The 72089-nt window shown below is 37.3% G+C and overlaps 1 protein-coding gene, 1 long non-coding RNA gene and 1 pseudogene across 5 annotated transcripts; 2 read left to right on the forward strand and 1 right to left on the reverse strand.

Moving 5' to 3' along the window:
• Window positions 1-8937: 8937 nt before the first annotated feature.
• On the reverse strand, window positions 8938-13844 carry LOC113276373. Of its 4 annotated transcripts, none has more exons than XR_003324347.1 (7): window positions 13628-13844; window positions 12592-12680; window positions 12263-12322; window positions 11956-12025; window positions 11122-11314; window positions 10585-10698; window positions 8938-9871 (listed from the first exon to the last, which is right to left on the reverse strand). It is a non-coding gene; the product is annotated as an uncharacterized LOC113276373 (long non-coding RNA). The 4 variants fall into 4 exon arrangements; XR_003324345.1 differs by having other exon boundaries at window positions 13555-13844; XR_003324348.1 differs by having other exon boundaries at window positions 12455-12680; window positions 13555-13844.
• A 6815-nt stretch (window positions 13845-20659) lies between these two features.
• LOC113276374 (betaine aldehyde dehydrogenase 1, chloroplastic-like) lies at window positions 20660-24570 on the forward strand. The gene is made up of 15 exons (XM_026525975.1): window positions 20660-20845; window positions 21222-21364; window positions 21538-21618; window positions 21708-21856; window positions 22076-22168; window positions 22251-22374; window positions 22464-22529; window positions 22612-22678; window positions 22807-22883; window positions 23238-23351; window positions 23441-23518; window positions 23604-23755; window positions 23854-23914; window positions 24043-24149; window positions 24238-24570. Exons 1-15 carry the CDS (start codon window positions 20737-20739, stop codon window positions 24326-24328), a joined length of 1512 nt encoding a protein of 503 aa, XP_026381760.1. The 5' UTR covers window positions 20660-20736; the 3' UTR covers window positions 24329-24570.
• Window positions 24571-25024: 454 nt separating this feature from the next.
• LOC113276375 lies at window positions 25025-28568 on the forward strand (annotated as a pseudogene).
• The last annotated feature ends 43521 nt before the right edge of the window (window positions 28569-72089 follow it).

A 72089-nucleotide genomic window follows, 5' to 3' on the forward strand; every position in this document is an offset into this window, starting at 1 on the left:
TTTTTAAGATCATATATTATACAACCTTGACAGCTTTCTCAAGACAACCTTCTTGAGACCTATAAGCATCCTTCTTTATCGAAAAGAGGGATGCTTCTTTGAGCAGTCATGGTGTATCAAGATGAGCATTTTGCTCATCAATATTGACTTCTTCTTTCCCTCCTTCAAGGGGATTTATAGAAAAGTTACTTGACATAGTTGAAGAAGTTTTATCAAGAGAAGAACAAGGAGTACATAATCCAACCGCTTTCCATGTTTTCTTGATGCTCCATTTGAGTCCGTTTATGCGGATTTTAAGTTCTAAGACTCGATTATTGTTATGTATGAAATATGGAGCAGGTGTCTTGGATTCGCGGCCTTCTTCAGGGAGAGACAAGGAACTCGACCTTTATTTCTTTCTCCTATTTCTTTGCCTTTTTCAGAGTTATTTAAGGATTTAGTTACTCTCTTGTTGTTCTTCCTTTCACCAATTTTTGTTTCAAAGGAACGATTAAGAAAAGACTTATCATAGTAGTTTTCTTGATTGTCGAAAGAGCCTTTTACTCCAACAGTGTGAGGAACAGGATTAATAACTTCCTTAGACACCCATACAAGAATGTTGTGAAGTTTTTCATTCCTCAAACGAAAACGACATTTTCGCTCAGAATGTCCTCTGTTTTCGCAATAATAGCAGTTAAAGGAATTATTTTTAACCGTTCTCGTGTGAGTAGATTTGGAAGAAGTAGAATCCTTGTTTACATTACAAGCTGAGAAAGGTTTCTTACATGAAGAATTATCAATAGCCTTAACGAAATTGATCTTACTAGTTTTTGGAGCGTCTATTCCTTTATAGCCCATACCACATGTATCATGATGTTCTTTACATGCGCCAATCATAGAAGTCAATTTTGTAGAGCTAGAATTGAATCTTCTCAGATTCTCTTCTAGTGATTTTACTTTATTGAGAGAAGCTGCAAGGTCAGTCTCCAAGGATTTTTCTTTGGCAAGAAGACAGAGTTCTTTGTCATTAAAACATTTTTGTTGAGAGTCATACCTTGCTCCAGCATCTACAAGTCTTTCTTTCAACACAACGAGATTCCACAGAAGATTATCACATTCAGACCTATTTGTGTGTACAACTTCTTCTCGATCTTTAACGATAGATTGTAAGAGTTTATACCCACCATCATATCCTTTAAAGAGTTTTCTCTATTTTCTGTTTTATTGACAAAGAGGAGCCATATATTTGCTCAGGCAAGTTGTTGACTTCTTTTCTTTCAAGGCACAATCAAACAACTTGATATATTGAGCAACTTCCTCATCAACACTTTGTCCTCCTTCTGAATCACTGTCATCTGAAAGATCATCCAACTGCTCATCAAGGTATTTTTCCCAGTCGAATGCAGATTCAGTCAAGGGACAAGAGACAGAGTTTTTCTTAGAAGCTTCGGGTCTTTGAAACTCAGATAAGTGACTCTGAACTGATATTGCGTTATCAGAGATAATATCGTCCATCCTAAGATCGCCACAAACACAGACTTTTGAGGTCTTGACGTGTTTGCTTGCTCTGATACCAATTGAAAAAGCGGGGGTCTAAGAACCACACCCAATATTTCGCTTAGCAATCTGTATGGACAAAGTCCAATATACTTTCTAGAGAATCAACTAGACAGTCAGACTCAGTCTAGATAAAAAGTATATCAAAGAGTTTTTATCTCTATCTCTCGATTTAAGTCTTACTCAAGCAAACTGCGAGCTCAATTTAAATACAAGAGAGATAAACTTGGATGGTACCAAAGACCAATATCCAAGTGTCAATCAATTTAAATCAACAACCAAAAGGTCGGATATTCTAATTGATTGAAAAACGCACAACCTGTATTATTTCAATTATATAAACAAATATAATGCGGAAAAGAAATAACACAGACACCATAATTTTGTTAACGAGGAAGCGGCAAATGCATAAAAACCCCAGGACCTAGTCCAGATTGAACACACACTGTATTAAGCCTCTACAGACACTGGCCTACTCCAAGCTAACTTTGGTCTGGACTGTAGTTGAACCCCAACCAATCTCACACTGATCCAAGGTACAATTATGCTCCTACGTCTTTGATCCCAGTAGAATGCTAAGTATTTGATTCCCTTATCTGATCTCACCCACAACTAAGAGTTGCTACGACCCAAAGTCGAAGACTTTAATAAAAAAATCTGTATCACACAGAAAAGTTTATGATAATATATAAATCTGTCTCCCACGAATATACCTATGAGTTTTGTTCCGTCTTTTGATAAATCAAGGTGAACAGGAACTAATTGATAAACCGGTCTTATATTCCCGAAGAACAACACAGTATTATCAATCACCTCACAATAATCTTAATCGACGCAGCGAAAAAAGATATTGTGGAATCAAAAACGATGAGACGAAGATGTTTGTGATTACTTTTTATCTTGCCTATCGGAGATAGAAATCTCAAGCCAATTATTACAATTGTACTCGTACGATAGAAACCGCAAGATCAGATCACACAACTACAAGAAAAGTAGTATCGGTTCACAATCCCAATGAAGTCTTAAGTCGTTAACCTGGTTTAGAAGAAGAAACCAAATGTTAAAGGAGAATCGACTCTAGCTTAGCACAACTAGTATCACACAGAATGTGCGGGGATTCGGTTTCCCAGTTGCTAGAGTTCTCCCTTATATAGTCTTTCAAATCAGGGTTTGCAATCAATGTTATCTTAGTAACAAAGCGTTCAATATTCACTGTTAGATAAAAACCTGATTATATTCAAGCTAATATTTATCAACCGTTAGATCGAAAACATAGCTTGTTATACACAAATAAAATGCACGTTCCTGGGCTTGTGTAACCGTACCCAAACTTGTACATTAGTTGGTCCAACAATAGTTAACCAAATAGTTAGCCATATGATCACTTTCATATCAACCATATTATTCTTCACTATAACTAGTTCAAATGACTCAAATGAACTAGTTAGAGAGCTGTTCAATTGCAAGGAAATCTTATGTACTAAACAAGACACAATTGAAGCAAAAACGATTTGATTCACATGAACCGGTTCATGAACTCTATATCCACGGTTTGCAATTGCATTCCTTAGTTTATAAAGATAAGTTCACTAAACATCGTTTTTAGACATAACCTACTCAAGTTCGCGGAGTGGGTTCGGACTTAAGTTCCCGGATGGAGTTCACAAACTCCAGCAGAAATTCTCGGGTTTGAGAACTTCGCCAGTTCGCGGACTTAGCTCACGCACTTCTCCGGTTCACTTGATCAACAAAGTTCACAAACTTCAGTTCAAGCAATAGGACTTATACATATATGTGTTTCCACATCAATGCTTATATCCTCCAAATGGTTATATAGTCTAAACTCTCATTTCAATCATTAAAACATTCTCAGAGGACGTTATATAGTTGTTATTCACAAACCATTTCTCGTCAGAGCAATTTTCAAAGTGATTGAAACATAACATGACTTTCATCACTAGGTAAAGATGAACTTGGATAAAGTGAAAGCTTTACCAACACATATTTCGATAAATAGATAGGCGAGGTAAACTCGGCTCGAAATACCAAATGTGTATAATCTAAGTCTATATAGCAAAACGACTTTTGTCTCAAGATAGGAGATAAATAGACTTTTGAGTGATAGATAAGTTCAAGTCTCCACATACCTTTTAGTTGATGAAGATCCACCAGTTCATTGAGTAGTCCTTCCTCTTATATGATGATTGACATGGAGTTCTTGAGCTAAACTACACTTTCTATCCTAGTCCGAGACCTTAGCTATAGTAGACTAGAAATCAAGACTTATAGTTTTGATCACTAACATTGACAAACATGCTTGAGATAGCAACATGCGAGTTCGACCGAGCAATGCTCTAACATAAGGGATAGCACAAGGAAGGCATCTCCACTATGGTTCCCTTTCATCCCTTCCCTACATGATACGGAAACTGGGTAGCCGTATGAATAGTGCCAAAAGGCTACTCAGTAGCCGTTTTTTTTTTCCAATTTTTTTCTATGGGAATATATTTTTTCTAGCTAAAAAAAGATATTTTAGAGTAAAAAAAAGATATATAATAGGTAAAAAAGAGATATAATGGGTAAAAAAAGAGTTTTAGTAAAAAAAAAGAATGAAAAAGGAAAGTTTTAAGGTAAAACTTTAAAAACCAGAAACGGCTACTTAGTAGCTGTGTAAAATGAGTATCCATAAAGTGTAAAAAAATACGGCTACTGAGTAGCCGTATGATTTCCCTTCCCTACAAGGCAGATCAGATGTGATCCTCCATGTAGGGAAAGTGATGGATATCCCTACTCATTTAGGAATATGGGAGACCATAGTAGATGTTTTTTAGGATTTTTCCCTACATATGAGGGATAGGGAAGCGATGAGGTCAACCATAGTGATAGCTCTTAGAGCAGTTCCTATGGAATGAACAAACTCAGAGTTTGTTCATTTTGCTCCCACTATGGAATGAACAAACATGAAAAATGGATGTTCAAATCATCAAATCTGTTGCTTTTAACATTGAGTCGGAACATCCAGCGCGCGTCTTGGGTAACGACGGGCGTCATAGCTACGAACTCTGGCGTCAGAATGAAAAGCGCCAACGTTCTTACAACCAGCGCGCGTCATCAGTTAAAATGTTAGAGTCATTGGTAAGGGAGCCGCGTTCTTTCTGAGAGCGCCAACGGCTATTCCCATCCCGACACCATTGTTCCTTTCCTTTCCCTATAAATTCACTTCGTCTACAGACTTAGACTCACACCTTCCTCATCATTACACAACTTCCATATTGTCTCTAACTTTTCTTTTTATTTTCAAACAAAACTATTCATATCAATTCAATCTTTCAGAAATTTTTTATCTTTAACAAATATGGCATCCTCACAACAACTATCACAACAGCGATCACAACAACGATCACAACAACAAACATCGCAACAAACACAAACACAAACACCACAACAAACACAATAAGAAACACAACAATCACAACAAAGGAACACAAGAATTCGTGGTCCCAAGTATATGATGGGTGAAGACGAGTCACTTTGCATAAATTATGTATTATATACATTAGATGATATCAATGGTATTTATCAAGAAAAAAATAATTCATGGTAAGATTTTACAAAACATTTGTGAAGAAACAGGTAACATTCATAATCGTGATGTTGATGGGTTGTCTCATCGTTTTTGTACAATTTCAGCAGCCGTTAGTGATTATGTAGCTTTGATCACTCAAATGTGGAACAACAGAAGAAGTGGTGAAGGCGAACCAGATGTGGAACGAAGATGTCGGGAAGAGTGGAAAAGATCCCACAAAGGTTCAAGCTTCCAACATGAAACTTGTTTCCCCATTTTGAGGGTGCTTAACAAGTTTAATCCATACTTTCTGGAAGGTCATCAAGTGCTTGGAAGATCACCACATGGTACAATCTCGCAGGATTTTCAGAATGGAGGGCCTTCTTCCTCACCTGATGGACTCCAGGTAGTCAGGATCAACACAATAGTAATCTAGACGTTAACACCAACTGCAAGATAAGAATAGGAGGTGGTGTGAAAGCTGCAAAAGCAGCGAGAGACGCAGCCCAACGAGCAGCAGAAGGAGGTTCAAGCGAGTTCAACTATGCTGATCACAAGGCAATGGAGATGCAAATGGAGGCAGATAGAGTCAGGGACCGTGCTATTTCTTTAAATAATCAAGCGAAAAGTCGTCTTTCGCGGGAACAATACTACAGGGATTGTAAGATAAACAAGTTACTCTCCTTGGACACAGACAAAGTGAATGAACGACAATATGCTATATGGACTAAGCAAATGGATGAGGCCGAAAAAAAACAAGTCCAGGCCGATCAATTCCAGGCCGAACAAGTCTCCCACCAACAAACTGAAGTCACCCCTCAACAAACTGGTCAGTATGTGAATGTGGAAGACGAAGATGATGCCTCGGAAGAAAACGAATAGGAATTCAGTCTTGCTAATGAATGAACACATTTAGTTTAATTAAGTGTAGTTAAGTTTAATTTAATTCAGTGTAGTCGTTTTAATTTAATACAGTTTAGTTTAGTTTAATTGTACATGTTTATTTAAAATTACTTTTAATATAATTGTCTTAATTTTAACAAACAACTTTAAATTAAAAAATATATTAATTAAAATAAACAACAACTTTTAATATAATTGCATCAATTATATTATCTCTCTCTTGATCTTCCTCTCCCTCTCCCTCGCCCCTCACACCGTCTGCTGCTCTTTTAAAAGCCCAAAGGTGCTTTATTAAATATTGTCTTAGTTGTGCATAGATCCCCCGATTGTGGAGTCTGTCAGTGGAAAGTTTATATTCTCTTGTCGGACGCCTATGCTCTACCATAAGATCCTTAGTTAAATCTTCATCTGGAAAAGTAGTCCAGGTTGGGTCACGTCTGGTTGCTTCAATGACCATGTTATGCAGAATAATACAAGTCAGCATAATTTTGTTCATCTCTTGAATATCAAAAAAGTGCGCCGGCCCAGCTATGATGGCAAACTTCTTTTTCAATATGCCAAAAGCGCGTTCAACATCCTTTCTGCATGCCATTTGTTGGATGTTAAAGTACCGCATATCCTTCGAATACGTCGGACCAAAGCCTACCTGTTTATAAGCTTGAACCATAGTTGACTATTCTTGATAGATTCCGTCTGCTAGATAATAACCTTGAGTGTAGTGATAATCGTTGATGGTGAAATTACAGTGCGGCACGACCCCATTCTTAAGATCTTCAAACAGTGGTGACTTATATAAAACATTGAGATCGTTCTTTGAACCCGGGAGTCCAAAAAGGAATGCCAAAACCAACAATCATAAGTAGATGAAGCTTCCAAAATTACATTTGGTTTTGGATAATAACACTTATATTGGCCTGCCCATTCTACCGGACACGCATGCCACGTCCAGTGCATGCAGTCAAGACTACCTAGCATTCCTGGAAAACCCCTCTCGGTGTTTTCTGCAGTTATTCTTTGAACATCTTTCTGAGTAGGCTTTCTTAAAAAGGTTGGACCAAAATGCTCGACTATTGTTTCGCTGAACAGTTTGAGATACCTAAAGGCGGTTGTTTTCCCAATATGGATGTAATCGTCTGTGGAATCCGCTGGTACCCCTTAATATTGTATACAGAGGGCCGCAGTGACCTTATGTTCGGGACTAAAGCCTCGTATATGTCGTGCATCATACTGATAATTAAATAAAGGTTGTACCTGACAAATCTCGGCAATAATCCTTTGCATCAAGTTGCGGCCAATGCGGAATCAACGCTGAAAATCCTCATCGGAATACACACGGTCATAATTAAAATAATCATGCATCAGCTTTTCGTGGTAAAAATGTCGATTCCTCCATGTCCATCTTCTAGTGGCAACTTCATATGGATCTAACGGCTTCGGCATGATTCCGGTTTGTAATTACAACATAAAATTTCGTCTTCTTCTATCTAGATCTGCATCTTCATCCATTTGATGCAAAAACTCCATACACATTTCTTCATCTTCTTCGTACAACATGTCATCCATCTCTATATCCTCCCCAGAAAGATCAAAATCAGAATTCATGATTGAAAATTGAGAGTAATTGAAATTAAGAAAAGATTGATCGGATAAAAGATTGTTGTGTACTTGTGAGATCAAATTCGAGTCATATTTATAGAGGTGGAAACAAGTCGTTCCAGTGACCGTTAAAAAGTTTCCGTTGCCATTGGCGGTCTTGCCACAAATGCCGGCGTCCGTGGTCTGAAGTCTGGCGTCATCGACAAAAGCACCAGCGCTGGTAGTTCGAGCGCCAGAGTCAGGGTGTATATCGCGCGTTTAACCATAAGTCGCTCACTTCTTTTCCATACTAGAGAATCCGTTTTGACCATCCACGTGGCTGAACAAACAAATACATTTGAACATTGCCATATGAACTGCTCTTAGGCCTATTCCTATGCACATGCCAAAAAAATGTTGTTTGGCATACCAGGTGGCATGGCAAACCATTTGTGCCACTATGGGAAAAACGATAAGAGATATACTTTCTAGCGAGCGATATTGACTATAGCGCCAGCGATAAAGTCTTTATCGCCAGCGATTTTGACTCTAGCGCCAACGGCTAGTTCTTTATCGCTATAAATATGTAACTTTCAAACTCAAAACTTACCCCAAATTTTGTACACAAAAAATTTCTCTATTTCTCAATCTAATTTATTTCATTTATTTTCTCCAAATGGCACAATTAATCCAACTTGATTCAGCAACACAACTTGATTTTTCCGGATTAATGCTTGAAGGTGTCGTTAAGAAGATTTGTGGGAGTTATAAAGAAATTGGTAAGAAGCAAAGATGTCTTCAAGTTTTTGATATTAACCAAGTCAAAACCGCAACTAAGAAAAGGCGAAGAAAAGTTCAAGCCAAGAAAAATCAAGGTAAAACAAATTTGAAGCCAAAGAAGAAGATAAACAAAGGAGACTCCGTTCATGAGTGCATTGATTGGAAGTTTGGTGAAATGAAGAAGATGAACAAGATGAAGAACATTTTCCCAAATTTTTATTTTTGAAGTCTTTCCAATTATTGTCTAGTTTTATGTCTTGTAAAATGACTAGGACTTAACCCGTACCGTAACAGTACGTGAATACATTACTTTTTATTTCTATCTTTGTGTATTATCTTTAGATGTATTACTATAATATAATATTTGCATCAAAAAAAAATCCATAATATAATAAATTCAATCATCAAGCAAACGTATCTTCTTTAAATTTTTTAAATTTGTATATCAGCGTTCTTGGAATTTCTGTGCCATGACTGTATTCGAACACTAAAAAAATAGTTTCATGGCCTGAGTTTATTCATCTCAGCACTCACAATTTAGTTTTGATATGGATGTTTATGGACTTCACAATTTAGTGAACCCAAATTCAAATGAATTGAATAATTTTTTACTTTTGTTTTGAGAAAGAAAAAGTTACTTAATAAAGGATAAAAAATATTTACAAAGGACGATCAACAATTTCTGTCAATAAAAACGAAGGAAAAAATGATCTTTTATATCAATACACAATCTCCTCCCAGTTAAACATAAATTGTGAAATGAAGCATCCTGACTGAGTTTTCATCGGAGCATCACAGAATAAGCGACTGTTTTACTGGCAATAAAAGATCATTTGTGTTCTTGTTTCCCCTGCCAATGGTATCTAGCATTGCATTCTTTCATAGCTCCCAAATTATTGCATATGGAACATTCGGGCCAACATAGTTCTATAGCTTCCTTGCAACCTAATGTAGCTCCAAACCTTCAAATTGAGTTTAAACGTCCTTAAACAATACCCAGCTTAATCCCAAAAACAAAATGGAGAATTTCCAAACAGTTGAAGCAAGTTCATAATGCATCAGCGTGCGACTTGTATCTTCCACTTCCCTTGAACCCAACAATCATACATTAGATAGTACCTGGTCTCCCCTACGGTGAAGCGTCACACTTGAAGAAAGCATTCATGATAAACCGACCATGCTTATGCTATAAGGAGCCTTTAGGATGCAACCATTTAATCCAAACCAAAATTCTAAAACGCCAGCACTGCCATGTCTTACTTGATCCAGCATCATTTTTCTTTATACAGCCTGGACTAAATTTTCCATTCTAGCTAGTCCACGTCATTAGGATTTAAAGTAAATCAATTTAGCAAATAAATGCTCTCTACTGGAATCAAATGTCATGAGAAACATTATAGCCATTCAATGTCCACTCGTGTATCACGAAGAACTACTACCTCTTTGATGTGCTAATTTTAAACAACGAAGGATACTTTCTTTACGGGTTTGTTGCTTGACCACCAGTACTTCCTATGAATTTAAGAAACGCAGAATTTGAGAATATTTCCACGCATTGTTATAATAGGAAAGGGCAACCAACATTATTATCAAGCATAAGTAGCACCACCAAAACATGTGTGGGTGTAAAACTCAGAAATTGGAAAGCAACAATAAACACTCAAAGGTTACTTAAATTTACTATATATTTTATCAATTAATGATATATAACTTATAGAGCTCATAATTAAGGTTCAAGAAACACCAAAAGTCTGATGAAGCATTTCCCTAGAAAGTCTATTGTAGACATAAATTTTTAAAGATTATAAACCTATAAGACACTCATTCTGACTGAAAAATCTATTAGCTTGTTCGTATTTCAATGAATCGGCAAATTAAGAACTCACCCACATTTATTAAGCCAAGCTATATATTTTCCATTGTTTCCTAAAGCCACAATCCGGTGTTAACAGGATGTAACCAATAAGAATCCTAGTTTCGTAAACAAATGACCATCACTAAGTAAATGGATAAACCACATGCATGTAACATATGTACATATATGAAAAAGACAAAGCCATTCATGGTTCTACATGAAGGAATGTTAACATAATTCACATAATTATGAGGCTTAAGAGTCTGCTCAAAATTACAGTTATATCCACACCAATTATGAGGCTTAAGAGTCTGCTCATAATTACAGTTGTATCCAAAAATCTTTTAAAACGAAAAAGCTGGAAATATACCTTAATGCCAAGATGAATTGACCATGGGTATGCTACAATGAGATTACCGTTGAGATCCAAAATCCACCCCTAATTTTGAAGAAACACTCATATCTTTGTTAGCAAGATATAACTCTGGAAAGAAATGTAGGTAGGATCAGTTAATAAAAAAATTTCTATGTAAACTGAAAGTTCTGTTAACAGTGAAAGCCAGTAGAATAGTGAATCTGTTAACAACATAACTATCAAGCAATAGAAAAATCCCACAGTAATTGACCTCATCAAGGACACTTTCATGGTAAATTTGAATGGTTTCTTATTCCCTGATCCTATCTCACATGATTGGATTAGACATTATGCACATCCGATGCTTTGTATATATATTCTAGGCTTCCCTAATATAAGGAATGGCGAATTGGATCTTGGGAAATCCACCACCCAACATGAACTGCTTGTGTATTGAAACTGCTCTTATGATTCCCATCACACACCCAGATGCGTTACATTACTTAAAAGATAAGAAAATTAGTGCAAGCAGCTAATATTATTATAAATTACCATGGTGATGGAGCTTTAAGGGATAACGGGAACTACAATGAGAACTTTTATTGCCTTTCGAAAGGCTGTATCCATTGTCGAGCTTTTAATCTCCATATATGCTGTCATTTTGTGTCATCTCTAAGGCGGCAAGATATTTATATCATTTTGGGATAGCTTGATGGTCTGCTCTGAGTTCATTTCTGGAAGACACCTAAAAGAATAAAAAATATAAAGACAAACAACATCAGTGGCAGGTTAGAAACGTAATCAATGAAATGTACTAAAAAATAAGATCTTAATGGTATTCAAATGGTTAAATCTTATTAAATTTCAAAAACATGATGTTCTGGTATATAATCATTGAACATATGAATTACGAACATGTTGTATGCCATCCATCAGGATCAGAAATACATAACTAGCAGTTGCTTTTCACTATACAAAAATAGTGTTCTTTAAATCGAAGAAACAACAATTCAACACTTTTTGCAAACAGTTCCAATGCATTGCTTATTCATATAAGAATTACAAAGAATTAAAATCCCAGAATAGCCTCTAATAAAACATGAAAGTATGAAACTGACTGAGAGTTCTCAACAATGGTTCTCAAATTTCAAATCTAATATTAATAAAGCATCTCATTTTGACGAAATAAAAATTATTCATATGCAGGTTAGAAACAAACAGCAAAGCAAACATCAAACATGCATCAACTGAGGTTTTGACGGAAGCTTTGATTTTAGAAACCCCAAATTTTTGAATCATATATATCACGGCTAGTATCCATTTTCGTGCCGTTATTGTATTCGAAGAAATTTAAGATGAAAATAAATTTCAATTCAGAATCCCTACCTTCATATAAAGGTCCAATCTTTTGATATTATATATATATATATATACTTCAGGGCGGCACTTCGTAAATCTGAAAAGAAATAAATCAGCGATAAAGCATGATAAAGGCAAAATAGTACACCAAAGCAATTCGAAATATATTGCTTATTATTTGGTACTTAATGAGCCAGTAAGGATTGAACATCAGATTCGTAATATGAAGTCATCTTGCAGAGTGAGAACCACTAAAATCTGAATATAAACATAAATAAATAATCCCAAATCATCCATTTCCTTTAAAGTTTTTCATATTGGATAAAAGACTGACCCGTCCAGATCCCTGACGTATTTTAGCTGGGTAGAGGTGGTTTCCATATCCAAATGTAATCTGGTCAAGACAGTGGTGAAATTAATTGACACAGGTTCTCATTTGTGGTTCAAATTCCAAAAACAAACTTGAAAGAACATAAAATATCATTTCCATAAGTAAGTAGATTCAAAATAATTAAGCACGTTCTACCAGCATATTATTGTTACAACCAGAAAGAAGAAAATTGCGTCATGAATCCACCAACCAAGAACTCCACATTTTCGTAAGTATAATGTACAATAGAACATTGCCTTAGTTTTCAATAGAAGAGTAAGAAACTTGACTACCCCAGTGTTGCTGCAGAGTCTTTCTCTGTATAACAGTGACTACGCCGCATCCATCTCCACCAAATGCATTGTGCCACAATGCAATACACCTGGTATACATAGGAATGACAGCAAATAAGTGATACACGAAGTATGGCTTTCCTATGGACTATGACTACTTCAGAGACATCAACCAAATTTGCAATCAGAACTTCATTTAGATTCTACTAACTTGACTGCAGGACATGAAAGTTATCAAGTACATTAGGAGGAAAAGAATGAAGCCACGGCTCATTGCGAATTTTACACTACTTTCTGTAATTCACTAAAGCATACAAATATTTGCAACTTGCAATGCTAAACAGGTCCCCTAATCAGTAGCTTAAGTACTTAATATATATGCCATCTAAAAAAATAAGAAAAAAGAGGAAGGAGGAGGTACCCTAATCATGATTGTATTGATTTTGATCCACATACACAACTATTATTCCTTGGGATCGACGGTTTTTACAAAAATATGCTACTAAATTGATTATTGATACTCAGAAGGATTTCTGTAGCAGTAATGGCAAAGAAAATTGCTAACCCTTCAATTTCAATGATCGAACCCTAATATATTGATAAAGAAAGAGAGATTTAACCAGAAATATGAAAACACGATTAGGAGAAACATTGCACAATCCCGAAAACAAATTCTTAGTAAAAAAAGATCCCTTCTTTTATTTTGGCATATCCCTATGTTTTGATGGTACATCTGGATAAAAAAACATAACTCCGATGAAAATTTCAGACGAATTATGAATCAAAATTTTTGATGTTAAAGAATTAAAATTTTGAGATGGCGCTAAAAAGGGAAATATAAAGTCCCATTAGTAAATCCCTTTTCTTAAAATTGGCATTAACGGTTTTAGAGGTCGAATGTTTACCTGCAAAAAAAAACAAAAATCGCCAAATGAGAGATACTAAGAAAGAATTTAGACAGACCTAGTTCCTCGTCCAGTTGAATTTTCCTTCGTTCGACAATATCAAAAAAAAAAATCTGCTTCATGGACAATACCTAGATAATATGTTATGGTACCAACACCTATTCCTGGTAGAATCCTTAATTAGTTTTCTTCTTTATTTGGTATAATTCAGTTTCCTTATTTAGTTAGAACTACTTTGCTTGTTTCGCATTTATTGCTGGCCATATATATTTGGCTCTCGAGTTCTGTATGAGTTAACAAGTTTAAAAGAAACCAAACTCTTATTCAACTTCTTTTCTTATCTTCCTTGTTCCTCTGTTCACCTCTTCTCAACTTGTTCTAACTTAATTCTCGTGTGTTTAACCCTCACCAAAAGGGTATATCAAGTTATTCAAAAGTCTGTCCATTGTATTTGGGATTAGAACCCTAATATCTGGTTCAGAGCAAGGTTGCGTTTTTACCAAAAAAAAATTTTTACAATGGGCGGTCATGACTATACAGATAATTTGAAGGGCGTTCATGACAACGTTACCAGTATGTCTGCTAAAATTGAATCCCTCCTTCAGAAAATTACTGACGATCTTGCAGCAAAAGAAACAGCCAGAGAGGAGAAAAAACTTGCTCGTCAGGAAGAGACCGATGCTTTAACAAAGAGTTTGACAGAGGGTCTAGCTAAGACTTTTGAATCAGCTCTCACAAATTCAATACGCTCTGTCCTTGAAGAGTTTCTACCTAAAAAAAACACTGAAGGTGAAGGTTCTGGTGCTCCACCCAAAGCACCTCATGTTCGTACTGGTCTACTTGACACTCCTCGTCCTCCACTAGTGCAGTTGAAGTTTCCTGTGTTTGATGGTGACGACCCAGATGGTTGGATTTTCCAGGCAGATCTGTATTTTCTTTGGCATTCTATTGCTAATAATTTGAAAGTAAATTTAGCTGCTGCTCATCTCAAAGGTGAGGCTAATGCTTGGTTCAGGTGGAAACGAACTCAACAGCAGATTCTTACATGGGTTACGTTTTGTACTCTTCTTCGTGAAAGATTTCAGAAAACGTTTGTGGATCCGAAAATCGCAATTTGTACAATCAAACAAAAGGGTTCAGTTAAAGATTTTCTTCCTGAATTTGAACATCTTCTCAACTTTGTGTATTTTGAGGAAAGTCATTTAATTAACCTTTTTATTCTTGCTCTAAAACCAGAGGTTGGAAATATGGTTAAGTTGTTTGAACCTACAACTTTGTCTTCTGCTTTTAAGAAAGCACTCAATCAGGATGAAGTCTTGTTGTCTACCAGACATGCATGGCGGTCAAGACAGCATACTGTTTCTACTCCTCCTCAATTTCGAAAACCTTCTCCACCTATGGGTAAGAAACTGCTTACAGTGGAAGAACAAAGAGAACGTCAAGTCAAAGGCTTATGTTTCAACTGTGATGAACAGTACACGCGAGGGCATGTCTGTGTTCAGCCGCGATTATTGGTTTTAGAGGTGGATTCCTCCGGAGTTGATGACAGGGAGGTCTTATCAACTGAAGATAACACTGAGGATGATTTTACAACTGCAGACACTTCTCAGGATCAGGTTCAACCTACCATCTCTTTACATTCTTTGCTTGGTTCTTCGTTTCCTAAGACAATGCGCTTGGACGGCTACACCAAATCTCAACCTCTTCGTGTCCTAATCGACTCTGGATCTACGCATAATTTTTTGCTTCCAAGATGGGCTAAGCATTGTGGTTATTCCATCCATTCAGATGTTACATCTTTGCAGGTCACAGTTGGTAATGGTACTCAAATACCAACTAAAGGATGTTGTCTGAATGTGCCAATTACACTTCAAAATCACTCTTTCACCACAGATTTTCATCTTTTAGAGATTGGGGGTTATGATGCTGTGTTAGGAGTTCAGTGGCTACGAACATTGGGCCCAATCATGTGGGATTTCTCCAACCTCACAATGCAGTTCACAGTAAAAAAATACAGCCGTCTATTTACAAGGGAGTAATTGCTCATCATTCATGTTGATGGATTCTGTGCCCATGCAACAATTACTCTGTCGTGAAAGTTATGCTGTTCTGTTCCAACTGACCGCAGTAAATGCTTCAATTAATGATTCCGGTTCAACTACTAGTACCAATTCACCAGCTTTACAAGAAATTCTTTCTCAATATGCTGATATTTTTGCTACACCAACCACATTACCTCCTGAACGACTACAGGATCACCGCATTCCTTTGGTGTCAGGTGCTACTCCAGTCAACATAAGACCGTACCGCTATCCATATTTCCAAAAGGCTGAAATAGAGAAAATAGTTTCTGAACTACAAGACTCTGGCTTTATTCGACACAGCAACATTCCCTACTCTTCTCCAATATTAATGGTACGCAAGAAAGATAATTCATGGCGCATGTGTGTCGATTATCGGGCATTGAATAAACTCACTGTGAAGGACCGTTTTCCGATTCCGATGGTTGATGAGTTACTAGACGAATTTCATGGTGCTGGGGTATTTACAAAGCTCGATTTGCGATCCGGGTACTACCAGATTCGAGTTCACCATGATGACATTTCTAAGACAGCCTTCCGCACTCATGATGGCCATTACGAGTTCCTTGTTATGCCGTTTGGTCTGTCTAATGCACCAGCAACCTTTCAAGGGCTCATGAATTTTATCTTCAGAGCTTATTTACGAAGATTCGTGTTGGTCTTCTTTGACGACATTTTGATCTACAGTAAGAATTTCTCTGATCATCTACTTCATTTACAATTAGTATTTGATCTTCTTCGTACCCATAAACTTTTTGTGAAGGAGTCTAAGTGCACATTTGCACAACCTACGGTAGGTTACTTGGGGCATGTAATTTCAGCTAATGGAGTATCAGTCGAGCAAGAGAAGATCGAATGTATTGTTTCGTGGCCTATTCCTACAACAGTCAAGAAACTACGCGGGTTTTTGGGATTAGCTGGCTACTATCGTAAATTTGTTAAGGATTTTGGCAAGATTAGTGCTCCACTTACTCAACTATTGAAGAAGGATGCTTTCGTATGGTCTGACAAAGCTACTACTGCCTTTCGTACTCTTCAACAGGCTTTATCCTCCACTCCAGTGTTGATACTTCCGGATTTCTCAAAAGAATTCGCTCTAGAATGTGATGCTTCAGGAGAGGGGATAGGTGCAGTACTACTCCAATCTGGTAGGCCTATTTCCTTTCATAGTAAGTCATTAGCTCCTAAGAATCTTAATTTATCGGTTTATGATAAGGAAATGTTAGCCATTGTGTCAGCTGTGCACAAGTGGAGGGCATATTTATTGGGTAGACACTTCAAAATTTTTACTGATCATAGAAGTCTCAAATACTTTCTAGATCAAAAGTTGTCTTCTATGGAACAACAGAAATGGGTTTCTAAACTTTTGGGTTATGATTACGAAATCATTTTTCGTCCGGGCAAAGACAATGCCGCTGCAGATGCATTGTCTAGAAGAATCAGCACACACTTCAGTTTGTCTACTCCAATTTTTTCAGGGATCGATGATATAGTTCAGGAGTGCCATACTGACATGGAATTGGGTGGTTTAATTCAACAGTTGATTACATCCCCTGATTCTAAGCCTAATTTTGCTTATATCAATGGCATTTTACGCTACAAAAATCGAATTGTTGTGGTTCCTACGTCTGCGTGGTGCCTCAAACTTTTAGAAGAATTTCATACTAATCCAATTGGTGGCCATTCTGGGTATTTACGCACTTACAAGAGGGTACAACAGAATTTCTATTGGAGAGGACTCAAAAAGTCAGTCAAGAACTTTATTTCGCACTGCGATATCTGCCAAAGAAACAAGTCAGAATCTGTAGCACCACCAGGTCTGTTGAATCCTTTACCAATCCCCGATGATGTGTGGCTTGACATATCGATGGATTTTATTGATGGTTTTCCTTCTTCGAACCGGAAAAATTCAATTTTGGTTATGATTGATCGGTTGTCTAAATACGCTCATTTTATAGCACTAAGACATCCATACTCAGCTAGATCGATTGCAGAAATATTTGTGAAAGAAATAGTTCGTCTCCATGGCATGCCAAGAAGCATTGTTAGTGACCGTGATCCAATTTTCTTAAGCAAATTTTGGGAGGCTTACTTTTCTCTTCAGAAGACACAATTGTGTCGTAGCTCGGCTTATCATCCACAATCTGATGGACAAACTGAAGTCACAAACCGTACATTGGAATGTTATTTACGGTGTTTTGCTGGGATGAAGCCAACTGATTGGACGAAATGGCTTCCATGGGCTGAATGGTGGTATAATACCAGTTTTCATTCCGCTATTCAGATGACACCCTATCAGGATTTATACAGTCGTCCTCCGCCCACTATTTCCTCTTATTTGCCAGGCTCTTCTTCTGTTCATGATGTGGACTTATCTCTTAGGGCTCGTGATCATACACTTACACTCCTGAAGTCCAACTTGCTTGATGCCCAAACTCGTATGAAGCACTATGCTGATAACCATCGAACCGAACGACAATTTTCTGTTGATGATTGGGTTTATCTTCGCCTGCAGCCTTATCGACAGATGACAGTAGCTCAAAAATCCTCTCTAAACTATCTCCTAAGTTTTATGGTCCTTATAGGGTTATTGAAAAGATTGGTTCTGTCGCTTATAAGTTGGAATTGCCAGCCACCAGTCGTATTCATCAGGTGTTTCATGTTTCGCAACTTAAACTTAAGCTTGGTAACCATGCTTCCGTGCAGCAATCCTTACCTGCTATAGTTGATTATGGGAAATGGGAACCAGATTCGATACTTGAGCGTCGAATTTATAAGAAAGGTGATAGTGCAGGGACAAAGTGGTTAATTAAGTGGAAGAATCAACCCCATGAAGACGCAACCTGGGAGGATGCAGATGATTTCTTGGTTCGTTTTCCATAGTTTGAGGCTTGAGGACAAGCCTCATTTCCAGAGGGGTAGGATGTTATGGTACCAACACCTATTCCTGGTAGAATCCTTAATTAGTTTCCTTCTTTATTTGGTATAATTCAGTTTCCTTATTTAGTTAGAACTACTTTGCTTGTTTCGCACTTATTGCTGGCCATATATATTTGGCTCTCGAGTTCTGTAAGAGTTAACAAGTTTAAAAGAAACCAAACTCTTATTCAACTTCTTTTCTTATCTTCCTTGTTCCTCTGTTCACCTCTTCTCAACTTGTTCTAACTTAATTCTCGTGTGTTTAACCCTCACCAAAAGGGTATATCAAGTTATTCAAAAGTATGTCCATTGTATTTGGGATTAGAACCCTAATATAATACTTAGGTTTTTGATGATTGGAAGATCAGAGAATACTGAGTTGAGGATAGAGAACGTTTTCGACCAAGGGAAGGGAGACGTTTTGTATTTCAGATAATGGGAAGACTGATAATGGGAAGACTGATAAGGAAGAGAAACGACATGCGAATGCGATAGATGAGATTGTCTGGATCAATTTCAGCTGCCCGCATGTGCGAGGAAAGGGTGCGGCCTGGACAACTACAACCACTGATTTATCTCTCCCAATGACAGATCCTCACCGCTCTTTACATAGGCCAAGTTATCCAAACTGTGCCATGTATTTGAGACTATTGATGATTATATCGAAGTTTTTAATTTTTTGAAGTTTAATGAATTTGAAAATTTGACGAATATTATTGAAAATGAATATTAATTATATTCTTAATCCAATCTTACAATTAATAATTTAAATAAATATTAAAACTTAATACTTAAGTGGACAATTGAGAAATTACAACATAAATGTTGGACAATATTTGGGCAAATATCTTAAAATCTCGAAACAACTTTCAAAATGGAATTTTTTTTGTAGACGCGACGATATTTCGCACGACACCTTTTCTGAAATTCCATCGTGGTTTCACCACTTCTCAAGTTTGGACCTTCTTGTTGAAGTAAAACAACATACCTAGTAACTTCCTGCGTAATTATACTGAAGCGCTGAATCAACTCTGAAACATCACGATTGTAGATGTTCATTGTTTGTTCTTGAAATTTCTCAAAAACCCTTTGCCACAATAGTTGGAGATGAAATTCTGGATCCTGAGTAAAATCAATATAATTCCTGCAAATACATTCATCTTCCGCAGTACTGAATTTTGGTTTTCGCCTCATAAATTGACGTTGACTTCTCCTAATTTCACTGTCTACATAGCAAGATCAACAGTTCTTCGATTTTCGACAACACGTTGGTTTGCTACGCACTCAGCAAGGTTCATATTATCAGCCATGCTCTCCAAGGAATTGGAAGAGTGATGAAAAGAATTGGAGATTGAGAAATTCTTGAGAGATTTAGAAATTCTGGTGTGAGTTGAAATTAGGTATTTATAGAGGGGAAAGATAGTAGCCGTTAGATGAAGATTTGATAAGCGATGATCTGACCAACGAGCGATAGATTGACTAGCGCTGGCGATTGACTAACCAACGAGCGATGGAATCTCTATCGCTCGATGGAAACTCTGTCGTGTATGCCTATATGCCAGGACTGGCATATAGGCATACGAGTTTGGCATACCCATAATGAGTGCATATATGCTTCATGTTTTGGCATGTGCATAGGAATAGGCCTTATGTTTAGAGCAAGTCTTATGGTGGAATCTAACCTATTCCAAGTGTGGAAAATTCATGGAATGTCAAGTCTAGTGGCTTCCAAGTTGGGGTTTTCCATAGAAAATCCAAGCAAGGTTCCATGGTTTGGTGGAAGGGTCCGTGGAATCCATCTAAACACCAATAAGAATAGCGTTAAACGCAATTAAAAATTGCGTTTTTTTTTATCCGTAGATTTAAAATGAGTTGTTGAAATCTAACGGCTGAAAAAAAAGCTCCATTCTTAATTGCGTTTTTTTAGCTTCATTCTTAATTGCGTTTTTTTTAGCTCCATTAAGAATAACGTTTCTACTATTCTACCGTTACACTTGCGCTTCCATCCATAGTTCCAAATGTTGAGGTGGCGTGGAAGATGGAAGATGGATGGATTCCACCATAAGACTTGCTCTTATAGAGATTTACAACGTTTCCGAATATAAGGGGTGGGTCCCACTGCAACAAACTAATTTTATCCAGCAGAGGCACTTAAATCAGATCAGAGTGATTACCAAAAGAAGAAGATCTATTGAGTAAGCAGAGAGAAGTAGAACTTGAGTGTCGAATAGTCTACAGTAATGTCGATCCCCATACCAAGTCGTCAACTCTTTATCGACGGAGAATGGAGAGAACCAGTTAATAGAAAACGTCTTTCTGTTATCAATCCTTCTACTGAAGAAGTCATTGGTCAGTTACTTCTTTTCAAATATTCACCCTAATTTTTAGTATTTTATTATCTGATTATTTACAAATTAATTATATTTATGATGTTTGATCAAAGTATGATATAAAGAAGTATGTGTTTAGTTGTATAAGTGATGGACAGAAAGTTTAGGGGTTTTGGGTGAGTGGAGATGGCTTCTTTATATTGTTCATTTTTAAGCTGCTGTGATCGAGTGGTATATGTGATTTTATTGGGTGGTTATAAGTGATGGAAAGAGAGTCTAGGGTTTTGAATGAGCTGATTTGATGGAGATGTTTTTATTTTTTTATTATTGATTTTGGTCCTTCTTGATCAGTTGTGTATCAGTAAAAATGTAAAGGAAATTATTGTGTCTTGCAGGAGATATTCCTTCGGCTACTTCGGAGGATGTTGACCTTGCAGTTGATGCTGCTCGCAGGGCTCTTTCCAGGAATAAAGGGAAAGATTGGTCATGTGCGTCTGGGGCTACTCGAGGAAAGTATTTGCGGGCTATTGCTGCCAAGGTAATTAGATGGAAGGGTTATTAGGAACTATTGATATGAAGAGTTTATTAAGTAATATATCTTGGATTGGAAGTTGAATAATATTGGATTAGTGTTACGTCTAGTTGGTGTAGTGGTATCCTACAGTTGGGTTTGATTTGAAGCTTTACTTTCTGTTGCTTCGAGTTTTGCAGATAACAGAGAGGAAGCCAGTGCTAGCAAAGCTAGAAGCATTGGATTGTGGCAAGCCACTGGATGAAGCAGCATGGGATATTGTATGAATTTTTATGTATCTTTTTAATTTTGTCTATGCTGGTTATGATTTAAGTTTGTCTGATGTGTTTTTTCTTGTTATCGTATCCAGGATGATGTTGCTGGGTGTTTCGAGTATTATGCAGAACTGGCCGAAGGTTTAGATGCAAAGCAAAAGACTCCAGTTTCGCTTCCTATGGAGACATTTAAGAGTCATGTTCTGAAGGAGCCCATTGGAGTTGTCGGGCTGATCACTCCTTGGTATATGACATTTCCTTTTTTCTTTATTAATTAGTAAAATAGTCACCTTCATTTCTGGCTTAATCGTCTAGCTGTATAGTTCGCACCTTGTACTTCAGCATGACTACATCATTTGATTGCACACAGATTCAGAAGTCATTCTGTTGAATGACCCCCTCCTTGACCTAGTATTTTTTTAAAAGCCTGAAAATGTATAACCAGATTCTTATTTTGCTGAAGGAATTACCCTCTTTTGATGGCTACATGGAAAGTAGCTCCTGCTTTGGCTGCTGGATGTGCTGCTATACTGAAGCCCTCGGAGCTGGCATCTGTGTAAGGCTCTTTTTCATTGTGTTTTCGTAGATTTCCATTGTTTTAAGTTCTTACAGTCTTTCCCTCAAACTTCTATTTCCAGGACTTGTTTGGAGTTGGGCGAGGTTTGTAGAGAAGTAGGTCTTCCTCCAGGTGTGCTAAACATTTTAACTGGATTGGGCACAGAAGCTGGTGCTCCTTTGGCATGTCATCCACATGTGGACAAGGTTCTGTTCTGCATCAGTATTTGATGTTTTATCTCTGGTATTATTGATTTCATGTTGAATAAGCACTAAGAAAATCTGGCCTCAACCAGGTTGCATTTACTGGAAGTTCTGCAACTGGTTCTAAGGTGATGGCCTCTGCAGCTCAACTGGTTAAGGTATGTTATAGCTTTACCTTGGAATTATGTTAGAAGCTGTATATGTTTCGAACCTTCTCATTGCTTTGTGATTGTGTGGCAGCCTGTCTCTATGGAACTTGGTGGTAAAAGTCCAATTGTAGTTTTTGAAGATACAGATCTTGATAAAGGTTAGTTCCAATGGCCTAGAAGCCTTTTTAATATCGAATTATCAATACTTCATTCTTCCACCAAAACCTTCAATGTATTGGTATTTACAGGTATGGACACTCATAAATTTGTGTTGTGTTTGTAACAGCTGCCGAGTGGACTATTTTTGGTTGCTTTTGGACAAACGGCCAAATCTGTAGTGCAACATCTCGTCTTCTTGTGCATGTAAGTTTTACAAATGGACACATTGGTTTCGGCTTTACTTTTATCTCTTGTGCCAAATTTAAATTAAGGAGAAAAAAAGAAGGGTTGGTGATATTATAATGGACGTTTTTAATCCAGCTTAGTACGTAACCACCATGTTCCAGTAGGACCAGTACACTTCTGTTCATATTAACCATTAATGCTTTGCTTATTAACTAAATTAAGAGGAAACTTCTGTTCCGTACTTGTAAGGTTTTTGATTCAGCACAAGTTGTATAATTTTTATGAAGCTGTTTTAAATAGCACCTAATGTCATATATCGTTCTCTATCTTCCAATTCTATCTTATGATTGAACCATTACATCAATGCCTCAGGAAAGCATTGCAGAAGCATTTTGCCAGAGACTAGTCAGTTGGAGCAAAAACATCAAAATATCAGATCCTCTGGAAGAAGGTTGCAGACTTGGGCCAGTTGTTAGTGGAGGGCAGGTAACTTTGCTGTTGGTCAATTCATTCAGGCCCATTTCATTCTACATTGTAATGTATTGCTTGACTTAAATATCCCGTATTTTTTACAGTATGAGAAGATAAAGCAGTTTATTTCAAATGCTAAAACTGAAGGTGCCACTATTCTCTGTGGTGGAAACCGGCCGCAGGTAATCATCATCATTCAATGGTCTACGTTATCATGTTTGTTTGAATTTATATGATGATCAAATGGGTGATTTTATTTGCTTGCAGCATATGAAGAAAGGATTCTTTATCGAGCCTACTATTATAACAGATGTCACCACCTCTATGCAAATTTGGAGGGAGGAGGTTTTTGGACCTGTTTTATGTGTCAAAACATTTTCAACTGAAGAAGAAGCCGTTGAACTTGCAAATGATACACAGTGAGTAATCTTTCCAACACTTATCTAAACCTGACAAGAATTTAGCTGAAGGTTTGATACTTAAAAATATGATGAAATGTAATGTTTGTCCTCGTCAGCTACGGTTTGGGTGCTGCTGTCATCTCTAATGATCTGGAGAGGTGTGAGCGCATGACGAAGGTACGATATTTTCGTCCTTGGCAGAATGCGCCAACCTTAAATATGATGATTTCCTTTTCATGATAAGTGATGGACGGAACTTACTTTTGTTTCTTTTTTCGTTGAAACTAAAGTATTTTGTTCTACAGGCCTTCAAGGCAGGAATTGTTTGGGTGAACTGCTCTCAGCCTTGTTTCTGTCAAGCTCCTTGGGGAGGCATCAAAAGCAGTGGCTTTGGGCGTGAATTAGGGGAATGGTAAGTAATCCCTGTGTGTTTTCAGTCTTATCTATGATCAAGATTATAGGTGTGCTTTATTAATGCATTTTATTTTATTTTTCCTTAGGGGACTCGAGAACTATCTGAGCGTGAAGCAAGTCACACAATACATCTCGGATGAACCGTGGGGATGGTATACAGCTCCTTCAAAGATGTGAAATAAAGCGTAAAGCTTGAGACGGGAAACACATTCACTATAGAACAAAAGCTAGTTGAACAATATAAATGTTGAATGAAAACAAAAATTTAACACTTGCAATCTTACTTTTCAATGTTGAGGAAACTTGGATGCTTGTCGTATGTAGGTGTATGGCTCCGTAATTGTGGAACATCCAATCTTGATATGATGTATGTTTCCAGTTTACAGCAATAAAAGCCATTTTAAAGTTTAATCCACCAATTTTACAATGCTGCTGTAGTAAACGATCCTGTAATCCTAGAGCAAATCTGTTCTTTTAGGATTGTTTTAGATTGAATGGGTAGCACACATCTTCAACATGGCCTAATTAGATGAGATTGTGTAATTGTCTTGCCATTCGGCCTTCCCTGCTCAGTTGTGCGATTTTGATCCGGTGGCTGTGGGTTTCATCCTTGTATGCTCATCTGTATCCTTGTCTGCGCCTCCGTATCCACGTCCACTTCCATTTTCGTATACTTGTCTACTTACCGCGTCCTTGCCGTGCCTACTTTCCGTGTCTGTGCTTCTCACGTACCAGTACCAGGCACAGGCAGCTCCTCACTTTTGTCTATTTTTATTGTGTACCATTAGAGCCTGCCTTAAAAGATCCTGTGGCTGCTTATATAAATTTTCAATTTTTGTTAAATCTTGACATGTTTCAACGACAAGTCTCTTTCTGACTGTGTGTTGGACTTCCTCTTCTGTTCAATGCAATCACCGTTACCGAAAAAGTTAGATCCTAAGTTATATTTAGGGTTTTAAGGTATTAGGGCTTGTAAGAAATCTCAGTTTCATTTCGATTCCAGAGATGATAGGAACCTCAGCTGAGAAAGTGGTTGCTGTGATCATGGTGGGTGGCCCAAAAGGTAACCCCTTTTCCTTCTTCCTTTTTTTTTTGTTTTTTTGAGGCATCCTTCTTCCCTAATTGGTATTGAAAGTTCAAATCTTTATTCTTGATTTTGATTTTTCAGGTAATAGATTTAGACCATTGTCATTGCATCTTCCAAAGCCACTTTTTCCTTTAGCTGGACATCCTATGATTCATCATCCTATTACAGCTTGTAAAAGGGTAAAAAAGAAAATCAATTCTTTCTTTTTTTTCTTGGATTTAGATTTGGTTATAATTTAATAAATTTTGAAATTTGATTTAAATGGTGGTTATTTTTTAGATACCTAATTTAGCACAAATCTATCTCATTGGGTTGTTTGAAGAGCGAGAATTCGCGTTATATGTATCGGCAATTTCTAATGAACTTAAAGTTCCAGTCAGGTACACACATGCATTGCTTGAATTTACTTTAAAACTAGAAAAATTTAGTGTATATTCATTATATTTTTTTTAATTGTCGTGTGTGGTTATGAATTAGGTACTTGAGAGAAGACAAACCACATGGTTCAGCTGGTGGGCTTTACAATTTCAAAAATTTGATCATGGAAGACAATCGGGTTTGAATTTCTTACTATTTTTTGCTCCCTTACTTCCAAAATGCTAGGGTGCATGCCTCGCAGATAGTGACATGGTGTCCCTAAAAACCGTCAGATCATGTCCCCCAAAGGATGCACCATCTCAAGGAGTTTAAGCTGTATCGATGGTTGCCACGTCATGATCGGTTGCAACTGGTGTGCACCCTAGCAAGACTCCTCTTACTTACTGTTGGTGATTGGAATGAAAATTGAGTTCATTTCGGACTTGATGGAACCTTTAGATCAGTCAGTTATAGGGACTTAATGAGAAATTGCATAGGGTTGAAGCGGTGTGACTTATTTGTTATAAGTTAGTTTAAAATTTTGAATAGTGCTCTGTTTCAACTCAGAGTAATAATTTGGTCCGTGTTTTTCTTTATGGCAGTCAGAAATCGTTCTGTTGAATTTTGATGTTTGCTGCAGTTTTCCATTACCAAACATGCTTGGTATGTCTTTTCAATCCTCAGTCATGGGTATTCATGTTTGCTTAGTTTGACATTCTATTAGCTAAGAGGTACACTTTGATCTAATCTGTAGGTTTTCCATGGTTCATACTTCATTTGCACATTAGCTGTAATTCAGAAATAAAAAATTGTTTTGTTTAGCTCATATTTTGTCGATATATCATTTAACTGCGTCTCTCCTTCCAAATCTACAGAAGCCCATAAAAAGTATGGTGGCATGGGGACACTCTTGGTGATCAAGGTGGTTATACACATGCATTACTTTGCTCTGGGCCTTCTGGCCTTTTTATAAATGTTAGCAATAACAGTCATATTTACGCCACATATTTTACCTTTATTCTTCTCTGTGAAGGTGTCTGCTGAATCTGCCAACCTGTTCGGTGAGTTAGTAGCTGATCCCATCACAAAAGAGCTGTTGCATTACACGGAAAAACCTGAAACATTTGTATGTATATGAACTGTAAATTAGCTAATGCACACATACTTGCGGTGTTTGAAAGCTTTAAGTCGATGATTCGTCATTTTCTACTTACTCCCTTTCACGATGTGTGTTTTCTCAGGTTAGTAATGAAATAAATTGTGGTGTCTACGTATTTACACCACATATATTTACTGTTATCGAGGATGTTATCATGCGAAGGAAAGATAAAGGTTGACCAACAGCATTGTTATTCCTATTTTTTTGCAAGGATTTTATCTCTGAAGTTGCAATTGCTCTCACAATAATGTTGTCATAACTTTAAGCTGTGTTTCATTATTTGCAGCTAATGTGCTATCTGCTTCAAGTTTTGAAGACATCCAGTCTGCTAAAGAGTATACCTTGCGTGTTTATTGATTTCATTTCTAATTGTTAGTGATGGTGCAGTGGAATTTTTGCTTGTAGCATGTTTTATTTTCTAGGTCTCGTCTTAATATTCTTAAAAGCACGTATGTGGACATAAAGAGTTTATCGCATTCGCCAATTGATGTAAAAGCTGGTTTTCTTCTAAGATCTTTCCTTGCATGTTTTCTTAGTAGGTCAGTCCCTCCAGAATTTGTTAGACTTGATCAAGATATCCCTTACACCTCTTGCTGGAAAGAAGCAGCTCTATACCTACGAAACCCTAGATTTTTGGGAACAGATCAAAACTCCAGGGTAGAACTAAATCTTTCTTGTTTCCTTCCTTTATTTTTGCCCATATCCGTTGATTGTCATATTTCATTTTATGTTGTATTTGCAGAATGTCTTTGAAATGTTCTTCATTATATCTTTCTCACCTCCGATTTACCTCTCCCCAACTCTTGGCAAACGGGAATGGCACCTCAAGTGCTACCATTGTTGGCGATGTTTATGTCCACCCATCTGCAAAGATACATTCTACTGCAAAGGTAGTTGAGTTCTTTATTGCTTGCAGTAAGTTGAAAATTAGTTGTCCACGCCAAGTCAAAATATTCCATTTCCTGGTTTTTGGCCCTATAACTGATGCCGATGGTAACCTGTACTTAAACAGATTGGTCCAAATGTCTCAATTTCGGCTAATGCTCGAGTAGGAGCTGGGGTGAGACTCATCAATTGCATCATTTTAGATGATGTAGTAATCAAGGTATGGAACTGACTTGACTCTAAAAGACCGAGAAGCCATGCATGAGATCGAATATGATGATTATGTTTTGATATGCGCTGACAGGAAAATGCCATTGTTGTTCATTCAATTGTTGGGTGGAGATCATCTATTGGAAAATGGTCCACGGTCCAGGTAACTCTCTTTCATGCAATTGCTCAGTTTTCTCTTTCTATTCTAATATGATGTTGACATATTCACATCGAATTTACTGGTTCAGGCTGTAGGGGACTACAATGCGAAACTTGGGATTACCATTCTCGGTATTCACGTATCTTATATTCTTTAGAATACTTTTTGGTTCTTGCTGGGGATAATCCTTTGTCAGTTGTCTATTTTACCAACTTTCTTGACATTGTTTGTGTATTTGCTAGGTGAAGCAGTTACTGTCGATGATGAAGTTGTTGTAACTAATAGTATTGTTCTTCCAAATGAGACCCTTAGTGTGAGTGTACAAGACGAGATCATTCTCTAACATGGAGTCATTAGAGAAAGAGAGACCCAGCGGAAGGTTTCCTTTGGAAGAGCATGGTCAGGATTCCACTTCCCTGATGTTAAATTTCGTTTCTTATAAACTGTATCTGCTCTCAAAATAGAAAACCAGGTTTACTCCCTCAACAATTTGGTTATATCAGCAACTCTACCCTTACGTAGACTGTATTATTATAATTCAAAGCTTTGTTTGTTTTCACTTCTGTTTGTGTTTTTTTTTTTTGACTGTATTTTATTAAGTTAAACTGAGATTACACGTTGAAATGTTATGTCCATAGAGCCTGCTATTACAATAGAACTTATAGGTGGGGGAATTACATTGTCTCACACTGTTGTTGCGAGCTTCCTTATAGAACAATCATCCGTCTCTCGATTTGTCAAACCATCTGCTGCTAGATTTCCTTCCCTGTAGACGTGCCTAATAGTATATTGTTGAATTGGGTAAATCTATAATTGATTTCTGCAATCTGATTAGAAATATACCATGGAGCGTCGGTGTCCGAGGTTAGAAATCTAGTTAAATTCTCCGAGTCTGTTTCTAATTGAACTTTTGGCCATCCCCGTTCCGTCGCCTTTCTAGAAACGATGAGCATGGCCCAAGTCTCCGTTGTAAGTGCAGTGGTGATACCCAGTGGTTGTGTTATTGCTAAGATTGTGCCGTCCCGCTCGTTTCGGCATATAATACCTGCTCCTGCTATTCCGGATGTCCCCTTTCTGCTCCGTCCGTGTTAATTTTGATCCATTCTAAGTGGGGTTTGAGCCATCCCACGAAGATGGTTGTTGTTGCTAGTGTTGTTTGCACTGGGTTTGGATAAGGTTGTATCCCAGGTAGTACTGGCGGTAGGTGGTTTTGACCCAGGTATATTCTTGTTGGAGTTTGATGGCCATCTGCATTATATTCGTCGGATTTGAGAGTTGCTGGCGATAGACTGCATCGTTCCTAGCTATCCATAAGGACCAAAAAAGGAGGCAAAAACCTGTGGTGAGTGGGGTAGGAGCTTTTGTTTTGAGGAGTAGCGAGACTGTCGTCTAATGGGGTAGTGAGGTGGGGATGCTCTGAGTAGGGTTTTGGTTGTTTGCGAGATGAGATAGTAGGAGGTTCCATGAATCAATGGTTGTTTGTCAATGAAGCAGAATATGACTGGACGTTTCAGGACTAGAACTGCATTGAGGACATAGGTTGGTGTTGGTGAGTTGGATGCAGTTGAGAATGTTGAGGGTTGGTAAACCCACATTAATTGCTTTCCACAAGAAAAGTTGTATTTTTGGGGGACACGGGCGTGTCTATAGGAAGGTATTTGGTGGGAGACGGTTTTGATGGGTTTGCACAGAGTCATTGATGAGGCAGTTGTATCCTGATGACGTCGTATATTTTCCGCTTTTGGTAAAAGGCCAAATGATCTTGTCTAGTTGGTTTTTTTGTGGGATGGGAATGTTGATGATTCGTTGAACTATGGGATGGGGAAGTAGATTCAGCCTATCATGATTCCAGTTCCTTATTGACGGGTCGATGATTTTGGCAAACGATTGTATGGGATAGCATATGGATGGGTTAATGTTGTTTTTGAATTGTGGAATCCAGTTTGATTGGATAGGAGTGTTTAATCCGTCCCCAATTTGATGGAAGAGAAGATGTTTGAAAGTTGGTATGAGTGATGCCAGTTGTCTCCATTGTGGGATGGGAGATGATGGGAGGGGAGGGATGTTTTCGAAAATGGGTGTCTGTTGAGGTATTTTGCATTATATAATGTTGCTAGTACGGAGGTAGGTTTTTCGTGAATGTTCCAGATTCGTTTCATGAGAAGTGCTTTGTTGTGCTCCTTGATGCTTCTGATGCCTAATGCTCCTTGTGCTTTGGGTTTGTATAGCTTGTTCTTTCCTAGTGGGTGGATCTTCTTGATAGAAGAGTCATGGTCCCAGAAGAAATTTGTTGTAATACGATCAATTTTTGTGTGGATATGTGTAGGAAGAGTTTGTGTTTGCATGAGGTGATTTGTTGTAGGGGTAAGAGACGATTTTATGAGTGCGAATTTGCCATCTTGGTTTAGGCATTTAGTCATCCAACCTTTTGCCTTGCGAGTTTGGCGAGAATTGGGGCAAAGATATGTCTGCAAGATCTCCAATGTTCAAATTGCACTCCTAGGGGGGGGGGGGGCATATTTAGGATTTGTTTTAGTTCGTCCAGTTGATGTTGTTCTAGCTTTGGGTGATGGATGATTGTAGATTTTGATGTGTTGACCCGTCGAATTTCCATAAATTTGTAGCAGATGTTTGAGGTGATTGATGCCTTTCAGAGTTGCTTTATATGTTTTAAGCATTGTTTATGATGTCTTTACTCTTTTTTACTCTGATATTTTTTATATTCTAGAAATACTACGAGAACTATTATCATTGCATGAGTTTGAAAGTGCCCTAAGAGCAACTGTAGTGTTATTGCAATAAGCCATGCCAAAAAAAAAAAAAGCGCAATCACGGTTGGTAAAGTGGCCATATTGCCAAATTGCTTTGCCAAATTTGGCAATTCCCAAATATGGATACACGAGTTTAATAACTGCATGTCTACCTGGATGCACTTATAAAAATACATGGGAGTCTGGACGCTGTTTTCAATCGCTCCTCCTACTGAGACGGAGTAATAAATGAGACGCTATTAATAAATGCATTTGGAGAGACGGTTCTGTAAAATGTGTCTGAAGTGAACCGAGACGTCAGTTTTAATAACGCTTGCCCCCCACGTACTTTAAAAAGGCATTTCTTCAAACACACTTATTGTAAACGTCTGATGCCGGATGTGTGTATTGATAGCGTTTAAAGTTTGTTTGTTGCAACCACAATTGAAGTATGCGTAACCATCGGGGATTGGGGATTAGTTCAGTTGGGCAGAAGCCCGACTCTCAGTAAGAGGTCAGCGGATCGAGAGTTTGGAGATCTAATTTAAGTTCTTAATGTATCTTTTTTTCCTATTAATACTTTTTTGAAATATGCGTTTGATTTTCAAGGGACAGATTTCCCACAACGGACAGAAGCCACTAAAATAGGCTCATGAACTTCCACTGCACCTTTCTTTCCATAAAACTCGCGTCTTCAAGGACACCTAACCTTTCTGGCATGAATCTCATCAATTACATAATATTAGAATGAAACTATTGGTTTCGCCCGGTAAAAGCAACAAGATCAAGACCCTCGCATGTACATAAAATAAATCACAATGTGTTTAATAGATTTGTCTATCCTAGAGGGTAACTAGGTATCACCTCGGCCGTCGATCTTTGTTTTTTTGTTAGCCCAACCTACATTTCTTGTGCGGTTAAATTAATCTAAAAACGTGTATGGTACCCGATATTTCCCAACCTAGGTTGGGTTATTCCTAAAAAAGCAGTTGTTTTATATTTGTTTTGTAGAAATTCTAACCATGGATAAGGATAGTCAATTCTTCCTTAGTTTTCGGAAGGTAATAAAACTGAGGTTTATGGCATTCTCCGTTTAACATGTTCTCCCCATATCCTCGCTTGGAATAGAGCCACCAATTCCTTTACTTGGGCTTATAAAACCACACTAACCCACAATATTTTCTATGCATCTCTTCTTCCATTGTTGGAAGCAAAATCTCAAAAATATCTTCTTAAAAATCTCAAAAGGTATGATAAATGGATTTTCAAACAAACGCAACTTGAATTAACCCAGGATAAAGTAGAATTTCAGGAAAAAAAATCACTAATACTAATTGGTTCTCAAGGTTGTCATAAATTAAATTAAGATAACCTACAATATTTGTTATCTGATTTCCCATGTCAGCTCCCGAATAAGCCCTGATTGCAGTTCATACCCCGCTGTGATTTAAACAAATTAAGGATTACTGTTGATTTTTTTATGTGGGTATCAACTCAATTTAAGTAAAATTTAAATAATCAAATTAAGGTCGATTTATTAAAGTTTTCATTGGGATTTTGGATCTAATGACCTCATGTATATCAAAGATAAAAATCATGAGTGAATGATCTTTGACTTAAACTCATGCGTGTTTTATCAAGATGGTGAACCTTTTTCGCTTTCATGTCAAATTTACCTTACTATAGATAACCCTAACATAACATTAAGGAGAATCCTAATCGACTACGGCCCTGAATACCCACAAAAAGGTTTAGTCATGTCTGTAGGCCGGGGTGATACCTAGTAAGTCTATAAAGAACCTTGTTTTAGGGCATACAAAAAAATTCAGCGCATACTGAATAAAGAAAAAAACGGATTATAGATAGTAGATCCAACAGCCTCTTAACCAAATATTTTTTGTAATGAAAAATCTGCCTTTTCGGTATTAGTGTTAATAATAATAATCTTGATTAGTAATTAGGATAATCAAGTTATAAAAGTTTGTGTTGATAATAAATTTTGGGGAAGAAAAAAAAAGGTTTTTTTGGAGAAGGAGAAGGGGAAGTAAGGAACAAACTTGTATTTTGATTCAACTAATCTCAATGGACGAGGAGGGACAATCTTCATCTAGAAAAGCTTGGAAAATACACATCAACTACAACACCGATGCGGAAATGGCTGATTTCTTAGATTATGAGAATGATTTCATGAGCCAAATCTAGATTATGAATACATCCATGAGGAACTTAATGCTATCAATACACAGGTAAACTTTTATCTTATGTTTAATTTCATTTTTGTAGGTTGAAATCATCAAAAAATCGATTTTTCACCCTAGTTCGGTGAACCAGGTATAGTTTCGGCTGATAATTATGTGTTGAACCTACCTGGTTATTGCATTATGATGAACAGTTCGGCTCACTGATATGTCGAAAGTTATCGACCGAACATTTATTTTATAACTTTCTGTCTAACTGCTATGTTGGGATTTAGTGTTAGATGTGATCGTAAGGTTCGGTTAAGCTTTTCATTTTGAGAACCATCAAGCGGTCTGGTGGTTCTCAAGCTTCCCCTAATAGGGAAGGTTGGGGATCGATCCCCTGTAATTCCATAAATCCTAGGATAATATACCTAGGTCTAGTTTTAGGGACTATAGTTGTAGATGGGGAAAAACGATTTGCTGGTTTTTATGGAATTGAGGAGACGACCATGCGGAGGAGTCTCCTTGAACCGAGCGAAATGTTTAACCTCACACAGATGCACTGCAAGAAGGGAGTGATTTAAGTTCGAGAGATCAATCTGTAGGACTCCGGCCTAAACCAAGACAATGGTCGTTCCAGAGTCAATTCGGTCACAAGAGAGGATGGGTCGATCTGTAGGAGGGAAGCTGAGAAATGTGTGAGATCAATGGTGATCAAGGATTGTTGGTGTGTTATGTATTTGCGTGAAAATAGTTTCTTAATGATTGAGCTTACTCAGTTGAAAGTAATTGCTAAGGCGATGAGTTCGTGTAGACGAAAGACTGTCTATCGAGAATCGTCTCTTGTATGAACGTTGTCTTGTTGAAAAGAATTGTTCTGTTTTCAATCATCGGTTCAGAGAACTATTTATGTTGCTAGAATTGTAAACACCTTGATCCCATGAAGTGTGACAGTTGCTGGAGTCAAAGAGTGGGGAAGTGGAAATCATGTTAAACCAGTTGCTCATCGTACGGAGACTTGGTTGATTTTATACCCACTACTTTGCTAACTCCTTCAACTGATTGCACGACTTGCTCACATTCTCATCGCGGATGAACACACGTGTCGTAGACCGCCAGACCAAAACCCTAGTTAATATCCCCCCATGTGACATGATTGATGTCTCGTGATTATGGAGTCTGCAAGGCAGACGTGTATTTAGTTAGTCAGTAGGTGACATCATGGGATGATGAGTCCTTGTATTGCTGAATCGAACGTGATTTGCAAATGTTCTAAGACTCATGAATTGAGTGTGATTTTCGAGACAGAGGTACAATTGTCGAATAAATGTTGATAGTTAAGCTGAGCAAAAATTGCTCATTTGTCTAATATTGATAGTTGAACCAATACTCCTTAGTTTGAGCAAATGTTGCTCGTTTGATGAATTATTGGTAGCAGGACCAAATAAAATATTAATTGAAATACTGGCAACTGAACCGAGTATAATTAATTAGACTGTTGATCATGGGATCAAAGCAAAATTATTAGTGTTTGAATCTGCTCAGAATTATGTTTTGTAGACCTTTGGATCTGAAACCCTAATTTTGATCAATTGCTGATCAATTGATGGTTTATCGAAAATCAACCACGGATTGAAGGAAGGACCGGCTACATGGGATGATGATTCGACCATGTAATTTCCAGATGCTCGTGTGAGCAAAATACCAAAGTCTCTTGAAGACCAGTTGGTCAAAAGATGATTAAATGCTGGTTTAATCATTTATTCGAATAATGGTTCGTCTGAACCATAGGTGATAAAACCTAATAAATTATGAAGAGATGAAGGACCAACCAAGGGTCATGAAACCGGCTCTGATTGGTCATGGGATCGACTGACGATCGTTTCATGAAATTCCAAAATTGTTTGGAAGAGTTTTGGACCTAATACGTGCAGTTGCACAAATTAGGTCAAATTATGAAAATGCATGGACCGTCTCCTTGAAAGCCAAAGAGCCAAACTTGGTCGGTCAAGGTAATATGCTCACGTCACCAAAATGTCCAGGTCTTATCCCTGAGAATTTTGATATGTTCTATGTGCGTTAGAACAACATTTTGAGAAAATATGAAGAAATCAAGGATTTTGCTGAAACTGAGGAAACTTCATAAGATGAAGGAAATAATAATAAAATGAAGGAATCATGAAGTGTGGGACCGGCTATGGCCAGGGCATGGTCGGCCGGCCAATGAGCCCGTTCCTAATTTTATATTGTTTTCATGATTTTAGGGAAATATCATGAAATCAAGGAGTTTGTTGAAATCAAGGAGTTTCCTTGAAGTGAAGGAGTTTCCATGATATGATGGAAACAAAAAATATTAATAATAATAAAATAAGGGCGTGTGGGATCGGCTTGGGCATGGTCGGCCGGCTAGGGCCCGGTCCCGTGAGTCTCCCCTAATTTTATATTATTTTCATGATTTGAAGGAAATATCATGAAATTAAGGGATTTCCATGAGATGATGGAAATAATTAATAAAATAAGGAATTACAAGGTGTGGGACGGTCGCGGCTAGGGAGTGGCCGGCCGGCTAGTTACCACGGTCCCGTGACACCTTTCCTAATTCTATGTAATTTTTGTATAATTTCCTTGATGTGAAGGAAATATCATGAAATTGAGGAGTTTCATAAGATTAAGGAATTTACATGAGACGATGGAAATAATAATTGATAAAATAAGAAATTACAAGGTGTGGGACCGGTCACGGCTAGGGCATGGCCGGCCGGGTAGTGACCACGTTCCCGTGACACCTTTCCTAATTTTATGTAATTTTGTATAATTTCCTTGATGTGAAGGAAATATCATGAAACTGAGAAGTTTCATAAGATTAAGGAATTTCCATGAGACGATGGAAATAATAATTAATAAAATAAGGAATTACAAGGTGTGGGACCGGTCACGGCTAGGGCATGGCCGATCGCCTAGTGACCACGGTCTCGTGACACCTTTCCTAATTTTATGTAATTTTGTATAATTTCCTTGATGTGAAGGAAATATCATGAAACTGAGGAGACGATGTAAATAATAATTAATAAAATAAGGAATTACAAGGTGTGGGACGGTCGCGGCTAGGGAATGGCCGGCTGGCTAATGACCACGGTCCCATGACACCTTTCCTAATTTTATGTAATTTTTGTATAATTTCCTTGATGTGAAGGAAATATCATGAAACTGAGGAGTTTCATAAGATTAAGGAATTTCCATGAGACGATAGAAATAATAATTAATAAAATAAGAAATTACAAGGTGTGGGACCGGTCACGGCTAGGGCATGGCTCGTAGCTAGTGACCACGGTCCCGCGACACCTTTCCTAATTTTATGTAATTTTTGTATAATTTCCTTGATGTGAAGGAAATACCACGAATTGAAAAGATTTGCTCAAATGAAAGGTTTTTCATGGGATCAAGGAAAACAATAAAATATGATAAAATAAAGGAAAGGGCGTGGGACCGGCTGGCCGGTGGGCTTGGTCCCCTTAGATGCCTCCTTAAATATTTTATTATTATTTTTTTTTCTCCATGATTTCATCGTTCCTTCATATTTTGGAATGCTCGTTCGTGCATTCAAGTGATCGTTAGTGCATTTATTGCTGAATACATTTGCACCATTTTCTCAGGGCTTAATCGATGATGGCTCAGATGCCCGTATGTTGAATAATTATTACTAACCCATGGAATTCTGCTGGGAACAACCATAAATTGAAGTAACGAAATATTATACAGAACATAGAATATTTTATAGGAATTCAATTGATGAATCTTGCTACTAGAAATAATTAATTGATGGCTCTATACTAGCAGGCATGCTGTCTAGGAGCATTATAATTATTCAGAAATCGAGGTATGAGCTAGCTGGAGCAGAACGCTCGATTTGAATGTTTATCTCGTAAATCCATGGAACATTGCGACGTCCTGAATACGTAGTGCTCTATACTAGTGAGTAATACATCTAGGAGCCGTCCAATCATTTCGATTCTTTCAGAAGTGATTACTGAAATTGCTCAGTTAATGGAATATGTTTCGGTCTCAGCTGAGAGATCACATATATATATTGTGAGAAGTAATATACTCGATCAGAGACTTTTGAAGATATTCTGAGAGGCAATACACTCGATCAGAGGTGTGGCATGAGCTTTCACGCTTTAATGAGAGACGTGGGTCTCAATACTCATCTGATTACTGTATCAGGAGCATGTATAATTATGGTCTTACGACTTTACCCTTTGTCAAAAATCCACCATCTACAATAATTTTATCCTGTAAATTTAAAAAGAAAAAAAGGCCTTAAGAAAATTTTCTTTTTTTTTCTTCGCTTTTTGGTGTTAGATGTGTTCGCAAGGTCATGTTAAATCAAGTTGTTTTCTTTTTTGTTTTTATTCTCTTTTGAGATTATCTAGTTAAGCTAAGGATTTTAATTTCTTTAAATTTTAAGATTAGCCGGGGTCAAGGCTAGCTTTGGTCAGAAATGTCATAACCTCGCCAATCCTTTGTCCAAGACACACAACGCTCGATTATATTTTTATCGAGATCGCTACTAATTAGAACTCAATGACAATTTGAATTATTAATGACATTTGATTAGACTTGATAATCTTTTTGGTGACATATTGTTTTTCCTTTTCTTTGCTTTATTTTTAGAATATAAGAATTTTATTATTATTGATAATATTGAATTTTTAGCTATACCTTTTATTTGCTCGTTTTTCTACTCAGCATGTATTTGGATTTTGTTAATCTTTGTCCAAGACACACAATGCTCGATTATATTTTTCATCAAGATCGCTACTAATTAGAACTCAACAACTAATTGGAATTCTTAATGACATATAATTAGAACTCGATAATCTTTTTGGTGACATTTTTTTTTATTTGCTTTATTTTTAGTATATAAGAATTTTATTATTGTTGAGATTGGTAATATTGGATTATTACCTACACCTTTTACTTGTTCATTTTTTTTACTCGACATGTCTTTGGATTTTGTTAATCAGGAAAGTCAACAACTAATTTGAATTCTTAATGACATAGAACTAGAACTCGACAATTTTTTTGGTGGCATATTCTTTTTCTTTTTATTTGCTTTATTTTTAGTATATAATAATTTTATTATTGTTGAGATTGATAATATTGGATATTAGCTACACCTTTTTATTTGTTCATTTTATTTTTACTCAACATGTCTTTGGATTTTGTTAATCAGAAAAGTAATGCAATCTATACACATAACTGTGATGATGATGCAAGTAATGCAGGAATTGATATATAAAGTATTGCTTTTTTCATATGAATTTATGTATGCGATGGGAATTATGATACTCTATAATATCCTTTATTTGAGACATTGCACACTTGCACAGGCTGCATAAAGACGATTATCACAACATTACTCTAATGTGACTGTCAATCCTTTTTCTTAAGTGGTATTGTAGATTTTCCCTAAGTTGGATGAACTAATTTTCAAGTTACGGTAATTATAACAATGTGTTTCAAATTTTGGAGGGTCCAACCATGGAGTGATATGCATATCATAATTGATGGTCAAACTGAGAGAACTAAAGATCGTTCGATAATCCAAAGAGTTTCCACGTTCAAGGTGGCACCTCCTTGAATAGTTCATTGGGTTCCCGTTGACCGTCAAGAATAAGTTTAGGGTTTATTAGAGTCGAGGCATATACATGATTATGGGTTAGTGATGTGACTATAGGTTAAGGATGCATATTTGGGCCAAGGTATAGTCATATGATGAAGAACCGTTCTCAGCTATCAAACACATTGCCTAGAGCTGGATGCTTCGATTATTGGGATTGGGGTGTTTAAAGATATGCTTTTATTTTTTGATCTTCAAAAGTAAGAATGCCATTGAAATGGCTTGCCCGAGGTAAGCAAAGAAGAGATTATGGATTTTAGATACATATGATCCTTATATTACCGAAAAGTATGGTTCCTATAAGTTTCTTATTCATATTTCAAACTGGATTATGCACTTTTTCCTGCTCTAATATGAGGTTAATAAATCCCTCACTGATGTATAATTTTTTTGTAAACAGTGGAGTATTTTTAGTTCTAAACTAGCATATCGGCATAAAGCATTATAATTATTTTTTTTAAGAACAAAAGTGTGCCCTATTGAATTTTTTACTCTGGGTTCACCACTGCTTGAGATGTAACCACAATTTGGGGGGTTTATGGTTGTTGCTCACATGTTGCACAAATGATAAAGAAGCTTTTCCTTTAAACACCAAGCATCTATGACCGAATGAATAAAATGATTATGTTAGAGCATTGCTCAGTTGAACCCACAAGTTTTGCTATCTCAAGCTTGATGTCAAGTTTAGTTGATTAAATATATCTTGATTATTAGTCTACTAAGTCAAGTCTCGGATTAGGTTAGAATTGTAGTTGAGTATCAAAGATCATCCATTGAAGACTGGAGATCGAGGAAGACATTCAGAGAACTTCTGTATCAGGTATGTGAAGACTGAACCATTCTCTTTTACTCACTATACCATCATTCTATCTATTGAGACTATGTCGTATGACTTCTACTATAGTTATAGAGAAGAAGTTACGAGTCAAGCTTGTCTTGTGAAAAATCTAGAAATATGATTTAGCAAATAAGATGTTCAACGGTCCTTAACAATATTAGTTCTATGAATTAATTTTTGGATCAATTGAAATTTGCCCCCATGCAAATGATCATATCACTTGGGAATGTTTCAAACATCATAAGAGAGAAATATAAACTTACTGTTATTTCCAACCGTACAACAAACACGTCTGGTTTACCTAACCGTATCAGTACTTATGGCCAGAAGTTTATAACCTAGACATGATGCCATTTTTTTGGCGAAACTCAGAGACAATTACGGTTAGGATTTCAAACCATAAAACGTCTCTTACGGTTAGGAAACCAGTAAATATTTGGAGGTATGTTTTTAGATAATAATTATAGGCATTTAGGCTAGGTTTTGTGAAGCATCGACCTAGACGTAAGTGCTCAACAATTTTCATAATGTTAATTTTTCATCATTTATACATGCAAAGTTTAAAAATTGATCCATCCAAATCCATAACCAAACAACAAAAATACTAAACAGACAAAATCTAAGATATTAAATAAACAAAGTCTTAGATAGTAGAAAATCCATGAAGTAAAATACTAAAAGCCACTACGTCTCCATTAGTCATTCACTGGATTCCTCTCCCGATCCAGATTCCGAACCCGATTGCGATGCCTAACCCGAATCCTCATCCTTTTTCTCCTATTACACAACCTCTTCTACAACTTTAGTTTTTTTACCTCGACCACGACCACTCAAATGGAGCTTTTTTACCTCTACCACGTCTACCTCGACCACTTGGACCTTTACCACTTTTATCAATTGTACCTCGACCACGTGCACCTTTTTTACCCCCACCTCGACCACTTTTTCCTTGATTTGATTGAACATGCTCATTAGAGGGAGAATCCGAGTCCTAGTTAGAAGAAGGAGACCTATACCTCTTACTTCTCCTTGGTAGGTCCTCTTCGTAAGCATATAGACCTCCTTTGTCAGGGTTTATTATGCCTTTAACTCGATTCTGGAGTAATCTTTGTTCAGGACCGTTAACTTGTCACCTGAATTAATGATACCGATCATGTTATCCACCACCCAATGAACTCGTTCAATCTATTTTTTTCATATCAAATACACGAACTGTAATTATTCGTAGATAATTAATATATATATACAAACATATGATTAGTAGTATATGTACCACCATATTCTTCCAATCACTTTCTGAAAAGACGAGTATACTCAAATACACCACAATCTTTTAAATATCAACCTGTAAGTCCGATACCAAGTGTGATCGTCTATGGACAAAGTTGAGACAGTACGACAACTTGATTTTCACTTAATAATAGTTACTGTCCGAAACCGATTTACTATAGGATCAATATCAAGTGATCAGAAATTAACGCGCAAGTGTATTTACTTTATTATAATATAAAACAATTATAATGCAGAAGTAAAGTAAATAACACACACAAGATTTTGTTAACGAGGAAACCGCAAATGCAGAAAAACCCGGGACCTAGTCCAGTTTTAATACTCTCATAATTAAGTCGATATACAAAATCTAATGCCAACTTCGTATAGTTGAGACCAAGTAGACTACCCCTAGCTACTTAGTTTCCTCAGTATCACTGCGTCTTCAACCTTTTGGTCATTCACGTGAATCTAAAGACATATGTCACTATCTCAAGTTTCTTTACCCACTAAAGTCTTTATGTACTCAAGTCCTTTAGATCGTATTCCAAACAGTAAAGGAACAAATCTGTTTGGTAACCACTTCAATTATCTTTTCTATCAAAGATATGTTGAGTAGTCGACAAAGGATCTTCCGTTTAATCTAATAAACTCCTTTATCGGGTTAGATCAATCTGAATCAGTAACTTAGATTCAGGTTTAGATATTGAAAAATACCACCAAATGATTGTTGCTGATCAATACGACTTTCCGGTTAGATAAATCTAATCTAATTCGGATCTCAGCAGATCAATATGTGTGCACAAATTCACAAGATACGGAAACTAATAAGAAAATATTCTTTGACTTCAAATCTTCAATTGCCTTCTCAATAACCTGCACAACACAAACTTGAATCCTCTTGTGATCAATCACACACGGAACTGAGTCTGTTAACAATGGATTATCACAAGATGTCTTTAGAACTACAAATAGTTCTAAAGATCCCGTCGATACTTTGATCTAGTTTGAGTGACCCTTGTGTCAGAAGATAAGACTCTCAAGAATAATAAAACTAGGTGTAATCAAAGTTTTCAACAACCGCTAGTCAATCAAATCAATAATCGAAAACTAAAATAACAATGCAATTATCTAGTTTCCCACCAACAGTACTCGTAAAGCTTCTTGATCCCAAAGAATTCTTTAAACGAGTGGTCGTAAGAGATTTCACCTAATTATGTTACTTTCCTCTCCTGATAGATGGCTCCACCAGAAATAACACAAATGAAGTTTGCCTGGCTCTTAGGATAATTTGAAAGAAATGCAAAAGTATTTATAGACCAAGGTTGTTTGGACAACAAGGAAATTCCAAAACCGAAAATATTCTCAAGATATTTAATAAAGTACCTAATTTCGGTTTTCCTATTTCCAATTAAATGTCCAACAATACTTCCGAATCTCTCTTAGAAAGTTTCTTTTATTAGTTTATCACATTAACTAATAAACCTTTTCAAGAGGATATGCTTTAATTGCTGGTAATTAAAACATATATATTTGAAAATCATAATTAAATATTTTTCAATATTTCGGTTTGGGATCACCTTGAGCATCAAGGAATATCTTTGAACAAAAAATGATAACAGTTGTACACATTTTCAAATAATAAGGACATCTAGAAGTTTCTCATCTTAGCAAACCCTAATTCCTAATTTACACACTGAAAAGACGAGGGTACCCAAATATACCACAATCTTTAAGTATCAACCTATAAGTCTGATACTAAGTGTGATCGTCTATGGACAAAGTCGAGACAATACGATATATGATATGGAGACAATACGACAACAAAGTGATCACTTGATAATAGGCACGGTGTTAAACCGAAACTCTATAGAACCAATATCAAGTGACTAGGATTAACGCACGTGTGTGTAGTAGGGCACAAACTGATTCTGCTGAAAATGGTAAATTGGGTGTGTCGATGAGAAACGAATCTAAACCCTAAACAAATGTATTGCACAGGAGTATTTTTAGATTCGAGAGATCAATCTGTATAATCCTGTCCTAAACCAAGAAATGGTCATTCCAGTCTTGCTTCGGTCACAAAATGAAAGAGAAAGGTTGATCTTAGGGAGGGAAGCAGAGAAGGTGTTGAGATCAGAATGATGAACTATGTAAAGTGTAGTATTTTATGACTTGTATCAGAATGTAGAATCTACTTGCAAAATGTAAGCTGTAGATCCTGGATGGTTTCCTAAATACTTGTGTTGATAACCAATGTTGTTGGTTGAAATAGATTGAAAAATCTATTTATACAATTCATAGTCGAACACACTGATCTCGTTGGAAGTGAGAGTTGTGAAGTAGTGGATATCATGGATGACTGGTGAAAAACCGTGTCTTGTGGCTATGGGAATACTAGACGATTTGTATTCCCACTACTCCTCTACCTGTCATCTATCCGCTATTCTAGACACTTTCTCTTAATGGGCGTGTTGCACGCCAGACCAATAGCCTAAGGAATATCCCCCAGTTGTGACATGTTTGATGTCTCGGGTATTTTTTGTAGGAAATATGGAGCAAGTTTCATGAAGAATAAAACAACTCCTTTATGGTAGTTGCTAAGTGGGTCTTGCCTGTAAGACTTAATTATTTCGACCAATCACGCGCAAGATTGGTGGCAGGTGGTCATTAGTGATAAGTCAAGTTTTATGAATGAAACTTGTCGTGAACCAGCGGTCAAATAATAACATACATTGCTTTTAGGTTAAATAAATAAATTATTTGTAAAATCGATATTTATAAAATATTGTTTGTAATCGATGCATGTAAAGCATCGCTTTTAAGAAAGCAGCTCAAAATAGTCGATGCATATGAAGCATCGTTGTATATAGCCTGTTTGAGCCGGTCACGGATTTCATGGTCTTAAAAGGGACGTGACTGGCCATCTATGGGCAGCTGCAAAGAGCTGTTTGTGTAGGTTATGGACAGGGTGATCGGCCCTCATAGGAGATGGATGACCGGTAGTCATCATGTCACCTCATTGGTTAGCTCAAATTAAATCCCACCCTTTTAAATCAGCTGGTCAACTTGGGAGGTTGAGATGAGTTGCGGCAGTTGTTGACTGTCGTTGAACTTATTTAAGGTTTTATAAGGGGCGCGACCTGCCTACTTTGAGCAGCTGCCAGGATCCATTTGAATAGGCTGATACGTGGCGATCGGTCTTTATAGGAGAGGGACGCCCGATAATCACAATGGCACCTTATTGGTTCCCCCAAATAGAATCTAAGCCATCTAATTTGGCCGACTAAGTTGGACGACCGTGATTGATTTAAGACTGCCATGTTCGGTCTTAACCTAATTAAGACCCTTTTTGGAGACGCTCGACTAGCCTACTTTGGCTAGCAAATGTGAATGTCGCTTGCGGGGTAGGAGAGTTATAATTGGTTAAGATAAAAGTGGGCCCGTCGGAGAGTACCATGGAACTTGTTTGGTCGCGCCATGAGGGAGCGAAGTTCATCAAATCGACCGGCCAAATCGTGCGGTCGTGATCATTTTGCGGCTGACTTGGACGGCCAAAATCTATTTTCTTAAGAACTAAACACGACGACCAGCCAACTTTCACCTTTAATCAAAAGGGCATCCTACGGCTTTAAAGCAATCTGATTGGTCGACTGGGAGAGGGGCCGACGGAAAATAACATGGGGTGTAACTAGTCGCTGATGGGAGGCGCCAGCTAGGGCAAACCAACCGGCCAAGTGGCACAGTCACGCCTCCTTTTGCTACCGCCCATGTTAGTCACGGTTTCTCTTTTTTCCTTATTTTCCATCTTTTGGTAGGATTGTACTCTTACTAGTTCCAGGGGACAGTTTCCTAGCTTGCCTAAGTTTAGTCTCGACCAATAGGGATCGAGATATCGTGCATGCTCCGTTTTGGGGAGAAAAACATAATTTTTGTAAATCAACCAAATTAGATCTAAAATTTGAATTTTGTGAGTCGGCACAAAATAAATCAATTTTGGTGAATTTTGCACGTTGGTACAAAATCACTAATTTTATCTTGGAGAGCAACGCAGCTCGCGCGCCTCTAGTTGAGTACCTTCATGCACATCTTAATCCCGACACTTCGGGAAATTCATGCTACCCAGCTGAGAGTGAACATTAATTGTCATATCATGTCAAAACTGATAGTTCAGCTAAGAACGCTGCATATAATAGATACTTAACAGGCTCTGCATTAGTGAATAATGCATCTAGGAGATTAAATACTCGTTAGGCTCTATACTAGTGAACAATTCATCTATGAGCTTGAGTTTCAATACAATATGAAGATAGGCATGGGAACTCATCAGATTTTGACATATTCTTCAAATTCCTTGGAGAACATAGATATGTCAAGGTCTACTACTTCTGATGCCGGGTCAGGTAGACAGACTTTTACAGTTTTCGCCCTAAACTAAAAACCACCATCAACATTAAGTCCCCTGCTTAGCACGTAACAGTGGAATTGTTGTGGGGTAAGCACTAGATGGAGACAGACGAAAAATAAAATCAATAATATGAAGTGGATAGATGTTACCAGAGAGATATCAGTTGGTTTGAATTTCCTTGGAATTCGTACTGGATAAGCATCTATCAATCAGAGGTTATTGACAAATGAACACTCTTGCTCATCGAACATCAATGGTAGAAAAAGAAAGCAAGCATGTCCAATCAAGGCCTTGGAGCTCAACCGGGTTTCCCTAATCCCGTACGTGGGAAGAATCCCTTTCCAGACTTAGAAATTCGTCGCCTATATATGGATATTTTGCTCTTTCCTATTTTGTACGAACAACAGGACCAACCCCATCATCATGTATGCCAACCAGCAGCAAAGTAAGTTCATCTTGTCTTCGTCTTTTTTTTTCAAGGTATAAATGGTAGTTGTATCTTAGCTGTGAGTGTAATATCCACAAGTAGTTAATCAAACTTGAACATTTAGCTCGGTGTGAATGATTTTCTTTGTTAGCAACGGTAGAGCGGGCATCAACGATAACAAAGCAATCTCCAATAGTTATGATCAGCAGAAAGGAGAGCAAGGAGAATTCAAGGTAGGTGCTCTTTTCTGTTTTGCACATGTAGCCCCCAAATAGTAACTAAAAGCGTAAAAAAAATTGTTTGGATAAGATGTCACCTGGAGATATTTCCGTTGCTAAGTAAGGAAGCATTAATGATTCTAAAGACATGTCAAATATAGATGATGACTTCTTAGAAGCGTCCTACACGACTTTTAGGACTCATCCTAATCATGTGGCGACTCTTCTTTATGGACCAGAGGGTGTAGAAGTTGTACCATCGATCTCTCCGGAATGTGTAATAAGGTTTTGTCTCCAGAAGAAAGAGTATCCAGCCTTTCCAGTGCATTTCGAATTTTTACAAACTTCATTACGCTCCTAGACAAGGTAAAGGCAGTCCCCGGGAGAAATAGGCTCGGTCAGAGAAGATTGCACGTGGCACTCGAGCGGCTATAGTGATCTTCAATTCTTCAGATATACAGGTACATACATGTTTTGCTCCGTTTGACTAGATGAATTATCTAGGTAACTTTGAACTAGTCTTGCTCAAATTTTTTCGTAGATGAATGCCTTTGTTAGACTTGCGCTAGCTGCAGTTAGTCGGGGTGACGATGCGTTCAATACACCTCCAGGAGAAAAGGAGAAATCTGGTGATACATATTCATTTCCATATGACGAAGATGAAAACCGAACAGATCCAGGATGCAATGACAGCGAAGGCATCACTTTTATTATTTGGGATGATATTGCAAGAAGGACCAGGAGATAATCCAGGGATGGAAGCGACCAATGATGTTGAGGATGTTATTGCGCCTTCCAGGGAAGATGAAGGTATCATCATCATGACCGTGGATATGAATATTCCCAATGGTAGTTCCCGTTTTGGGGCGAAAAACCTAATTTTTGTAAATCAACCAAATTAGGTCAAAAAAATGAATTTTGTGAGTCGGCACAAAATAAATCAATTTTGTTAAATTTTGCACGTTGGTAGAAAATTACTAATTTTATCTTGGAGAGTAGCGCAGCTCGCACGCCTATGGTTTAGTACCTTCATGCACATCTTAATCCTAACACTTCGGGAAACTCATGTTACCCAGCTGAGAGTGAACATTAATTGTCTTATCATGTCAAAATTGATAGTTCAGCTAAGAACAAAGCATATAATAGATACCCAGCAGGCTCCGACATTAGTGAATAATGCAGCTAGGATCTTAAATACTCGTTAGGCTCTATAGTAGTGAATAATTCATCTAGGAGCTTAAGTTTCAATACAATATGAAGAGAGGCATTGTCACTCATCAGATTTTGACATATTCTTCAAATTCCTTGCAGAACATAGATATGTCAAGGTCTACTACTTCTGATGCCGAGTCAGGTAGGCAGACTTCTACATATTTCACCCTAAACTAAAAACCACCATCAACAATGTGTAATTTACTTAATTATAATAAAAATTATAATGCGAAAAAAAAGTAAATGACACCGCAAGATTTTGTTAACGAGGAAACCGCAAATGCAGAAAAACCACGGGACCTAGTCCAGTTTGGGATACTCTCAGAATTAAGCCGCTACACAAAATCTAATACCAACTTCGTATAGTTGAGACCAAGTAGACTACCTCTAGCTACTTAGTTTCTACAGTATCCCTGCGCCTTCGATTTCTAGAGTTATGCACGTGAATCACCAATCCTTTAGATCATATTCCAAATAGTAAAGGATAAATCTGTTTGGTAATCACTCTATTCAATCTTGGTAATAAGATATTAAGAGTCGTTGACAAAGGCTCTTCTGTTTAATCTAATAAACTCCTTTGTATGGTTAGATCAATCTATCTTTTGATTACTGTAATAATCAAACTCTAGATTCGCAATCAATCAATATAGATCTCAAAGAGAAACTATATGGTGAGGCTGATCTCACGCAACTAAGCAATCAAGTCTATCAAAGATAAACACGATTCTAGTTGGATCCCAGACGATCAAGCTTTATGCACACAATTCACAAGATACGGAAACTAATAAAAAAAACTTTGTTGTCTGTAAATCTTTATTTGTCTTCAATAAATTGCACAACACCACTTGAATCCTCTTGTGATCAATCACGCACAGAACAGAGTCTGTTAAAAATGGATTATTACAAGATGTCTTTAGATCCGAAGATGGTTCTAAAGATCCCGTCAATACTTTGATCCATTTTGAGTGAGCCTTATATCAGAAGAAAAGTTTCTCAAAAATAAACAAACTAGGTGCAATCAAAGTTTCAACAACCGTTAGTCAATCATATCAATACTCGAAAACTACATTAACAATGCAATTATCTAGTTTCGCACCAGCAGTACTCGTAGAGCTTCTTGATCTCACAGAAGTCTTTAAACGACCGGTCGTAAGAGATTTCGCCTAATTAGGGTACTTTCCTCTTCGGATAGACGGCTCCACCAGAAACAACAAGAATGAATTTTTCCTGGCTCTTAGGATAGTTTGCAATAAATGAAAACTAAATACACCGAGGTTGTTTGGACAACAAGGAAATTCCAAAACCGAAAATATTCTCAAGATATTCTCACTAAAGTACCTAATTTCGGTTTTCCTATTTCCATTTAAATGCCAAACCATATTTTCTAAAACTCTCATACAAACTTCTATTTTTAGTCTAGTACATTAACTAATAATGTTTTCCAGAGGATATGCTTTAATTGCTGGTAATTAAAACATATATGATGAAAATCATATTTAAATATTTTTTACTTTTTCGGACATGGGATCACCTAGAGTATCAAGGAATATATTTGAACAATTAATTATAAGAGTTATGTACAAGTTCAAATAATGTCGACATCTAGAAGCTTCTCATCTTAGCAAACCCGAAACCCTAATTCACACACATCATGAAGAAGTATGTGACTCATGGAAACTTGGTTTTTCTCATGGAACCGATTATACCATCACTCCAAAATATGTTATGACCGGTTATAACATGATTCCCAAGATAGGTTGTAATTGGTTACAGCTTGCTCCACAAAGTATCTTGTGACCGGTTACAACTTGCTTCCCGAAGTAGCTTGTGATCAGTTATACCTTGCTTCCCAAACATAACTTGTGACCGATTGCAACTAACTTCCTAATTCATCTTGTGACCGGTTATACCTTGGATCCCAAAGTAACTTGTGACCGGTTACAACTTGCATTCCAATATAGCCTGTGATTGGTTACACCTTGATTTCCAATGTAACTTGTGATCGATTACAACTAGATATATTATATAGGATATGACCGGTTATACCATAAATCTCAACAAGTTAAGATAGGTTCTACCTTATCATCTTATATTGGCCATTCAAAAGATATTCAATAAAGAAGCTGACAAATCATATTTCCTTTCGATTATGAAACAAGTTCATATATGTACTTTCTTTAAACAAATGTTATAAAATATTTTTTCCTAAGGTGAAATCATACTTATATAATGCACACATAATCAAACAACTATATACAATAGATTACGTCGATGTCGCGTTTACGAAGTTCAAAAGATAAACGCTATATTTAGTAATTCAATAAATTCCTTGAAATTTTGATCATAGTGTCATGACCAAGTCTAACCACTAGAAAACTATTTATTTACATCTTCGCATGTTTGTTCATAGGAGGGAAGCTGAGAATTGTGGGATCAATGATGATCAAGGATTGTGGATGTGTTGAAGGTTTCTGCAAGTATATGAACTGTAGAGTTCTGCAAATAAGTCTTGATCGAGAGAATTGTGTGTTTCAGTCATCGATTTTGGACTTATTTATATTACCAGAATAGTAAACACATTAATCCCAGTAAGTGTGACGGTTTCTTGAGTGAAATAATGGGAAGGTGGGAGATCATGGTAAAAACCAGTTTCGTGTCGTTTGGAGACTTGGTTGATCGTCCACCCACTACTTTTTTAACTCCCTCAACCGCTTTCAAAACTTACTCACGTTTCTCATCGTGGATGAAAATACGTGTCGTACGCTGCCAGACCAAAACCCTAATTGATATCCTCCATGTGACGTGATTGATGTCTCACGAACGTGGAGTCTGTAAAGCAGACGTGTATTTGATTAGTTAGTCGTTGACTTGATTAGACAGTGATAGACACATTTATGTGTCTATCTTGTTCTCAATTATGTATATTGTTAGTGCTCGATTTTGTATTTATTTTGGCTTTTTATGTCTTTGTAGGTGTTTTTTGGAAAAATAAGATTTTGCGGCGAAATTGGCTCGAAAAGTGTTTTTTGCGTTCATGGGAGGACATTTGCTATTTGGACCCTCACTTTGGATAAGGGGTAACCTAATTATTGAGGGGAATCTCATTTCCAGGCAGCTGCTAATTGCACCCCCACTCTGGATAGGGGGCGACCACCTTTCTTCCCAAACTCAAATTTCAAATTTGCGGGAAAATAGTACAGACGCAGGCAGATTTAGGGTTGGAGTTTTGAGCGATTTCTATGGAGATTCAATGGCTTATTTTCGTTGGAATGGACCTGTTAGAGCCTGACATGGTTGGTGTGTATGTTTGGATCGAGTATTTTGGGTTGGACAACCGTGTTGGAGTGAAACAGAGGAGGTGGAAGTTTATCGAAGTTCTGTTGATGACTAGGAGCACATTTAGTCGGAGTTTGACGTGGATATTTGTTGGGATTCACTAGATTCATCAAAACATGGATGGTAATCCCTCTAGATTCGAAAATAGAGGAGGAAATCATCGAGTTGTCTTAAACAGGGAGGTGGAGTTTTTCACGGGATTTTGGTTGATATATGGAAACTATCAGGAAGATAAGGAAATATGATTCTATGTTGAAGTTAAGACTATCTTTGAGAGAGTCTGGGACGTTGGATTATACTTGGAAGACGCGTGAGAATCAAAACAGAGAGTGTTTGAAGCCGCGTATGAGGATATGGAAAGAATAGATAAAACCCGTAACTTTGGAAAAAAGAAAAAAGAGATTTCTTGGAGATTAAATCGACCTGTGGGCTATAAAAGGAGTGGGGATATCTCATAGAAGAAGGACGAAACCTCAGGAGAAGTTTAGAACACCACAGAGCTCCATAGATCGAGTTTCAAGAAAAATACAATACTCTGCTGCTGCTGCTGAAGAGGAAGAACACGAAGAACATTGACGCACAAGTATCTGTCGCAGAACACTATCGCTATTCAACAGCAGAACCCATCTATCGTTTATCAACAGTAATTGCATTAGGTCTTTAGCTACTGTTTCCTCTTTATAACAGAGATTCTGCAACACCTTCACACTGTTGCGAATCGGCTGTGTTATCAATTTTTCACCTCCTTGTACACTTTTGAGCTATGAAAACATATTTTGAGAACATGGCTAATATGAGGAGCTAAACCCCATTGCTAAGGCAATAAAGGAAGCTATTTTTCCAACAAAAAGTGGTATATTTTTATTTATTTATTTATCACAATTATTTTTATGATTGTTTTGCCTTGAGTGAAAATTGTTTGAATGATTCTTGTTAAGCAATTGTTATTTCTTTTGATAGAGCATGCTTGGACCTAGGTTTTTGATGTTCTATGCTTCGGATTTACACTTGTTATTTTGAGAATCTTTGTTGCAATAGTTTAGAATCAAATTGAACGAAAAAATTGCATGAATATAAATATTGGATTAAATCACTTTGAACTTGGAAAATAGTGGAATCTTAGCCTCAGTGTTCTTTTAATGTTGATATCAACTTTGATTGAGTTTGCTATAATTTTTAGTGAGTTTTCTATTTTAATATTAGAATTTAAGTCTAATTAATATCCTTCGCAAGTCTGAGAATCGAACCACTTTTACCACTATCTACAAATCACATCATACAGTGAGTCTAAGTTTTGTTGAATCGAGCATGATAGACGAATGCTCAGTGATTCATGGATTGGACATGTCTGTTGAGACGTATAGTTCTTGAACCAACATGATGCTCGTCTGAGAAAATATTGCTCGTCTGATAAATCGTTGAATATTGATGGTTGAATCATTATTACCACTCAGAGCAACGTTGCTCGCGTCTGAGTAAAAATTATTGAATATTGATTTGAGCAAATATTGCTCGTCTGAGCGAATATTGCTCGTTTGATGAATTATTGGCAGCATGACCAAATAAAATACTAGTAACTACACCAAATATTATATAATTAATTAAGATGTTGATTGCTGAATCAACATAAAATTGTTAGTGTTTAAACTTGCTCAAAATTTTGATTCGCAGAGCATTCAGTTTGAAACCCTAATTTTGATCGATTGCTGATCAGTTGGTGATTTATTGAAGATCAACCAGTGAAGGAGAGACCGGATACATGGAATGATAAATGACCATGTAGTTCCCAGGTGCTCGTGTGAGCATGCACCAAAGTATTTTGTTGACTGGTTGGTGAAAGGATGATTAAATACTAGTCTAATTACTTATTAAAATAGTGTTCGTCTGAGCATTAGGTAATACAACCTAATTATAGAGAAGTGAGGGACCGACCAAGAGAGCATAGAACCGGCCCTTGGTGCTGTGGGACCAACTGACGGTCGATTGAGAAAATTCCAAGTTGGTTGGAAAGAGTTTGGACCCAATATGAGCAATTGAGCAAATTAGGTCAAAATTATAAAGATGTGTGGTACCGGCTCCTTGCAAGCCTTAGGGACGGCCTTGGTCGATCAAGAAAACATGCCCGTGTCACCATAACGTCCATGTCTCAGTCCTGAGAGTTTTGGTATTTTCTAGTGTGCGTTTGACCAATATTTTGGATTTTCAGAAGAGTTTGATCTATGACTGGAATTCTTGATTTTGCTCGAATGAGCAAGTATAACTTTGCCCATTTGATCAATACTTTGAGAATATTAAAATAATAATATTTTAATATTTTTCGTTAGTAGCCTAGTCGGTGTGACCATTTGACTTTTTGACTTTTTTTACCGTTTGAGCAATATTCGAGAAAATATGGAAAAACCAAGGTTTTGCTCAAACGGAGGAGTTTCATGAGATGAGGGAAATAATAATTATGAAAACAAGGGATTGCAAGGTGTGGGATCGGCCATGGCTAGGTCATGGTTGGACGGCTAGGTAGCCCGATCCCGTGACACCTTCCCCTACTTTTATTATTTTTCATTTTTGAAGAAAAATATGGAGAAACCGTGAGTTTTGCTCAAACAAGGAAAGTTGCTCGAATGAAGAGTCTTCATGAGATCATGAAAATAACAAAATAAAAAAAAATTAAAGGAAGAGGCGTGGGGGACCGGCCGGCCGGTGGGCCGGGTCCCTAGGCGCCTCTTTTATTTTTTATTATTATTTTCTCTCTCCTATTTGTGTGGGTTTCCTCGTTTGTCCATATTTGTGAATGCTCATTCGTGCATTTGGGTGCTAGTTTGTGTATCATCGTTGAGTACACTGCACTATTTTCTTGGGGCTTACTCGGTGATAGTCCAAAGCCCGATTGTTGGATATTTATTACTAATTCATGAAATTCAGCGGGTTTGTTTAGACAATTTTATTTTAGACAATTTTAGTTTGGGGTTTGTTTATTTTCTTTTAGAAAAAAAAAACTGTATTAGGGTTTATTATTTTAGTAATTTTTCTTTACTTTTTGGACTTTTGGACTTTGAGACATTATTTTTTTTATTACCCTACGGAAGGGTACTTTAAATATAAATTGTTTGCAGAGAAGGAGGACAATTACGATATTGTCTCTGCACCTTGGGTTCGTACACTAGACATCGGAGTCAGTGGCCCGAGTCGACTACAACCAATTCATCCCCCGTATGGAATGGGAGGTAAGATTCTAAACACTCGTGAATCCCGTGTCAGCGAGTTATTGGACTCCTTCGTATGCATATATGTTGAGGACTGAATACAAACATTTATTTTTCTAGTAAAGGGCAAGGCCTGGCCATACAAGATAGGGGTTCGGATTTCATCACCAATCTCTTCTTGCCCGCTTTAGGAACACGTAACCTACGCGAACCTAAGCCTAAAATTTTGACTAGAACGAGACCGATAGGGTAACGAGCTTAACAGGAAAGTCATTCGAAAAATATTGGTTACTCTTTTAAGCATACTTTGAAGTTCTTGACGGTTTCTGTAAGTTGTATGCGTGACTGCGCCGCCTTGTAATACCGGTGAGGCCTTGGGTATCAAAGCTCCACCAAGATTCCCTCGCCTCTATTCAACTTACGTTAACTCGGATTGATACCAGAGGGGTTTTCTTAAATTGTAACGAATTCCCGTTCGAAGGATTAGAAGCTGGTCTAGAAACAATTTAAGTGGAGCCATCATGCTTTTTGTTTGCTAGAAATCAATAGGTTTGATTTGGTGTAGTCGGCCTTGATCTGTGTTTTCTTACCCTTCCAATTTAGAAAATTCTATTGTATGCCTGAACGTAAAAGAGACACACTAGGTAGATTTGTTAAAGAGAAACCTAGTAGTTCAAAGCGTCTTGTTTACCTTAATCTAGAGAGTCCGACTTTTGAAGAGTCTGTTTTTGAACGTCCTTTGACTAAGGAGAGAATCCTTGTTGCTCCGATAGCGCCAAAAATGGAAACTTTGAAAGCTTTGTCGAATCCAACTAGGACTACTCGCCCCTCATGTATCAGGTTAGCTGAGACGAAAGCAACTTATGAACTTAAACCTGGGACCTTACAGCTGCTCCCAATCTTTTTAGGGAAAGAAAATGAAAACCCTTATTTCCATGTTAGGGACTTTGAGGAAATTTGTAGTACCCTCAGGATTGGAAACCTAGATGATGATGCTTTGAAACTTAGGTTATTCCCCTTTTCCCTGAAAGATAAAGCTAAATCGTGGCTATATAGTTTGGCTTCCGGGTCAATCGAAACGTATGAACAACTTACATCTGCCTTTTTGAACAAGTTTTTCCCTAGGCACAAAACATCGTCTATTAGGATGCAAATCTGCACATTTTCTCAACAGGAGGGAGAAACTTTGTATAGGTATTTGGAAAGGTTCAATGATTTATTATCCCAATGTCCTCATCATGGTTTAGAGAAGGTTAGGTTAGTTCAGATCCTTTATGAGGGTTTAGATTATCCCACCACAACCACAGTAGAATCGATGTGTACTGGTGGATTTGAGAACCAAACAGTTGATGACGCAATGACATATTTGCATGAAGTCGCCGAAAAGACCCAACAATGGGAAAGTAGTAGGGGACCCCAGAAAATAATTCTTCTATACAGAGGAAACGTTAATAGGGTATAAGGAGGCTATGAATCAGATGCCAAAATTGATGCTATAGCGAAAAGGTTAGAAGCTTTAGAAGTGGGTAACACTAGTGGTAGATTGGAGCCTTTTTGGGAAGGCTAGAATAATGAAGAGCAAGCCAATGATCTATATAATAACACTAGGTTTGATAATCGTCAGAAGTTTGACCCATATTCAGAAACCTATAATCCTGGTTGGAGAAACCATCCGAACTTTTCATGGTCTAAGGGCCAGAGTCAGGGTCAGTCTAATAATTCTAATGCTCCCCCAGGTTTTGGATACACTAGGAATACGTCAGGCCCAGAAAATAAAACGACTAGCTTAGAGGAATCTATTAAGATGTTAGAAAAAACTCAGGAAATGTTAGCACAGAGCCATGTTAGTTTTCAACAGAAAACCAAGCAGAATTTTCAAACTAATGCTCAGAGCCTTGCTAAGTTAGAAATTCAAGTCGGCCAAATAGCTAAGACCTTAAGTGAGAGAGATAATGGTAGGTTCCCTAGTCAGACTAAACCCAACCCTAGAGGAGTTCATGAAGTAGGTACAAAACCATCGAATCAATTGAATGCTATTAGAACCCTTAGGAGTGGTAGAATAGTAGACAATCAGGTAACCATGCCCGATAGTGAACATATTGTAGTTCACCCCTCAGGACCACTAGCTAAGGAAACTGATAAAATTTATGATGATGCCAACTCAGTTCCTGAGAGGTATGATTCTATGCCTAGAGCCCCATTTCCTCAGCTATTAGTACCAACAAAGAAGGAATCGAACTTTACTGACATAGTGGAGGTTTTTAAGTAAGTTACCATAAACCTTCCTTTATTAGATGCAATTAGGCAAATTCCTGCTTATTCCAAGTCCCTTAAGGATATGTGTACGCGAAAGCGAAAACTTAGCGTCCATAAGAAAGCCTTTTTAGCTAGTCACGTAAGTTCAATCATTCATAACACCACAACTCCAAAGTACAAAGACCCAGGTTCTCCTACCATTGCTTGCACAATAGGTAACTTCCGGGTAGAAAAATCTTTACTTAACTTAGGAGCCTGTGTGAACTTACTGCCATTACATGTATACTTACAGCTAGGACTTAGTGAAATGAAACCTACTCAGATGACACTGTAGTTAGCTGATAGGTCTGTTAAAATCCATCGAGGTGTTATCGAGGATGTTCTTATTGAGGTCGACAAGTTTATTTATCCAGTGGATTTCGTGGTCCTAGATACCCAACCTGTCCCTAACCCAGAGAACCAGATACCTGTGATTTTAGGTCCATTTTTATCTACGTCTAATGCGATCATTAATTGTCGAAATGGTGTGATGAATTTATCTTTTGGTAATATGACTATGGAGATGAACATTTTTAATGTCAGTAAGCTACCTCATGAGCTAGATGACACATGTGTTGAAGAGGTGAACATGATAGAAGCCTTAGTTCAGGAGTCATTACCAAATATTTTGTCTGAATACCCATTAGAAAGTTGTATATCCCATTTTGGTTTAGATTTTGACGACGATAGCATTATTGAACAGGTGAATGATCTATTAGATTCTACCACTGTGTTAGACACTGATAGATGGAAATCTAGGTTCGAACCGTTACCAGTTTCTGAGACTACCCTAATTCCTTCTTTAGAAGAGCCCCCAAAGTTGGACCTTAAACCACTACCCGATACTCTAAAGTATGTGTTTTTAGGCCCATCTGAGACTTTACCTGTGATTGTAGCTTCCGATTTGGATAGTGATCAGGAAAGTGGGCTAGTAAATGTACTTCAAGACAATAAGGAAGCTTTAGGGTGGACTATAGCAGACATTAAGGGTATAAGTCCTACTGTGTGTATGCATCAGATTCATTTAGAGGAAGACTCCAAACCTTCTAGGGAGATGCAACATCGACTGAACCCTAACATGAAAGAGGTAGTTCGAAAAGAGGTGCTTAAGTTGTTAGATGCGGGTATTATTTACCCAATTTCAGACAGTAAGTGGGTCAGCCCTGTTCAGGTTGTCCCCAAGAAATCAGGTATCACTGTAGTACAGAATGATAATAATGAATTAATCCCAACCCGAGTGACCACGGGATGGCGTGTGTGTATTGACTATAGGAAATTGAACAATGTCACAAGGAAGGATCACTTTCCCCTTCCTTTTATCGACCAAATGCTAGAGTGATTAGCTGGACATAGTCACTATTGCTTCTTAGATGGCTACTCCGGTTATAATCAGATCTCCCCAGAAGACCAAGAGAAAACCACTTTTACCTGTACCTTTGGTACCTTTGCGTATAGACGCATGCCTTTCGGGTTATGTAATGCCCCTGCGACTTTTCAGCGTTGTATGATGAGCATATTTTCTGATATGGTAGAACGGTTTTTAGAGGTCTTTATGGATGATTTTTCAGTGTTTGGTTCATATTTTGATGAGTGCTTGCATCATTTGACATTAGTGTTGACTAGGTGTAAGGAAAAGAATTTAGTGCTTAATTGGGAAAAATGCCATTTCATGGTTGAATCAGGAATTGTCTTAGGGCACATCGTTTTTTCAAAGGGTATAGAGGTAGACAAAGCTAAAATTGACCTTATTTAGACTCTACAGGTCCCAAAAACCGTAAAAGATATTAGGTCATTCTTAGGGCATGCAGGTTTTTACCGTCGATTCATTAAGGATTTTAGCTTGATTTCTAGACCTCTTTGCAATTTGCTTGCAAAATATTTTAAGTTTGTCTTTGATGATGCTTGCTTAAAGGCTTTTGATAAGCTTAAAACTTTAATCACTACTGCCCCGATAGTCCAGGCACCCAACTGGAACCTACCCTTTGAGATCATGTGTGATGCTTCAGATTATGCTATAGGCGTTGTGCTAGGTCGGCGAGAAAACAAATTACTCCATGTGATTTACTATGCTAGCAAAACTCTGAATGATACCCAAATGAACTATACAAGTACCGAGAAGAAATTGCTATCCATCGTGTTTGCCTTGGATAAGTTTAGATCTTATTTATTAGGTTCTAAGATCGTAATCTATATTGATCATGCTGCTTTGTAATACCTTTTGTCTAAGAAGGATACCAAACCTAGATTGATTAGATGGATCCTTTTGTTACAAGAATTTTGTCCAGACATTAGAGACAAGAAGGGTGCATAGAATGTGGTAGCAGACCACTTGTCTAGGCTAGTTGTTAGTTCCCCTAATAATTCCCTTCCTATAAGGGATAGTTTTCCTGATGAACAATTATTCTCTGTTTCCCAATAACCTTGGTATGCAAATGTAGTGAATTATCTTGTTACTGGTCGAATGCCTCAACATTGGGGTAAGAAAGATCGTTCTAGGTTTTTATCCGAGGTTAAGCATTTCTTTTGGGACGATCCTTATCTGTTTAAGTATTGTCCGGACCAGATTATTAGGAGATGTATATCTGAGAGTGACCAATCTAGTATTATCTCCTTTTGTCATGAACATGCATGTGGGGGTCATTTTAGTGCTAAGAAGATTGATACTAAGATTTTGCAGTGTGGATTTTACTGGCCTTCGTTGTTTAAAGATTCCCATAGTCATTGTGTTTCTTGTGAGCGTTGCCAGAAGTTATGAACCATTTCCCGTAGAAATATGATGCCTTTGAACCCTATTTTAGTGATTGAGGTCTTTGATGTGTGGGGCATTGATTTTATGGGTCCATTTCCTATTTCGTTTGGTTATCTTTACATACTTGTCGTTGTAGACTATGTGTCTAAGTGGGTTGAGGCGGTTCCGTGTAAAACGAATGACCACAGGGTCGTAGTCCAGTTTTTGAAAGAGAATATACTTACACGTTTTGGTACGCCGCGAGCTATAATTAGTGATGGAGGTTCACACTTTTGTAATAGACCGTTTGCTCTTTTAATGAAACAATACGGTATTACCCATAAAGTAGCAACCCCATATCACCCTCAGACTAGTGGTCAGGTAGAGGTTTCCAATAGGGAAATTAAACGTATTCTAGAGAAAACAGTTAATCCAAATAGGAAAGACTGGTCGTCGAGGCTTACTGATGCCTTATGGGCTTACCGTACTGCGTTTAAGACACCCATTGGAATGTCACCTTATCGTTTAGTGTTTGGAAGGCATGTCACCTGCCTGTTGAGTTAGAGCATCGAGCCTATTGGGCTATTAAGAACTTAAACTTTTCACTTGACAAGGCAGGAGCTCAAAGAAAGCTCCAGCTCAATGAGTTGGACGAGATTCGTAGAGATGCATACGATAGTGCTAAGGAGTATAAGAACAAAATGAAACTTGTGCATGATAGGAATATTTTACGAAAGTCATTTTCTCCAGGTCAAAAAGTTCTTCTGTATGACACTCGTTTGCATCTATTCCCCGGGAAGTTGCGCTCTCGGTGGACCGGTCCTTTTGTGGTCCGTACTGTTTTTCCTCATGGCGCTGTTGAGATTGAGACACCAGATGGTAGTAGTTCTTCGAAGGTTAACGGTCAGCGATTGAAGCCCTTTTTAGAGCCTTTTCCTACAGGTGATGTTGAGGAGGTCCCTCTGGAGGACCCTGTTTACCTTGATTGACCATCGAGGCGATTTTGTATGTTGTATATATATTTTTGTTTTTGGTTACACTTCACCCAGGTACTATCTTTCCGACTTCTCTCTTTACTATTTCCTCATGTTACTTATATTTTTGGTACTGTTCTTTAATTAGAAACATTGAGGACAATGTTAGATTTAAGTTTGGGGGTGGGGTAGAACTTTTTGTTACCTTTTCGTTGCAATAAATAAACTTCAGAGCCTAGAAATTTATGCCTATTAAGGATGGCACTAACCAATCTAAGTGGATGGAAGCATTTTGGTTATAGGAGTTGAGGAACCAATCTGACTAGATGGCAACATCTAAAGAGTCTATTCATAAAAGCACAGAGCTCAGGTGTTAGAAATAACATGATAGTTTCACCATATCTCGTTGAGTCCTTTTCACTTCTGATTTTATTTTGTTTTTCAAACTATGTTTCTCTAAGTGATTAAGTGGGGCTCACGAAGTTGTTACCAATACTAGGGTGAATTAGAGTGATTAAAAAAAAAAAAAAAAAAAATTGAGACCAGACCAACTGGAATAAATTCAATAAAATCGACCACTGGAACCCTTGTATATGCCAGTTGTGTTGACCTAGAGTTAGGATTATCAATCACTGGTTCCCTTGTATATGTCAGTGTTGATATTAGTCAGACTAGTATCTCAGTCCATTAGGATAGGTTCATTTTGGCGGAGGCCTTCAGACAGATATGAGAAACACCGTTCACCTAGTAAACATCAAAACCATTTATGTTTTTCTCTATTTCCATCTTCTTGATCTATCCATGTGATTAGTTTTGACTCCGGATATTGATGTCCATAGTGCGACTATCTGAGTAAAGCTCTGTCACTTATATATGAATTTTAGTATGCTTGAGTGCAAACTCGTGTACAACAATTGGAATTTTGCATCAGGGTACTTCCTCCTGTAGTCAATAAGTATGCCAACCAAGGATATTCTTTAGTTCTGTGTAGATAGCTAGGGTCTGGAGTATAAAGGTTTTGTGGGTATACCTCTGGTAAGCCCTCCGGAAACAACACCCCGCTACTGGAGACACCTAGGGGTTTAAAGGCTTATTGCATACGCTAAATGCAATCGACGATGCCTGCGATAGTGAGTTAGGATTTTATTTGTATTTTATTTTTGCTCGAGGACTAGCAAATAATAGGTTTGGGGTTAAATGTGTCTATCTTGTTCTCAATTATGTATATTGTTAGTGCTCGATTTTGTATTTATTTTGGCTTTTTATGTCTTTGTAGGTGTTTTTTGGAAAAATAAGATTTTGCGGCGAAATTGGCTCGAAAAGTGTTTTTTGCATTCATGGGAGGACATTTGCTATTCGGACCCTCACTTTGGATAAGGGGTAACCTAATTACTAAGGAGCATCCCATTTCCAGGCAGCTACTAATCGCACCTCCACTCTGGATAGGGGGCGACCACCTTTCTTCCCAAACTCAAATTTCAAATTGGCGGGAAAATAGTGCAGACGCGGGAAGATTTAGGGTTGGAGTTTTGAGCGATTTCTATGGAGATTCAATGGCTTATTTTCGTTGGAATGGACCTGTTAGAGCCTGACAGGGTTGGTGTGTATGTTTGGATCGAGTATTTTGGGTTGGACAACCGTGTTGGAGTGAAATAGAGGAGGTGGAAGTTTATCGAAGTTTTGTTGATGACTAGGAGCAGATTTAGTCGGAGTTTGACGTGGATATTTGTTGGGATTCACTAGATTCATCAAAACAGGGATGGTAATCCCTCTAGATTCGAAAATAGAGGAGGAAATCATCGAGTTGTCTAAAACAGGGAGGTGAAGTTTTTCACGGGATTTTGGTTGATATATGGAAACTATTAGGAAGATAAGGAAATAGGATTCTTTGTTGAAGTTAAGACTATCTTTGAGAGAGTCTGTGACGTTGGATTATACTTGGAAGACGCGTGAGAAGCAAAACAGAGAGTGCTTGAAGCTGCGTATGAGGATATGGAAAGAATAGATAAAACCCGTAACTTTGGCAAAAAGAAAAAAGAGATTTCTTGGAGATTAAATCGACCTGTGGGCTATAAAAGGAGTGGGGATAGATCATAGAAGAAGGACGAAACCTTCGGAGAAGTTTAGAACACCACAAAGCTCCAGAGATCGAGTTGCAGGAAAAATACAATATTCTGCTGCTGCTGCTGAAGAGGAAGAACACGAAGAACATTGACGTACAAGTATCTGTCGCAGAACACACTACGGGAAAAATCATCATTGACGATATTGTATTAGCGTTGTAGTACCCCTACAACAACTCTATTTTATGCATTGTGGATGGGGGGTATTGTATAAAGTCCAAGATTTTCTACAATACTTGACTAAGAGTTGTAAAGGGTGATGTGATTCATGGTTCGACAATATTTTGGCAAAGTTGTGATTCTCTTTCTATTTTTTTTTGAAAGCCTAACACAACTCTTGCTTGTGTTGTAGGACTATTTTACACAACAAAGGATGTGTATCGTAAAAATATGTAACACAACACTTGTATAAGTTGAAGGTCTATCTTAGACAACCTAGGATGTGTATCATAGAAATATGTAACACAACATTTGTATAAGTTGAAGGACTATCTTAGACAACCTAGGATGTGTATTGTAGAAATATGTAACAACTCTTATTACTATTATGAATAAGATTTGCACGAAACTTGTTAGAGTTGTAGAACTATGTTGGACAGCACCTAGTTATGTCGTAAAGACATTCTTTCACAACCTTTGGCTTGTGTATTTGAAATATGGAACACAACTCTTATTAGAAGTTGTGTGCATATAACTATTTTGAAAAAAAAATTATAGCTGAAACCGAATTTCCGAAAGTATTTGACATTCATAATTTCATATTAACCTGCCAGTGTAACACATTTACATTCATTCAAGTTACCATACCAGTGTTAAACACACACATCCAAAAAATGGCAGTAATATAGATGTTTGTTACAAAAAGTTGACTCCAAAAATATTATGAAGATTAAGATGTCTATGAGAACACTATTCGACAGCATCACTAACATACTTGAACTCTGAAGTCGGCATGTAGACATGAGCATCATCCACATGAGGAGTAATCACACACACAATGTAGGCTCGCCAGTTTAAAAAGTACTTTCAAGGTCATCAGTCCGACAAAGATTTAAACCTTCACCCTGCAAGTGCAAACCTAATGCAAAACTTTAACAAGGCAATCATTTCATTATAGCAAATAGTTAGCATGTTATAATTAGGTGATGAACTTAAGTTTTCCGTTGCCAACACATATCATATCCAACACATATCTTATAATGTTAAGGTTAGGCAATATCTTAATAATGGTATTGCCTCGTCTTCAAAACATAAGATTGTGCTTCCGCATTGCTAAGGACTAAGGAGTGAATTGCAAAACAGAGAGGATCCCGGTTGATACAGATAATATTTACAAGATATAACAACAAAAAATTTATCAAAAATGAAAATACGGGGTAGTAACAAACCTTCAGTTCTCGCCAGATGCCCCACCCATATTCTCTACTATCTTCTTCAGATCAATTCCACGCATCAAGTTCATTCTCCTTGAGTGGATTTTCAAAATATCCCATCGAGACTACAAGAAGATGTGAAATAAAAATCATGAGACGCTGGCTAAGAGTAAATCATGAAAAATGAATCAGAGCACATTATTTACAGAATTTTCAGATTTACAATTTCAGCTATAAAGTTGTTTTACCCAAAAAATCTACTGCTGTAATATTATCAAACAACTAAATGATGGGCATAAAATCATGAAAAAAACAACTATTAATCCCATCACACAAGATCACAATGATTCGGGAGGTGAACACTACTTAAAGTGAACGTATTACATACCTCCTCGTTGGGATTTGGAAACTCAATCTTCCTGTCAATACGTCCAGGCCTTAGGAGTGCTGTATCTAGAATACCAATCCCATTTGTAGCCATCAGAAACTGTAAAAATTACGTATTGAGTTGTAATAAATAAGCACCAAGGAGAAATATCAAACTTTATGCTACAATATTAATCGATTTCCTACGAAGGCCCAACGCATCATAGAACTATTGAGCATACCTTGATCTTGTTTGATTCTTCAAATCCATCCAGCTAATTAAGTAGCTCAAGCATGGTCCTTTGCACTTCACTATCACCATTACCAGTTCCACATTCCATACGAGCTGATCCAATACTGTCAATTTAGTCCATGAAAATGATTGAAGGCGCATGTTCCCTGTCCACGTTAAGAAACATGTACAGCTTAAGTATGAGTGATAAAACTTCTTACAAAACTCAATAACATGATACATCACATGAGAGGCAATTTAATCAAACTAAATGGAATCCACGAGTCAGAATTAAAGATAAAACCATGTTTGAGGAAGCATGACTCACCCGTATGGAGGGTATGGCAACCCTTGTTTGTAGATGTATGAAACTGATTGAGTGTAAGTGGGTTTTGTGATGTACGGTCACGAAGACCCTGCACTCCACCATAGGAGGGAGTTATTTCCCTCATGGTTCCTGTAAGAATAAACCAAACAACAAGGTATATAAGCTTCGACGAAAACATATTTATTTTTTTCTTCAGTTTGTACCGATAAAGTACCTGGTTGAACCACAATTATTAATCATAGAAAATTTCATAAGCTTAAAGGCACAAATTAGTAAGAAAAGTGACTCCACCACCCAAACTCAAGGGTAATAAGTCATTTCCAAGGGAATAGAAACTGAAAAGTAAGAAAACAAAAATCACAAGGGTCTTGAAGAATTATACCGACTGGTTGCGGAGATTGCTGAGACCGGCCAAGCGAAGATGTACATTCCGCTCACCCATTAACCATCATTGCAACTTGTGTTCATAAGCAACATACACATCTTCAACTGCAGATACAACCTCACTGCAAATACCCATTCCAATTCCATTGCAACATCACCTGCAACACCAGCTTGCCATCACCATGGCAGACACCAAAATTGCACTTATACAAATGCCAGCAACAACAACTTCTTGTATTGCTCATCTGAATTCCATTGCACCCATTCTACACTGCCATGGAAACTCAGTTTTCTTCAATTCATGGCACCAACATCTCCAAGTACACACCAGTCCACCAGTTCAGTTCTAAATGCTCATCACTTCAATCACCATCCATGCATACCTCCACCATTCCTCATACCAACAGGTCCATTCCATCATCTTCTTCCATCTTTCAGTGTTGTTCTCACAGGTAACAGCAAAAACAAACCAAACCCATCCTTCTTTCACTGCATACAACAACACAGCACCACCAGAAGCTAATCATAATAAATCACCACTACCATCTGGACTTCATCTTTGTTGTGAATTAACACCACCAACACATTGTTCTTCAGCTCTACAATATTGCTTACAACTCACACAGCAGCACATTCTGGAGCTTCGCCTGTCCTAACCATACATCAAATTCACTCTATTTCGGTTTCACAAACTTAATCCTACTCTTGTTCTTGAGATCATGACAAATCTACCTTCTCAGTAGATGTATTCATCTTTTGTTCTTGACTAAACAAATATGAAACCCCCATCGATCTCAACTCCAAGCTAGTCCTCTTTCCCATAAAAACAATTGGTATAAAACACAGCACCACCTTCTGCAATCAAATCCACTACCATCTCTTCTATCTCGGTTCAATTCATCATCTCAAATTCATTCAAGCCATAACCCATATCTCAATCAAACCCTGGATTTTTTGTTCTTGGCTACAACAACAATAAAATCGAGAGAAACCCCCAACTTTACTCTCAAACCCTCACTCCTGAGAATCTTAAATTCTTCTCCTCTGATTCTTCACCATCTTTAATCTTGAGCTCACCTTTTTACTGATTTCAGAACTAACTTGAACCCAATCTTCAGTTTCCTTATAAACTTCGAAATCTAGTCATCAACATACCCTTAAGCAATCTCCATCAAATCCACAGTATCATCTTAAAAAAACCTAACTTCCCATGAATATCAACAACAACAAATATGCAAATTCATCCAGATTTGATCCCTAAATCGCATATTACGAATTGAAAGGGGTTCTGATATTGAATCAGTGAAAGAAGAAATCGGTAGCATATTACGAATTAAAGTTGGGTTTCGTTTGATTTAGGGTTTGTAGAAGGTGGATCAGAGGTATTCGATTGATGAGTTTATGTGACTGAGGTTGTGATGTTTTTCACCGGAAATTGCAGATGAGAACTAATATAGGTCGATTCAATCAAGAAATGAAGATGAAGAAGAGGGATTGAGAGAAGAAGAGAGGTGTTCTTCGGGGGAGAGGAAGAGGAGAGGAAGAAAGAGAGAAAGAGACAGAGTTCGAGTGGTTGAGAGAGGGTTGGTGGGTGAATGAAAATGTTGGACGGACCAGATTTTGTTTGATCCACTCATACGGATTGGGAAAATAATTTCACGGTTGAGATTGTTTTTTGGGATGCTCATAAGGATTAAGAAGCATGTGTGTTTCTCTTTGTGCTAATACGCACTCATGTATTCGGTTTTATTATCAACCTTCGACACGAAAAAAATTCAAAAAAAATATGAATAAATTTAGCATATTGTTATCGACATTCTAATATAAAAAATCCAAAAAATGTATAAGAATGAAGCTGAAAAATAAGAAATGAATTCGATAATTGGTGTGTTTCTTTGTGCTTTTGTGCTTTCTCTTTGTGCTTCCGGTTTGAATTTCGACTAGTTACATAGGTCATGAAGTAATTTCGACTAGTCATACAGGTCATGAAGTAGATTTAGTTCACATTAGTAGCATGATACATTATCGAAATCGATAAATATGAATCTCAGTGTGGATTCAAACTTCGAATGTGGTATAACGACATACAAACTATGAACCAAGAAGCTCTGAGAGGGTTCTGACTTCAAACTTAGCATGATGCATCATCAAAATCGATAAATATGAAGCTCAGTGTTGATTCGAACTTCAAGTTTTGTATGACGACAAACAAACTATGAATCATGAAGCTTCAGGAGGGTTCTGACTTCAAACTTAGCATGATACATCATCGAAATCGATAAATATGAAGCTCGGTGCGATTCAAACTTCAAATTCGGTATAACGACAAACAAACTATGAATCCCTAAAAAAACCCTAAACTGTGAAACCTTCGTAATATTCGACGAAACCTTAAACAAACCCTATTTCTGCATATTGTATGCATACCAGGCTCCGAGATCGAAACCTCGCCGGGAGTGGACTACTCTAAGACAGAAACTTAGTAAGAACGACGAATCCCTCAATTTACAGGTAAGATTCCTTCGGAATATTCTACGAAACCTTAAAGAAACCCTATTTCTTCATATTGTATGCAAACCAGGCTCCGAGATCAAAACCTGGCCGCGAGTTGACTACTCTGAGTCAGAAACTTGGTAAGAACGACGAATCCATCCATTAACAAATAAGTTTCCTTCGGAATATTCTACGAAACCTTAAACAAACCCTATTTCTGCATATTGTATGCATACCAGGCTTCGAGATCGAAACCTGGCCGCGAGTTGACTACTCTAAGTCAGAAACTTGGTAAGAACGACGAATCCATCCATTTACATGTAAGATTCCTTCGGAATATTCTACGGAACCTTAAACAACCCATATTTTTGCATATTGTATGCATATCAGGCTCCGAGATCGAAACCTGGCCGCGAGTTGAATACTATAAGCCAGAAACTTGGTAAGAACGACGAATCCATCCATTTACAGGTAAGATTCCTTCGGAATATTCTACAAAACCTTAAACAAACCCTATTTATGCATATTGTATGCATACTAGGATCCGAGATCAAAACCTCGCCGGGAGTGGACTACTCTAAGTCAGAAACTTAGTAAGAACGACGAATCCCTCAATTTACAGGTAAGATTCTTTCGGAATATTCTACGAAACCATAAAGAAACCCTATTTCTTCATATTGTATGCAAACCAGGCTCCGAGATGGAATCCTAGCCGCGAGTTGACTACTTTGAGTCAGAAACTTCGTAAGAACGACAAATCCATCCATTTACAAATAAAATTCCTTCGGAATATTCTACGAAACCTTAAACAAACCCTATTTCTCCATATTGTATGCAAACCAGGCTCCGAGATCGAAACCTGGCCGTGAGTGGACTACTCTAAGTCGGAAACTTGGTAAGAACGACAAATCCATCCATTTACAAGTAAGATTCCTTCAGAATATTTTGCAGCTTAGTCACCTGGGCATTTTTTTTGGACATTATATTTTGTTTCACAACTCTTATAAAGGGTTGTCTTAAAATTAGTATATTAAATAACCACAAACTTGACAGAACTTGTGATAGTGTAGGAATGGTTATTGGTGTAGACTTTCATGCAGGAGGCTGAGGATCAAATCCCCCCATCCTCATTTCTGCCAACGTTCTATATTTTTACTTCAACAACACTTATAAGTGTTGTTATGCATTTTTATTAAGAAAAAAAAACAACCAAAACTTGTGAACGGTAAGGATGGTTGATGAGCTAGACTTCCATGCAGTAGATTCATGTTCGAATCTCCCTTCTAATCTCATTTTTTCCAACATTCTATATTTTTACTTCAACAACACTTATAAGTGTTGTTATACGTTTTTATTAAAAAAAGAAAAAAAAAAAAAAACTTGTGAACTGTAAGGATGGTTGATGAGCCAGACTTCCAAGCAGTAGGTTCATGTTCGAATCTCCCCTCTAACACTATTTTTCATCATCATATTTTGGTGTTCTTCAACAACTCTTGTGAAAATTGTGATAGGTTTAGTCACTACCTTTATGGAACAGAGTTGTTATAGCTAAATGTCGTCACAACGTTTTTGCTTAAGGAGTTGTCGTTTGTTTTCTTAGCGCAACCCCTTGTTTCCTAAGGGTTGGCAGTGATGATATACAACAACTCTTCCTTTGAAACCAGTTGTAAAACATATGACTTTCTACGATGTTTAGCGAAGAGTTGTAAATCTCCAGTTGTAGATGTATATTTTTCCCGTAGTGACATTATCGTTATTCAACAGCAGAACCCATCTATCGTTTATCAACAGTAATTGCATTAGGTATTTAGCTATTGTTTCCTCTTTGTAACAGAGATTCTGCAACACCTTCACACTGTTGTGAATCGGCTGTGTTATCAATTTTTCACCTCCTTGTACACTTTTGAGCTATGAAAACATATTTTGAGAACATGGATAATATGAGGAGCTAAACCTAATTGATGAGGCGATAGTGGAAGCCATTTTTCCAACAAAAAGTGGTATATTCTTATTTATTTATTTATCACAATTATTTTTATGATTGTTTTGCCTTGAGTGAAAATTGTTTGAATGATTCTTGTTAAGCAATTGTTATTTCTTTTGATAGAGCATGCTTGGACCTAGGTTTTTGATGTTCTATGCTTCGGATTTACACTTGTTATTTTGAGAATCTACTTGTTGCAATAGTTTAGAATCAAATTGAACGAAAAAATTGCATGAATATAAATATTGGATTAAATCACTTTGAACTTGGAAAATAGTGGAATCTTAGCCTCAGTGTTCTTTTAATACTGATATCAACTTTGATTGAGTTTGCTATAATTTTTAGTGAGTTTTCTATTTTAATATTAGAATTTAAGTCCAATTAATATCCTTCGCAAGTCTGAGAATCGAACCACTTTTACCACTATCTACAAATCACATCAGACAATGAGTCTAAGTTTTGTTTAATCGAGCATGATAGAAGAATGCTCAGTGATTCATGGATTGGACATGTCTGTTCAGACGTATAGTTCTTGAACCAACATGATGCTCGTCTGAGCAAATATTGCTTGTCTGAAAAATCGTTGAATATTGATGGTTGAATCAATATTACCTCTCTGAGCAACGTTGCTCGCGTCTGAGTAAAATTATTGAATATTGATGTTAAATCAATATTCATTTTTTTGAGCAAATATTGCTCGTCTGAGCGAATATTGCTCGTTTGATGAATTATTGGCAGCATGACCAAATAAAATATTAGTAACTAGACCGAATATTATATAATTAATTAAGATGTTGATTGCTAAATCAACATAAAATTGTTAGTGTTTAAACTTTCTCAAAATTTTGATTCGCAGAGAATTCAGTTTGAAACCCTAATTTTGATCGATTGCTGATCAGTTGGTGATTTATTGAAGATCAACCAGTGAAGGAGAGACCGGATACATGGGGTGATATACGACCATGTAGTGCCTATGTGCTCGTGTGAGCATGCACCAAAGTCTTTTGTTGACTGGTTGGTGAAAGGATGATTAAATACTAGTCTAATTACTTACTAAAATTGTGCTTGTCTGAGCATTAGGTAATACAACCTAATTATAGAGAAGTGAGGGACCGACCAAGAGAGCATAGAACCGGCCCTTGGTGTTGTGGGACCAACTGACGGTCGATTGAGAAAATTCCAAGTTGGTTGGAAAGAGTGATTGATTTCAAAAGTTGTTGTAGTTGTAGTAAAAACTGGGTCTTTTCAGACTTGTGAAGAAAACAATTTTTATAGATTTAAATTAAACAGGCAACTAAATAAAATAATTCAAAGTTTTGGAGAAAAAACACCAAGACTAGGATTCCACCAATGACCATTTTAATAGTAAACTCTAAATAGTTCTTATGCAATTTTATCTTTAAAATCAATTCTAATATTTGCCTCAAATAAGTTTTTGAAGTAATAATTGTAATTAAAAAGTATAAAACATCAAAAGTTACTAAAACCCAGCATGCTTCATCAAGTCAATTCACAATTACTCAATAAAAACTATTAATTCAATTTTAATTCGTGCAAATAATCAAATAATAATATTGCAAATAAATATAAAAATTAGAATTATACCAATAAATTACCAATGGCTTCCTCCGTCGTCTCCGCTAATGGGTTTAGCTCCTCATCCCAAAAACACACTCACAAGATAAATTCATGGCTAAAATAGATGTTTTTATTGATGATTATATGATGAAATAGGAATTAGCAACGCTGTAGTGGTGTTACAGCGCGACTGTTACAAAAGAGTATGGTAATTTAAGACTGCTGTAAACGATAACTATCTACTGCTGTGAAACAACGACAGTGGTATGAAAATAAGTCTGCTGAAGAACGACTGACTCTGCGAGTCTGTTCTTCGTGTTCTTCAGAAGCTTTAATGGCAGCAGCAGCAGCAGCGTTGTCTCCTCTATAATTGCTTCTCATAGGCTCTCATCGACTCTAAACTCTCTCCTAAAGGTTTCTAACCCTTCTATGACTTGAACCAACTCTTATATAGTCTTTTAATCCCCAAAAATCTCTACTGAATCCGACTTTTTCTTTTCTTTTTCTTCTCTGCGCTGTTGAGAGAATATCTCTCTCTGATCTCCCTGTACGCGTTTATGATCTATTCTGTTGCCCCAAAACTCTCCCAAGACTTTAACATGACCAAGTAGAGTTTTCTTTAGCGTAAAACTCTCCCAGAATCTCCTCAAAAAATCTTTGAAACGTAAACAGAACCATGCGTGTCCTATTTGGACTCTGATTTCTTCTTCCGGCTATTCCAGCCCAATCTGATCGATAAAAACACATGTACCATCTCTGTTTAGTCCATTCACATCCAGCCCAACTGATTTTAGGGGTTGAATCTCTTTAGAAACCGTCCATTAATCGAATCCAACTCTGCCAGTAAACATGCATGAAGTTTCCCGCCAAAACATTAATTTGAAAACGTGAAGAAATGTGATCTCCCCCTATCCAGTTCTGGTGTCCCTTTAGCAGCTACCTGGAAATGGGTCACCCCTTATTAATTAGGTTACCCCTTATCCAAAATCAAGGGTCCGTATAGCAAGTGTCCTCTGGGGCATTTTCCGCACTTTTTTCGGGGTTCCTCCGGGGTATTTCTGGGATACTTCCGGTACACTTCTGAGGCTCTTCCGGTACGTTATCAACGGAGGTCCAAATGCCACATTTTTAGCCAAATTCGCCGCAAGAGATTATTTTCCAAAAACACCTACAAATACATAAAATAACCAAATAAGTACAATATCGAGTACTAACAATATATACAAATGAGCTATATTAGACACATAAATGCGTCTATCAAATACCCCCAAACTTATTATTTGCTAGTCCCGAGCAAATCAAAACTACAAAATAAAATCCTAACTCACTGTCGCAGGCATCGTCGATTGCATTTAGCGTATGCAATAAGCCTTTAAACCCCTAGGTGGCCCTAGTGGCCGAGTTATAGTCTCGGGAGGGCTTACCAGAGATATACCCACAAAACCTGTACTCCAGACCTTAGCTATCTACGCAGAACCTTGGAAGGCACTAAAGAATCTCCTTGGTTGGCATACTTATTGACTACAGGAAGAAGTACCCTGATGCGAAATTCCAATTGATGTACACGAGTTTGCACTCAAGCATACTAAAATTCATATAAAGTGACAGAGCTCTACTCATATAGTTGCACTATGGACATCATATTCGGAGTCAAAACTAATCACATGGATAGATCAAGAAGATGGATATAGAAAACATAGA

Source organism: Papaver somniferum, chromosome 4 (genome assembly GCF_003573695.1).
Source record: "Papaver somniferum cultivar HN1 chromosome 4, ASM357369v1, whole genome shotgun sequence".
In the NCBI taxonomy this organism is placed as follows: Eukaryota; Viridiplantae; Streptophyta; class Magnoliopsida; order Ranunculales; family Papaveraceae; genus Papaver; species Papaver somniferum.

Bases quoted from the DNA above. Each gene is read 5' to 3' on its own strand.
- LOC113276374 (XM_026525975.1), top strand. From the start codon at position 20,737: ATGTCGATCCCCATACCAAGTCGTCAACTCTTTATCGACGGAGAATGG. The intron at 22,375-22,463 runs GTTCTGTTCTGC...GGCCTCAACCAG, and splicing joins GTCATCCACATGTGGACAAG to GTTGCATTTACTGGAAGTTC. The intron at 22,530-22,611 runs GTATGTTATAGC...ATTGTGTGGCAG, and splicing joins CTGCAGCTCAACTGGTTAAG to CCTGTCTCTATGGAACTTGG.